Source organism: Pleurodeles waltl, chromosome 7 (assembly GCF_031143425.1).
Source record: "Pleurodeles waltl isolate 20211129_DDA chromosome 7, aPleWal1.hap1.20221129, whole genome shotgun sequence".
Classification (NCBI taxonomy): Eukaryota; Metazoa; Chordata; class Amphibia; order Caudata; family Salamandridae; genus Pleurodeles; species Pleurodeles waltl.
Window position 1 is genome coordinate 12,371,205 of NC_090446.1, and position 67,984 is coordinate 12,439,188.

Here is a 67,984-nt window from a genome sequence, read left to right on the forward strand (position 1 = left end):
CCGCGGCTTCATCATTAACTAAAAGATCTCCGGCAAAGAGCCCCCCTTCGGGGGGTGCCCGTCAGGCATTGCAGTGCCGGCCTGACGAGGAGCTGTCCTATGATGAAGCATGACACCAAATGTGGTGTGTGAGGACTTGTGCTCCTGATTATCAGGACTTCTCCCCTTTCCCGTTCACCGGTTTTGGAACAGTGTATTATATTATATTATCAGTTTGACTGGAGGGTGTACACTGGACCACATAATCCTCCGATCCCTTCTCTTTATTTGAACTATTTAGAACAGCAGGCCTGCTGTGGGATTACTGATTAGATAATTTCTCTGAGATCCTCGATATGGATAATTTCCAAGGTCTCAGCTTCGACGATGATATTGTGTCTGCTATTTTGCAGACCCCCTCCATTCTTACCAGCGATGGTGCAGGACCATCTGGTCCCACCAAGGAAGAATGGGACAAACTGTCCTCACTTAAACGTGACTTAATAAAAACAGTTCTACATGGGACCATTATGACCGAATACCTCAGAGCCAATATAGCTCCCAATGGACTACTTGTGTCCAACATGCCCAGGATCTTCCTACAGGACCTTGTCTTTAGGAAGGACTGGGCCCAGATTGCATGGAAGTGCACTCGGGACTGGCTAGTCCTGATCATTAATACATCTAGACGACTAGCAGAGTCCATGGCTATACAGATCACTTTTATGGAGAATACACTTAAAACTACAATCTCTATAGCAGCATTTAAGAGCCGATTAGCAGAAATCAATACTGATTTAAATGAAACAAAAGAGTTTCTAACACAACAGAAGATTACTAAGTTACAGAAAGATATCAACAAGTTCAATAGAGAGAAGGTCTACCCTTATATCAAGGAAGACTACACGACAGACACGCCTTCCGTCTCATCAGATGAATCTTCATCTGGTAGAAGACCTCGCAAATTCAGTCAGAGCTCATCCTCTGATGGATGGAGCACTGAAGACGAGAGACCACAACCTTATTACAACTTCCCACAATACCATCCAGGTCACCCGATGGCTTGGCAACATCCCTTTCCTTTTTATCAACCACGCCCCATGCCACCATATATGCCTTTTTTAGGCCAGGGCAGGGGCAGAGGAAGAGGCAGAAGACGAGGAAGAGGCAGGAGAGTTCATTGGTCACAGGAAGAACCACAGATGGTCACAAGGAGCCAGGGCAAGACCCCCCCAACCAAGATCTAGTGGTGAATTTGTCCTCCAGGCCTCTCTCCCTTTATGAAACAAGGGCACTGAATAAAGGATTGGGGTATGTCCCCACCCCTAAAACCGACATTTTCCGTTTGCAATGTGAACTTTCTCGGTTCTTCAGAAAAATTTGTCTTCAATTCTTTTTCAAAGACAGATCCAGTGATGACTCTCTCCAGGACTCTGGTCTCAGACGACCTTCCAAGTTCATGCCTCCCACTTCCTCTATGCCCTGTGAGGTCCTGGCTTTCGAAAAAGCAGTTACCTCTGACGTTACGAAGATAAGACCAGAGCACAGATTTATCAACATACCTAAAGCTGAGAATGACGCACTCCGAGACCTATCCGCTGATACCAATATCACCATCAAACCAGCGGACAAGGGAGGTGCGATTGTTGTGTTGAACACAGCGGATTACAGACAGGAATGTCTTCGCCTTTTAGGTGATTCCACTTACTACGCGCGGATTGATCAGGATCCTACAGCTAGTTTGCAAATAGAGATCCGTGGTATGATAGAGGAGGCCTATAGTAATACTTGGATATCTCAGAAAGAAGCAGAATTTCTGGACACTGAGGATCCGCGTATTCCATATTTTTATTGTCTCCCGAAAATCCATAAGGGCAGATCTCCCCCCCCTGGACGCCCGATAGTCTCAGGGATCGGTTCCGTCCTTGAACCACTATCCATATTTTGTGACCACTTTTTACGACCTCTTGTACAACAATCTACTACTTATCTTAGAGACACCAAAGATGTCCTTAATCTTATTGAGTCCATCAACTCAACAGTCCACGTTAATGCCCTCATTACCCTTGACGTTGAGGCTTTATACACTAATATCCCGCAGGCAGCTACACTGAAGGTAGTTGAGACATCCCTTTTGACTGCTAGTCTAAATTCTATGACTCCAGTTCACTTCATCATGCATTGTGCTAGCCTAGCCATGACTAAGAATTTTTTCCAGTTTGAGGACAAACTCTTCCACCAGATTCGCGGTACTTCTATGGGAAGTACTTTTGCCCCGAGCCTGGCCTGCATGTATATGTATGATTTTGAGAAACGTTTCATCCTGCCTGAGTCCAACCCCTTTTTTGACAACATTAAACTATGGCGTCGATACATAGACGACATTCTTGTCATATGGCACGGCCCCACATCCGAAGTAGACTCATTCACCACATGGATAAATGGTCTGGACCCCTTTCTGAACTTTACATCTTCCATCTCCACTACAGAGATCTCGTTCTTAGACCTACTGATTAGCATTGAGGAAGGCCAACTGAGAACTCGAACCTTCCATAAAGTGACGGATCGGAACAGCTTGTTATTATATGACAGCCACCATCCAAAGGCGTTAAGGGACAATTTACCGTATGGGCAGTTTTTACGCCTTCGACGGAACTGTAGTAACCTGCAACAATTTACTATTCAAGCAACTGATTTACAGACCAGACTACATGACCGTAATTACCCGATGAGGGTCATTAACACAGCCTACAAGCGAGCCAAATACAGTGACAGAGAATCCCTACTACAGTTGACTCCTAAATCCACGGAAACCAAACTTACCTGTGTATCTACATTTACACCACTCTCCAATGCAGTCAAAAAAATAATTAACAAAAGATGGTCGGTCCTCTGCAGTGGAGGCGAGAACATCCCCAAGCCTGTTTTTGCTTTTAAACGAACTTCCAATATTAAAGATATGCTGGTACATACTCGACCAAGACCCACCATAACTCCGACCAGTCAAAGGTCACTTTGGGACCTCCCTCCAGTTAAGGGTCATTTCCCCTGTGGAAATTGCAATGTTTGTTCTCTAACCAAACGGGTAGATACCCTTGAACTAGAACCCTCACTAACATGGCGATTGATGAAACATACCAATTGCAATACTCGCAACTGTATCTACCTGATCACGTGTCCATGTAATCTGCGATACGTAGGGATGACCACACGATCTGTGAAAGTAAGGATAAACGAACACCGCAGCAACATTCGCTGTGGACGCGCCACGACGAAACTAAGCATCCACTTTATTGAATCTAATCATACACCAGATGACATGTGGTGGGTAGTACTACAGACCTGTGCCCTGACAGGTACTCGCCCTCTCTTTGAGCTTGAACAACGTTGGGTATACAGACTTAATACCCACCGTCGAGGATTGAATGATGACATACCTTGGTTCAATCTCTCTATGTAGTTGGTTGTTGACAAATCCAGGCTGAACCCCTCCCTGGTCTTGACTGATGCATTATGACTATTGACAGAGTCCCTGATCACAACACACAGTTGTGATTTTTATTTTATTTTTCCACGCTTTCTGAAAGAAGCCTTCTTGTAGTTATACAAGAAGTTGATGACCGTTGTCCTCATGAGTCACGTGGGTGGCGAGTCACCAATTTATTCTCAGAATTTGTGACTGGTATATTTATCTGCTTTTCTGGTGATTATTCACCAGTCTAAGATGGCCGCCGCAGTGGTTAAGACTACAGCGACCTCATAGGTGAAGTCCTTTCTCCCTTTTGAGATCTCTCTTACCAAGCTTGACATGGTTGCTTGGTAACAAATTGATTTATTGCTCAACGCGCGCTCCGCGCGCGGGTTATTTATACTTCGAGTTCTTAGGCTCGTCTCATATTCGGGAACGCAGCCGCGGGGGTAGGTGTCTCATCGCACGCCGGTAACCTCACAAGTAAGTGCTCCAGGTCCGTTTAGAGCGCTATGGACGCGATACTTAGGGATATTGTTCCCGTTCATGTCCCTTAGCAGCCTGGCTGGGGAGTGTTGTTTGTCTAGCTACTCGGAATAGTAATCGGCTTGTTATCCATTATGTAACATTTATCCCCCTACCACCTGGGCTTTGTGTTATTTACATTTTAAGGTGATTGTGCATATAATAGGAAGGTAGCCAGTACAGATAGTATATCCTGGCCCCCCTATCACTGCCATTCACACTTATTACTGAGTGTCCTTCACACACTTGCTCTCCGACCTTTAGTAATTCTAGGACTTGTTTCTCGTGTTGTAGTTCTTTCCCTGAAGGTTGTCTATTTACAGACCTCTTAGACATATACCCAATACTAGGGTTATTATCACTATCATCTTGTAACTAATGATGAGATATTTGTAGTTATACTGCTATATTTCGGCTTTATTATATGCGTATGGATGTATGCTACACTTTATCTGTACCCAGTGTTGCACCACTTACTATATAATGAATTTCTGCTTACTTCCAGTGACCATGTTATAGATCTTATTGATGATTTAGTAACGGAGACATTTTGTCCTTTTGTCATTGCTTATGCTTATCTTGCAATTAGATTCATTGTGAACCGGGCAACAGGCCTGCGTGATCCCATGAAACACTTCCTCTAAATAGAGATGGTAAGCCCTCCTATATATCACGAGCATGGGTTGCTACCATCCACTTTATCACTATGAGTTGCACAGTTTGTCACTATTTTTCACTTTGCATTTATATGTACTACTCCCTGAGCGTAGATGAAGTAGTTATGCAATTTATTAATCTCATTTTTCTCCCTGTATCTAGGGTGACTAATAGGAAAGGGAAGCCAGTCCGGTTTACCTCTAGTAAGTGACCAATGACGTCTTGACTGTGAGCGTTAGGTTGCAGGAGCTGATGAATTTTCCTTTGTTTTCAATTGGAGAAGTCCAATGAATAAATAGGTCCTGAAGAAGCGTCAAGGGATCCTGTTGGACCATGAGAGACGCGAAACATGTCGACCGTATATTGACCTTATACTGAGGGACTTCGGATAATTACCGTCTTCCTTTGTTTTGATTTTTGTACGAGTGTCTGAGCATTACCTCTTGTTTCACTCCCTTGCTACTTTTTTAATCTTGACCAATTCCCAACAGCGAACAATAAATTATTTAGTGAGGGTTTTGAGCCAATTTTATCCTCTTCTTGTCTTTTCTCTTTCCTCTTTTTCGGACCCACATGTGGTTCCGCGGCTTCATCATTAACTAAAAGATCTCCGGCAAAGAGCCCCCCTTCGGGGGGTGCCCGTCAGGCATTGCAGTGCCGGCCTGACGAGGAGCTGTCCTATGATGAAGCATGACACCAAATGTGGTGTGTGAGGACTTGTGCTCCTGATTATCAGGACTTCTCCCCTTTCCCGTTCACCGGTTTTGGAACAGTGTATTATATTATATTATCAGTTTGACTGGAGGGTGTACACTGGACCACATAATCCTCCGATCCCTTCTCTTTATTTGAACTATTTTGAAGATCACCGGGGTCGTTTTCACAAATAGGGGACTCTGTGCCAGTTTGCCCCACAAAACACCTTTAGCCCAGATCAGGTCACTGCACCCATCATAATGAACGTGGGACCATATTTATGACAAAGTGGTGCAGTGCGGCGAGTCACCTGCTGCGTTGCATTGCGTCACTGGGAGAGAGCAGGACTGCACCTTTTTTACACATCAGGTGCATTCCTGTCCTTTCCCTCTACGGTGGTGCAAAAAGGGCTGTCTAGTGCCAACGCAGGCACCTCTGCGCCAAACAAAATGGCACAAGAAAATCTCTTAGATTTTATTGCGGGATTTTTTCAGCCTCCCTAAATGGGTATCACCCTCTAGCATACATTATGGCTGGTGCAGACATTATGTAGTGCAAACGGTTACAAAGTTGCGCAATGCATGCTTTGTGTCAATTTCTAATTTGGCGCAGCGATTTTGGCCTCGTTGGGCCACATTAGCATTCAAATAATGCTGCTAATGTGACGCAAGGAGGTGCTATGCGCTCTTAAATCTGCCCCAAAGTGTTTGATTCTTGAAAGAGAAGGTCCCACACATGGCAGCATCCTTCTGACACACCTTTGCATACCGGGTCTAATCACAGGGCGGGTAGAGGGGCTCCAGACTGTGGAAGGAGCGTGATGAATCTTCTGTCAGGCAGGGAACAGTGGCTGGGTGCAGCTGGTGCAGTGGCACCGGGGCGCAGGGTCCAAGTTAATTAAAGTCCACTCAGCCACCCCAGAATTATTTAATCAGGTGTCTGCCCGGGTGCGGCCTCTCTTTCCTCTTCCATGAGAAGGTGGGGGTTGGGTTAATATCACTGCGAGGGAATCAGGCTCCAGGTAGGTACTGGCCCCCCCAAATGTAAATGGGTGAAGTGCGGGTAGCTTGAGTCTAGAGGATGTAAGCATGGGGTTCCAAAATAGATCTGCAGCCATGCAGGGGGTGCCGCAGGTTCAGTTTGTGCCAGAGCCTTGTACCCGTGTCCGACCCGGAGGGAGGACAGGCAGCAGCCGCAGGGGTATTGCTTTCAATTGTGCAACCAGTGCAGTGGCACCAGGGCCCGTGGCTGTGAGAGACCCACTTCACCTTATTAGTGACTTTTTTTTACAACCACAGCTGGGGGTTGGACCCAATGTATCTGGTGCCCTTGCTGCCCCAGTGATTGCATGAGAAGGGCCGGGAGCACTGCAGACGTGGATCTTGTGCGGTGATACAGATCTGACTGATGGGCGATGAGGGGAGAGGATTTCAAGGGAAAGAGTCTGGAAGTTCCAGGAGCATCTGGATGCAGAAAGAAAGGGGAAGGTGTGTTTGTTCTCCTGGAAATGAGAAAACTAAACCTTCTGAGGGAGGGGCTGAGGTGTAATACCAGACACCTCTCTGAAAGACGCAAGCTGTAATATTATCATTACAGCAGCAGACAATGCTCTGTAATCTTTCCCCTGATTAACCACTTTAAGGATCACTTCAGACTTCAGTATTCAGAGGAATACCTGGATCCGGGGGGTGTCCCTGCTCTCAGGCCTCCAAGAAATCTGTCAGTCCAGGACATTGTGTCTGTCAGGCCAAGTCCTGCAGCTACCGCTGATCTGTGCAGGTTCACTGCTGGGTGATGTCTACCTCCAGAGAACAATGGAGCAAAGCTGTAAACACCTTCTGTGGTGGACACCTGACCCAGGTCTCATTTCCAGCCACCGCCCACGCCAGAGAGACAATTGCTGATTCTGGAACCACAATAACTTATTAAAACTGTTTAGTCAGCTGGGCATGTCAGGGGTGTGATTGATTCAGCCCTTCATCCATCAGAGGCTGATATACAGCGATTTAGGTGGAAATGGGAAAACATCCAGTTTTTGGAGGGGACATCTTCCTGCACATAAGCAATCATTCATGGCCTTTCGCCCTTTCCATGTGTGCTGCATTTTGCAGCACACATGGAAAAAGCGAGAAGAAATAAAAGTGTTTTTCCTCGTTGCACCATGCTAACGTGATCCCTGGGGTGGCATTAGTTTTTGTCGCAACCACAGATTTACACCTTCTGTAAATCTGTGTCAGCGTCAAAAGCAATCGGCTCTGCAGTGGAACGCCCACAGCAACACCCATCGCACAACCCTCTGATGCAGAAAACTGCGTCAGAGGGGCCCATTCTTGCAAGGTGGCGCTAAGCTACAAAAAGTGGTTTAGTGCCGCCTTGTTAATGTGGCGCACGGCACAGCGCACTGGAGTGTCACAAAAAGGATGCTCTGGTGGCCCTAGGGCCTTGTAAATCTTACCTCTAGGCTCATGACACTACATCTCCCCCTTGTTCAGGAAAAACTAAAAACAAATGATACCAGATCTCTTCGATGAGTCATCGAGGCGCCCACACTAGTTGACTGGATCGAGTGGTCTGAGGAGATTGAACTATACACTGATCGCACCGATGGTGCAGAGTCTGAAGCTTAATCCAGACTGTTAGTCTCAGTTGCCTCATTGAAAATTACAGGAGCTGACAAATGTCGAGGTAAGTGTCTGAAAGATGCAGAGTACCGTGTGATGGTTTTCTGGGATGCTGGCCATCACCATGTGTCCATTGCAACACACCACCTTCAGAGGTTCAGCATCAAACTGCGTGTCCATTTTCCACTTTTGTTTTTTTTAACTAGAACCAATCTTCTTTGTTGAAAACTGTTTCCTGAGCTTAGTGACACCAATCAGCGTACATCTTCATCTTGCATTTACAAGAAGTGTCCAGGGTCTGAATCTTATTGGCATCCAAAGATCGATCTACTGTCCAGTGTGGCAGCTCGGTTAGATTAGCTCTCCCAAAGAGTAACGTTGCAGGACTCTCACCCGTTGTGGAGTGAGGAGTTGAGTGATAAGCACAGAGAGATTGGCATAAGGCTTGTCTCAGTTCAATGCCCTCCATTGCCACTCACTGAATTATTTACTTGAGAGTGCCCATGAATCATTCAATAATGCCATTGGCTTGAGGCCACAGAGGTCTGCTCTTCTGATGCTTGACATTCAGCTTGACAAGAAACTCTTTGAACTCTCGACTGTTGAACGGTCAGCATTGTGTGATTTGAGAATGTCGGATGTACCCCAGCTGCAAAGATGTTGTCCAGTCACTCGATAACCTTGTCATGAGTGGTCAATGACATTTCCTCCACTAGTGGAAACCATGGATACCCATCAATGTCTATCATGAGATAATGTACATTCCTCAAGGGCCCAAAGAAATCAGCAGCAACTCTTTCCCAAGCCTGGGTAGGAAGATCAGACACGGTCAATGGGTGTTTGGTGACTTTTGGGGAAAGGTAGTTGCAAAGGGGGCACTCTTTCAGTTCCCTCTCCAATTATTCATCTGGGTGCTGGAGCCACACTCTTAGGGCTCTTCTGGTGGCTACAATGCTGCAATGCCCTTCACAGGCCAATTCAATGACTTGCTGCCAGAGGCTTCAGGTATTACGATTGTGGGGCCTCTCAACATAAAACCTTCCTTGGTTACAGGCCGTTCATCCTACACAGTTTTAAACTTTTGAAATTCAACATCATCCTCCAGAGGTCGAATACTCTTCTTCCATGACTGTTTTGAAATGATGTTTTTAAGAATGGGCATGTCCTTGTCAACATTGGTATCAGCAATGATCTGTTCAATGGAAAAACGCTGCCCGCGTACTGGACCTAACAATGAAATGAATGTACACTTCAGCTGTTTTGAACATTGAGCTGCGTTGGTGTAGAGGTAGTCGTGAAAATAATCAGCAGGGTTCTGATCTTTACCTTACTTGTGCACAATTACATAGTCGTACCCCTGTAATCGCAATCCCCACCTCTCAATGCAAGGGGGCATCTTGGCTTTCGGGTCCCAAAAATAGTGAGCTGAGCTTGGTGGTCTGTGACAATCATGAAACACTTGAATATGTGGCTTTGCATTGCTTCAAAAATCTGACTTAGAGGTTTGCACAATGCATGTACTACGTTTGCCTGGTGCAAGCATGATACAAAGCTCTCATAAATATGCCCCTCGATGTTCCCACTGCAGGCACAATCATATATTAGTGAAAGAAGGCTCTGCATTTCAAAGGGAGGGTGGTCCTGGGGCAGTCTTCATTACCCTCATGTCCCACCCCCTGGGCTGATGAGGGGAGGGCTTACTGACTGTCAGCTGCTGCTTGCCATTATAGATGACAGATGATGGGCTGAATCAGTCAAGCCCCTGTCATTACCTTGCAATTTGTCATTGTTAAGCAACCCTCAAACTCCAACCCCAAACTTCCTATTTCCCATCACCCAGAATTTGAGTCTCTCCCAATTTAGTAATAATTGTCTTCGCAGAATCGGGCTGTTTGCAACAAGAAAAAAACATTTCCCTATGTACAAACCCAATGTTTGATTTGGTAAGCTACTTAATTGCGGGTCACAGGGGGGTGTACAATTGTTTTGGAACCGTGAATGCGGTCACAAAACAATTGCAGTTAACACCAATTTTATATTGGTGTTAACCCATTCGCAAACGAGAAGGGGTCCCCAGAGACACCTTCCCCTTTGTGAATGGAAGCAAAAATATTTTTTCAGGTAGTGGTTCCAAGTCCACTGCCTACTCTGAAAAAATGAAGAAAAAACTTTTCATTTTTTTGTTTGAAATGCATCCTATTTTCCTTTCACTAAAAACGGGCTGATTTAAAAAAATTCTATATTTAACAAGCTATCACGGGCATGGTGGTCTGCTTTCCCCAGCAGGCCACCATACCTGTGAGTGCAGCCATTCCCAATGGAGTCACAAATTGCAACCTACCTCATGAATATTGATGAGGTAGGTTATTTCCGAACCCATTGGGAATCTCAAACAGTGTACTTTTTGCAGGAAAGTACCCTCTTTTTGGCACTGTGACACCCACTTTTTGCCTGCTATCAGTATGCTTAGACTGTTTTCACTGGGATCCTGCCAGCCAGTACCCCAGTGATTGTGCTCTCTCCCTCTAAATTTGGTTGCCTAGGACTTGTACACTCCACAATTGGTATACTGGGGTCCCCTTACACGTCCCTAGAATATGGTACCTAGGTACCCATGGCGTTGGTGCACCAGGGGTTTGCCATGGGCTGCAGCATGTATTGTGCCACCCATGAGAGCCCATGCAAAATGTGTCTGCAGGCCTGCCATAGCAGTCTGCGTGAAAAGGTGCATTCACCAGGTCACTGTAAGTCACCGCTATGGTAGGCCCTCCCAGCCCAGAGGGCAGGGTGGAGGTACCTGCATGTGAGGGCACCTCGGCATGGGCAGAGGTGCCCCTACAAGCTCCAGCTCCATTACACTGGACTTCATAAGTGCAGGGCAACCATTTTACCTGTTTACTGGACACAGGTCACTCTGACCACTTTCTTAGTATATGAGTTGGCCCTCCCCTAGGGCCCTCTCCATTTTTTACTAAGTATTACCAATGCTTGTTGTTTCTATGCTAATTGCTTATTGCTATTTTTTATATAATTAATGTGTACTTCCCTCCAGTTGGGGGGAACTGTCTATAAGTATTCCAGTGTTGTGTTACTATAATAAAGTACTTTTATTTTTGCACAACAGTGTTTCTTACATGTGTGTGTAAGTGCTGTGTGACTACAGTGGTATTGCATGAGCTTTGCATGTCTCCTAGATAAGCCTTGGCTGCTCATCCACAGCCGCCTCTAGAGAGCCCTGGCTTCTAGGCGCTGCATACACTTCAATGAGAGGGGATACCTGGACCTGGTATACGGTGATAACACCATAGGTGTCCACCACACACCAGGCAAGCTTCCTACACTTAACACTGTTGAACATTTTGTTTTGCGACTCGCAATTTGCTATTCCCAAAGGGATTGCAAATTGCAAGTCACGAAACAAAAGTTTGTACAACTGGCCCTTAGTCCGCTCTGACCCTGCAACACCGTCACTCTGCAATGTTATACTCCACCCTTTAATGAGTATGTGGCTGGAAAAAATGTCGGGAGAACTGCTGGACTTTTAAAACAATATATTGCAGCACACATATCTGCTATTGAAAAAACTGACTTGACCCATAAAGCATTTCATCCTTAATCAGAGAATAATTAAAAAATTGAAGGCTTGAAATTCTATTCCATGTTTTACATAATATTAGATGAGGTCACAGGGAATTAAATTATGAATTAAAGAATATCAGTCAATTTACTGGCTAAGCCTGGGATGGGAAAAATTCTAAATAAAGATTATGGGTTGTCAGCATTTTTCGAAAAATCAGCAAAATTAATAAGTGCCTGATTGTGACAGATATGTCGTCCACCATATTTCGATTCCCATAGGCTATCATGGGATCGTAATATGGAGGACGGGATCTCTGTCACGTTTCTGATGGAGTAACCCGCCCGCCAAACTAAGTCAGGCCCCAAGTCTCTCAAGACAGATTAGGGATCAAATTTAATTTCTTTTAATCAGGAAATTATAGATTTTGGCTTTAAAAAAAATTCTGAAAAGAGAACTGATAATTTTTCTGATCAGTGTGGTATTTTGTGAAAACTAACAGGTTGGTTCTCAAAATACTGAATAGGAGTGAGTTGCAGTTCGCCCTACCCTATGAATATTAATGAGGTAGGTTGCAAACTGCAACCCAGTATGAGTCAGAGCCATCACAGGGGTCAGCAGGCTACAGTGTCTGTGATTCATTTTTCTTTTTTAAAATGTAGCCCGTTTTCCTTAAAGGAATATGGAATGCTTCTAAAAAAATGAAAAGTTTAACGAAGTTGTGTTAATGCTTGGCGGTGGCCAATGGAACCACCACCTACTCTTAAAAAATGTTTTTGTCAACTTTCAGAAAGGAGAGAGGGTGCCTGGGGGCCCCTTTCGCTTTTGCTAATGGTTTATGACTACCTTTGGTCAGTGGTGAAATAGTGATGCTTTACGACCAGATTTCAGTGGCAAAGCATTTATATATCCTATTCATAATTGGTATGCGGAAGGGACGTCTTAAGCATGCTCCCTCCAGATTCCGATTGGATATGTAGTTGCAAACCTAAATTGTGATTCATGAATGTGCTACGTAATTACAAACTGTATTTCCTTTTTCGGCAACAAACAGCCCAAAGTGTCTTCGTGCGTCTGTCCCTTAATTATTCAAAGAAATGAGAAAAAGCTGTTCACTGTACAGAGCAGTGAAGATATTGTTAAACTGTATATATTTTTTAATCACTAGGTGGCGCCATCACTTCATTTTCGTATTTTCTTGTAGTTTTCATTGCTTTTATTAATTGTCTATTAATTGTTTGTCTTAAGTAATAATGAATGGAGGTAGTCCCAGAAGGAATGGCTACTTTTAGGGTCCCAACACACGTGTGAGAGGCCTTACTGGTAGGAGAAATTCTAAGATGAAATTCAATAAAAAAGATCAAGTTTGCATTTTTTGAAAAGGCTCTTCCAGGGCATTCTTCATCTGTCAGTGAGGTATGGAGATTGTAGTCCGAGATATTACTCACCCCCAGTTTTGGATAAATCCCTCTGGACCAGCACCTGAGAGCGTGGGCTCAGTTTAATGCTGTGTGTAGGCCTTCTGGAGACCAGAGTGAGGTGGGGGTGGAGGGGTCGTGTTTGCTGTGCAGACACTCTCAAGCCACGCCTCCTTGGGCACAATTAGACATAGGGCCAGACTGGAAAGCAAGGCCAGCCCTCTTACGGCATGTAGCAAGCGGGCCTGATTGCTGCAAGGGAGGCCTGGGGCTTCTCCCTCCAGCCAAGGGTTTGAAAGAAAGTGCAAATCTGCTGCGTTTCACACCACATTTTCCAATCATTAATGGATGGATGGAGGCAGAGGAATGATAAATGAGGCCTATCTTGTTGAAAGATTGTCACTCTTGGTGGATACCCCAGAGGTCACTGAACCTAGGGAGCACTATGTAAGGTTCATTAGTACTTTCTCAACTGAGAGTAGGAAAGTCACTGAGGCCAATATTTATGGGCTTGTGGCGCAGGGCAGCGCAGGTCACCGTTCCTCACTGTCCTGAGTCACAGGGAAGGAGTAGGAATACGCTGTATTTATCCAACAGGGCACCTTCCCGTCCTATCCCTGAACACTGGTGCCCTTTGGCATGGTGCAAGGGTTCCTGCGTTGCATGCAGGATTGCTTCTGTGCAGGAAGGGGCACTTTCCTGCTCCAAAGCAATGCTGAGAGGATTTTTCCTCTTTCTATGGGTGCTGCAGGTGGTCTTGCATTGCTTCATAAATCTCACTTAAAGTTTGTGCCGCTCTTGCACATATACAAATATGGCCCAAAGTGTGTACAAAAACCGTGGGGAGTACTGGAACTGGGCATGGAACTAATTCAAGTTCTCCTGGTGAGACCTTAAATTACATTTAGAACACTCAAATATTGATTTATCATCTCTAATTATTTTAAGCCTCCGTGACACCATCGAACATAAAGATCCCTCTAAATAATGTTCGGTAACAACATTTCGGTTCCATTCATTGTGAATCTTGTGTCCGCTGTAAACATGTACCGGACAAATGTACAGATTTTTTTGTTCCTAACAAGAGATACTGTATTGCAGCATTCAGGAACTGTTATTCAACCTTTTGCGTGTGCGTGGTGTTCTGTTCCTTTGGTAACATGTATGTGGGTGTCACTGAAAGATCACTTAAAGCTCAGCGGAAGGAACGTATTGTAGAATCTGAATTAAAGAAACACAGACACATGTCAAGTTTAATAGGCAGCTTTATACACAAATCACAGGGGCTTGCGTCTCACCACTACTTGTCCAACCAGAGGAACATTCATCAGCTCTGTTATACATGAAAACCACAAAGGCCTGGAAACACATTCTACAGAAAAAGGTGCTTTCTTCATTACTATGAACAAGTAACTTGCGTGATATTGATCAGAAGATGAGAAGGTTACACAAGCATTACGTTTCTAGCCAATCATAGTCACATAACAGTTCATGTTACAAGCGTGTTAGCAGCGTGATGCCAGATGTCGTTGAGTGTGATGTCCAAAGGCTGGGACTTTCCAATGTATCAACAAAAGGATTTCCTCACAATGCCTGCCCAATCACAATCCAGGCCTTTGGTCTAAGCTGTATATGGTCATTTGATATATCTAGCTGTTGCTGGGTGAGTGAAGCAACGCATGTTGTGTGCGATGGCTCTTTCGAGCATCCCTTGCGTCACAAGCTATGCATCTGGGTGCATTAGTTCATCTAAGGTCATCCTACTTCTGCACATATTTTTGTGGCCTTGTGATCACTGAATATTGCAAACGTGAACAAGACAAGATGAATTCCACATAAAATAAAACACGCTTCCACAATATGAGAGCATTGCACAATGAGGATGTGTCACACCGATCATTTATAGTCTGAACATGGAACTAGTGGTTTTGGGAATATCAAACTTCTAGGGATCCAAGACATTGAAGTAGATCGATGGGGAGGTGCTAGAATTCTCCCTCTAATAGGATGTGAAACCAGATTAATACATTAAAGTGTGTGAGGTGGGACTTAATACTGACAGGGAGTTGCATACATTTTTGTCTGACTAGTTCTGTTTTTCCTGTCAGATGATCCTTTTCCCTGCTGGGTCTTAACCCGAGAATAGCTGGGATAGCAACGGTTACACTGTGTGCGCTGTGGAGGACGGCAATGGGTGTTGAGACGGATATTGGGGTGTTTATTCAATGTGACTTGGAGATGTTTCAAAGGTTTCAAGTGTGTTTACATTGGGCTGATCTTTGTTCTTCTTGATAGACAGTTGTTGAGAAATAATTGCGTGTGTTATAATGGTTATGTACAGCACCGAGTAACTAACCTTTGGTTAATGTATAGGATGTGGTTATGGCTGCGGATTGTGGCCCTCATTATGGCCATATAGTTGGGAGTTATGGCTGTACAGTTGATATTTATGGCTTTGTAGTTGGAATGTATGGCTATGTAGTTGGAGTTTATGACTATGCAGTTGGTATTTATGGCTATGCAGTTGGAATTTATAGCTCTGCAGTTGGTATTTATGGCTATGTAGTTGGAATTTATTGCTATGCAGTTGGAATTTATTGCAATACAGTTGGTATTTATGGCTATGTAGTTGGAATGTATTGCTAGGCAGTTCGAATTTATGGCAATACAGTTGGTATTTATGGCTATGCAGTTGGAATGTATGGCTATGTAGTTGGAATGTATGGCTATACAGTTGGTATTTATGGCTATACAGTTGGTATTTATGGCTATGCAGTTGGTATTTATGGTCTGCAGTTGGTATTTATGGCTTTGTAGTTGGAATGTATGGCTATGTAGTTGGAGTTTATGACTATGCAGTTGGTATTTATGGCGATGCAGTTGGAGTTGATGGCTATACAGTTGGTATTTATGGCTATGCAGTTGGTATTTATGGCTCTGCAGTTGGTATTTATGGCTTTGTAGTTGGAATGCTTAAAAGGGATTATTTATCACATTTTAAACGATTATTTCCTTCCTTGACATAGGCCAACTACCTGGAAAGTTGAAATCCAATTCTCTTCACGTTTCACAAATTTTAGACTATTAAAGTGCTATTAAATTGCAAATATTTCTCAAAATGCTTCAAATATTTATTTGAGGAGAACCCACAAATCCTCTCTAAAATTATGTTTAGATTCTGTTTAGTTTTCTGTAACATTGCTGGCCCAATGCCCTTTAAAATAAACTCTTTGCGATCATTTTCATAAATGCTCGTTGAGGGAGAATGCTTCAACCTCTTATCCATCCCACATGGGTTTAAAAATTATTATTAGCCCTGTGTAAGCTAAAATGTCTAGTTAGTCAGCGATACCACAAGCTATCGCAGACAGACAACCAGTGCTTAATTTGTAAAAGAATAAGGGCCTGATTTAAATCTTGACGGTCTTACCGCTAATTCGCGTCGGCGGCAGACCCGAAAAGAACATCAAGGTGACGGTGTTCCGCCTGTCGTATTAAGTACATTGTGGCTGAGCCGCTGCCCGCCACAACGGAGTGCTCTTCCTGGCCGTCAGGCCAGCGGATTCCTGCCACCCATATTTAGATGTAACAGTCCTGCAGGTGGTGTACTGGCGACGGTTTGCTAATGTAGGGAGGACATTGCAGGACCTAATGGACATCAGATAATGGCAGTGGCCGTGGATTAGAGTTAAGTCTCACACAAACACACAGACACACACACAATGTACCATTTCCTTATGTGTCCCCCTGCACCACACATGACACAACATACACACAAGTAGCCATTGCCATCACATCATAAGACAACATGTAAATGCCACAAACACACATTGATGTACATCCATGACACAACATACACACTATTGATTCTGCACCCTCACACGAAACAACCACAACAATAAACACAATTACACACACATCTACACAAACACACTCACACATTATATCTCAACAATAACCGTCACACAACAACACTCACCTGACTGTTGCATGCAGCAACACAACACAACATACACAACAAGATTAATGCAATATGCATGTGGCACACATACTGACACAACCACATCGCCCATTCCAGCTCCCTGCACGTCACCTGGCCAACTGCATTGGACAGACACATACACAAACTGAGTCACACACACAACTCAAAGCTCAACATGACAGGTAGAGGTCCCTTTATAATGTGCACACATAGACAAAGTTGACAAGTATGGTTGAACCGTCATTGTGGTGCCAAAATTCGATTTACAATAAATACTGACACCACAATGACAGTTGTGTATGTGTGCGATGTGTGTTGTGTACCAATGTGTATCCCCATCTGTGTCTGATCCACTTGTGTCCCCGAGATATGCATGTCACAATAATTGTCAGAAATTACTGTGACATGTATATGTCTACAGTGGTCCCAAGTTCATGTACAGTGACTCCCCCACGTACACAGCCAATGCGGATTCCTACGTTCATGTCCAGCGACAGGGAGGTTGTATTTTCTCCATGATCCAGTGGCAGCAGCGACGGAGGGTGTTGTCCAGTCGTGTCCAGCCAGAAACAGAAATGGAATCTGGAAAAAAGGTGACTTTTCACCCCTCTTCCCCCCTGCACCCCTCAATCTGCCAGCTCAGAAGTGGAGGTCAGACCATCACATTTTGCTTGGCGGTAAGGCATATCCAAATCGACTTGGTGGTAGGTGTGGCTATGGTCCTGCTGCCAACCACTTTTTCCTTTGGCGCTGTTGCAGCCAATGGGAATTCTTGGCGGAGTCGTGGGGACTCGGGCAGGTTAAAATCTGCGGGACCGCAAACATCTAAATCGTGCGGGTGGACCTCCAAGCTGGCGGATGGGGTTTCCATTGAAAAAGTGGTGGCGGACCCATTACACCAACATCTAAATCAGGCCCTAAGTTCTGGGCCTAAAGTTTTGTTCAGAAACCTGTGACTGGCACGACTGAAGGTTGGGGTGCTGAATACCACAGCTGTGTGGTCTTGATTCCACCTCATGCCTCTTTACCACTCCACCTTAAAAATGTCCTAGTTTTTGCCTCTCTCTACTAGGTTCGTTTTCATCCCAGCTTTCTTCATTTATCACTGTGTCTTCCCTTCCTTCTTCATCGTTCTCCTTCTTCTTATCCCCTTTTGTGTTTTGTCTCTGTTGAGGGAAAATAAATGCCGGTCCCCAAGCATGAGTGCCAATGGGCCCCACTTGCAACCACCGACTCAGATTAAGCACTGCGATTAAGCACTGCAGAGGACCCCTCATCCTTGCAAAAATCTGTTGTAGGCAAGTTGTCAAACTTCAACATTACATTTCTTTGGATACAGCTATGACGTGTCTTCCCACAAGGATTATCTTCGAGTTCTACTCTCTTTAACTTGTGCCTGCCACCTCCAGGAAAAATCAATTCAATCCTTTGTCTTTCCTTCAAATGTTACACACATGAAACCCAAGGAGTAGGACAATTCCACGGGAACCAGGAAGTTCTAAAGGCTAATAGTGGAAGCTTCATGCTCACTGTCACCAGTTGAATGGGCAGTAACAATGGTGAAATCTAATCTGATAAGGAAGGGCCTAACACGCGGACCCAATTCTCTCTGAAAGGACAGGTAGCCAAGCGATCTGGACAAGTGGCCTCTCCATGTCCGATCTGCTTTTAGTCTTGGGATTATTTTTGATGATCCACCCTCCTCTGCAAATCAAGGGCCATATCTACCAGAACGTTGTGTAGCGGTCTCGATGCTCCATTTTTCTTGCACCACCCCTGTCCCTCCTGACGACACCATGGGCGAGCCGTATTTACAATACGGCTCACCATGGCGCTCGTTTCCACAAGAGCGTCATAATTTATGATGCTTTTGTGGCGCTTTGCTGGATTAAATTATGGTGACAGAGCAGCACAGCACTTAAGCACCTGCCCCGAGCAGGCGTTAACAATGAAAGAAAAAATATTGCAGTGAAATCTTATAGATTTCACTGCGCCATTTTTTGCAGCCTTCCCTGCGTGGGTACACCCCCCTTGCATACATTATACCTGGCGCAGGTAAATTGTGGCGCAAGGGGTTACAAAGTGGCGCAATGCTAGCAGTGCGCCACTTTGTAAACTTTGTGCTGGGAAATGGCCTCCTTAACGCCACATTAGCTTAAAAAAAAGGAGGCATAAGGGCCTTGTAAATCTGGCCCAAATTTCAAAAAAATTAATTACACACTGTTTTCTATTTCTAAAAATTTTCTGGAAGGTTTTGATTTTTCTACCTAAGAAGAGTCATTTTTCTGTCTTACGAGTGACTGTAAATTCCAAACTCGATCACTGCAACTGTTTATATATTGGGCAACCGGAGTTCCCTACACCGTCTTCCGCTAGGTCAAAACTCTGCTGCAAGACTTTTCTAAACTTGCCCCTTCAAAGCTCATCATTCTTATCTTGAAAAACGGATCTGTTGGGTTGTTGGTAAAAGCATCATTTAAATCCCTTTCTATATGTCACAAAACACCAAGAGGCATATTTATAAGCTCCATGTGCCACCAGAACCTCACTTTTTTGGACGCTCCGGGGGTTCCGAGTTCAGACCCATATCTATGAGGCCTGCAAAGTCACTGTGTGCAGCTTTTCATGGCCTTGTAGATATAGGGTAAAGCAAGGCAGGGCAAGTCGCTGTGTTGCCTTACTGTTCGTCGGGGTGTTCCGTGGACGTTCCGGTAGGTTTTCCCACAGAACACTGATGGGTTTTGACGCATTCCCAGATTTACACGGCTATGTAAACCTGGGAATGGACCCACTGTACTCTCCAGGGGAGGCGTAACAAGGAGAAATATCTTTATTTCTCCTTGTTTTTTCTCTGTCCATGTGTGCTGTTTTCTGCAGCACACGTAGAAAGAGGAAAACACCTCCATGGATTGTTTTTGTGCAGGAAGGTGGGCCTGCATGCAATTCAGGAACCCTTGCACCAAGGTGCAAGGGGGCTTGTGTTTGCGCTAGGCAGCCAAAAGGGCGCCAGCACAGGGGAGCGTATTTCGTAAATACGGTGCATTCCTTCTCTTTCACAATGGCGTAGAGCAGCGCAGGAAGGTGGCCTGCGGAGTTGCGTGCGCCACTAGTCTTGTAAATGTGCCCCCATGTGCTTGGTGTTCCAGACCATTAGCTGACGTTTTTAAGTTCTCTGGACTATCACATGTGCTTGGACCAGCTGCTTCATGTACTGGACGTTTCTTCACCCAAAACGTGTTATGCTTGGATTTCCCGTTCAGTTTACGTCCCCAGTTCATTCTGGAAAGCCCTTAAGACCTGGACCTTCTCTCTGTAATCACCGCTCCAGCTGCCTGTCTCCCCTTAGTGCCAAGACGCCTCACTGGGGTTCTTGTGCTTTATAAACTGAATAAATACATTGACAAACCCCTCAAAAAATGAATCAAAGTATCTGCTCACTGTGCTTTGAAAGGCCCCACCTGGTACTAATTTCCACATTTCCCATGGAGTTCGTAATATCAGTAATTAAAAATTCAACAAATCCATGGCATGTTTTAAAGCCCCAGCACTCTGCAGAGTTTTTCAAAGCTCTAAGTTTGGAAGTGCCCCGTCCTCGTGCTCTCACCCTAAGTCCCAGGTCTATGTTTAAGTTCCTGTGAACTGATTCACTGAAGGTATATTCAAGTCCACTGAGCTGAAGGCACGTCACATCCTGTCTGTAGGATCCTACGTCCCACCCATTCCATTACTTCATCTTTCACATCCCCTCAGGCCTGCTGAGTCTGTTCTAAATTTAGCATCAGTGATGGTCTGCGTACACCTTCAACAAAAGAAGCACAGCCCCAAAGATGCCTTTTATACATTCAATGTCCTGTTGTTCTGAGGCTGAAAAGAAAATCCCCACAATGAGGCAGGAAGCTTTTGTGTCCCTAGTGGCTTCGAGTTTCTGGGCTGAGGCCGCTCATAGTGTCATGAGACGTAAAGTTTCCATCAGCACCTGATGGCATTGTCTTGACGCGCTTCTTTGGGTCTGTTACACGCTGTTGAGCGGACCAGTGATACGCGCCATGGGTGTCACATTCATCTCCCAGGGGTGAGTCCTGCAGTTTCACTCCCAGGCAGGGCTTTGTTACTGTGGGACCCTGATCTCAAAGGCAAGACAACAATGGCCAGGAGACCGGGGTCCCTTGAGACGGAGACGCCGCCCGCTGACGATCCTAGGAGGAGGGGACGGGCTTTGTAACCTGACCATCCCTTTCATAGACGTTCAACGTTTAATGAACCTGTCAGGTGTTGGGGGGGTGACAAGGTGGGGGCTTTTTTAGGGATGTGGGATAAAGGAGGGGTATAAAAGGAGGTAAGCTTCTTCTCTTGGGCAAGAAGGGAATCTTTCTCTACCCTCCTGTCCTGCCTTGGATCTGAAGACCTAGACACCGCCACCATGCTGAAGGCTCTGGTGTTCTCACTGGTGGTCGGCTTGGCTCTCGGTGGCCCAGGGAAGGGTCAGAATCATGAGTCTAATGAAGGTGAGCCAATGAGTGAGTGAGTGAGTGAGTGAGAGAAATCAGGTGTCTACACATGCCACCAGTGAGCCCGTGCGATGTTAGAGGCCCGCAAAGGGTTCCTGGCAGTACTTGGTTTGAGGGACACAGTGGTGACCATGCAGTAGAACATGCCACTAGACACGATGAAGGGCGTGGCTGCTGAGTGTTTCTGCCAGGTCATGGCATTGCATGCCTCATCTCCACCAGTGCCAGGTTGGCATCAACTCATAAAGTCCATGGATTTTATCAGGAACAAGGCACATGTGCTGATGGTCCTCTCTGGCATGAGGTGGAGGTGTCTAGCCATTTGCTAGACGGTCCCTCACCCGGCACCAAGATCAAACAGCACTAGCTTACAGTGTTGAAAGAGGGCCGTGCCACTGGCAGTCGCAAATCTCAAAGTGTGTTTTGGGTTTCAGCTAATAACTATTTCAAAATTCAGGTGACAATAAGGGCCATAATTATTTAGGTGCCCTCGTACCATGTTTTGCACCAGTTCAATGGAGAATGCATCAAACCATACCAGCCTGAAGGCCAAAGCTGTGCTCAGGAAGAGGGGAACAAGCACCATGTCCCTCCTTTCTCAGTTTTTCAGTGTTTACACTGTCATCGTGGGCTGTGAATAGCAGCATTGAAAGAGCCAGTGGCTAAGAGGCAACAATTGGTCGTAGGCCTCACATGTCAAAAGCAGCTATTTGTCAGCTGTGTTCTAAAATTTTGAAAAGACATCTAGTCCATTCCAAAAACTGCTTATGTAAATCCAAAAGTACACCCTACTCAAATATTTTCTGAGGGTTCACTCTTTCATTCATATCTTGCATTACAACAAGCATTGGTAAAGTGAATAATTTTGTCCTTTGTGTAGTAGAATGCTTTACATTGAACTTCAGAACAGTGGTACAACATGGGCAGCAACAATACAACCTTCACACAGGTCACAGAAGCAGGAGGGACGTCACATGGCTTTTCACACATACAGGACAGGTGCAACACAGGTAGCGAACACCCCAAAGAGAGTGAGGAGGTAAAGGGTGGTTCTACACTCTTTGTTAGCAGAAATAAACACACAAGAATGACAAAACTCCTAGAAGAAACATCCAAACATGTAGTGGAATTACTATGTATATTTCTTCTGATGACATAGGAGGGTAAACCCTGGCCTACTTAGCGTGGCATGCTTCATGAGCGGGTCCCACATCTATCCCTCGAAAACATCCTAGAGCCAAGAGTGCTGGGGTAGACACACTCATGAAGAATAGCCGCTGGGGTAGACACACTCATGAAGAATGGCCGCAGGGGTAGACACACTCATGAAGAATGGCCGTTGGGTAAACACACTCATGAAGAATGGCCATTGGGTAGGCACACTGATGAAGAATGGCCGCTGGGGTAGACACACTGATGAAGAATGGCCGTTGGGTAGACACACTCATGAAGAATGGCCGCTGGGGTAGACACACTCATGAAGAATGGCCGTTGGGTAGACACACTCATGAAGAATGGCTGCTGGGGTAGACACACTCATGAAGAATGGCTGCTGGTTTAGACACACTCATGAAGAATGGCAGCTGAGGTAGACACACATGAAGAATGGACGCTGGGGTAGACACACTTGTGAAGAATGGCCCTTGGGGAAGACACACTTCATGAAGAATGTCCCCTGGGGCAGACACACTCATGAAGACTGGCCCCCGGGCAGACATGCTGCATGAAGAATGGCCCCTGGCAAACACACTCTGTGAAGCCTGTCTCCTGGGCAGACACACTTGTGAAGAAAGCCCTAAGCAGGCGCACTCCATGGGAAATGCACCCACACCCTGGGGCACACTTACGCCTTGAGGAAAGGCCCTTGGTGCAGGCACACACCATGAGAAGTGGCCCCCAGGCAGACACACTCCGTAAGGAATGGCACGCAGGGCAGACATACTCCATGAAGAATGGCCCCCGGCGAACACACTCCGTGAGGAATGTCCCCTAGAAAGACACAGTTGTGAAAAATGTCCCCCCAGGTCAGACACACTCATGAAGAATGGCCACTAGGCAGACACAGTGGCTGAGGAAAAGACCTGGGTACACACACACTTTGTGCAGAATGCCGTCTCGTGCCGACACCCTTGGTCAGGAATGCCCCCTGGGCAGACACCCATTCACTAACAACAAAAAAACAAAAAAACTTCTGTGTATGCATTGTGCGACTGTCTCCCTTAAGTTGAGTAAAACACTTTATTAATTGCAGTAAGAGTGTGGGGTCTGTGCAGTTAATTGAACTGATGTATTTTACAGATCAGTTTTACTTCCACTTTGTGGCACCAATGTCGCGCAGCAGGTGGTCCCGCTGACTGCTCTGAGCTTTTCCGTGGGGGGTACCCTTTCTTAACTGTTCCGTGATTCAACGACTTGAGCGCCCTAACTTAATTCTACTTTCCACTCAGAGGCCAGTGTCTACACTACAGTGCTTAATTTGTGCTTGTTGTTTCCGGTGCTGAGCAATGGCACTTATTTTTGAGGGCCGAGGCCTTATTCTTCTGCCGCAAGCATTTGCTACGAGCAAAAGACACATATGGGAAAGACAAATGAAGGAAAAAACAAAAAAGCGTCACAAAGGGAGAAAGTAGAAAGCTGCAAGAGTGAGCTGAAGGGGCAGGGAGTAGCTTTACATGGATTGAAGAGGCCCGAAATGGTTTCAGGATTACGCCTCCTCAGTATTCCATGTTCACACATTTAATTGCAACAGCCGCATGTTTAAGAGGAGGGCTTTGGGAACAGCACCTTTTTATTTACAAATTAAGCACTGCTACACTACAATCAATCAATCACAATATTTATAGAGCGCACTACGTACCCGTTAGGGTTTCAAGGCGCTGAGGGGGGGGGGGTGGGGGGGCTGGCTGCTGCTACTGGTCGAAGAGCCAGGTCTTGAGGAGTCTCCTGAAGGTGAGAAGGTCCTGGGTCTGTCGCAGGGGGGTTGGGAGGGTGTTCCAGGTCTTGGCGGCGAGGTAGGAGAAGGATCTGCCGCCGGAGGTCTTGCGTTGGAAGCGGGGAACGATGGCGAGGGCGAGGTTGGCGGAGCGAGTTGGCGGGAGGGGGCGTAGAAGTTGAGTCTGTTATTCAGGTAGGCTGGTCCGGCGTTGTAGAGTGCCTTGTGAGCTTGGGTGAGGAGCTTGAAGGTGATCCTCTTGTCCACGGGGAGCCAGTGGAGGTCTTTCAGGTGGTGGGAGATGTGGCATCGGCGGGGTACGTTGAGGACCAGTCGGGCGGAGGCGTTTTGGATGCGTTGGAGTCGTCGGATGTCTTTTGCTGGGATGCCTGTGTATAGAGCGTTACCGTAGTCTAGTCTACTGCTGACGAGGGCCTGGGTCACAGTTTTTCTGGTTTCCGTCGGGATCCATTTGTAGATTCTACGGAGCATGTGGAGGGTGTTGTAGCAGGAGGAGGAAACTGCGTCGACCTGTATGGACATGGTGAGGACGGAGTCGAGGACGAAACCCAGGTTGCGTGCGTGGTTGGCTGTCGTTGGAGGGGGTCCCAGCGCGGTGGGCCACCAGGAGTCGTCCCAGGCCGAGGGGGTGCGTCCAAGGATGAGGACCTCTGTCTTGTCGGAGTTCAACTTAAGGCGGCTATTTCTCATCCATTCGGCGATGGACTTTAATCCCTCGTGGAGGTTGGCTTTGGCGGTGTGTGGGTCTTTGGTGAGGGAGAGGATGAGCTGGGTGTCGTCGGCGTAGGAGAGAATGCTGAGGTTGTGCTGACGGGCCAGTTGTGCAAGGGGGGCCATGTAGACGTTGAACAGCGTCGGGCTTAGAGAGGAGCCTTGGGGTACGCCGCAGATGATGTTGGCGGCATTGGAGCAGAAGGGTGGGAGTCGGACTCTCTGGGTTCTGCCGGAGAGAAAGGAGGAGATCCAGAGAAGGGCTTTTTCTTGTATTCCGGCTTCGTGGAGGCTTGTTAGTAGGGTGCGGTGGCAAACCATGTCGAAGGCTGCGGAGAGGTCCAGGAGGATGAGGGCTGATATTGCTGTTTTTATTGCTATGGTGTGAACATCCAATTTCTGCTTCAATTACATTTGAGTAAATTAAGGAAAAGGGGACTCATGCAATTGGGCAAAACATTTCTTTAGATATGTCAATACATGACATATGAAATCTTGCAGGGTGGGGGCTGTGAGCCTTGTCTTCCTGTGAATCTGCCTGCGCGCTTCCAGCGTCACTGTGCGCTGCAGAGCACAGCCAATCACGGAGCAGCCAGGGAAGCGTGCTCAGGGCGCATGCGTGCAGAGGCGCAGTGACACCCGTCACAACGCATGCGCATGCGTACTTGCGGCACGTGCCTGCCAGGGCATCTTAGCGCCCATCTAAGATTGATTGCTTTTTATGGGAAGCCCATTCCAGCAATCCTGGACATGTATTCACATGTCATGATACATGCTTTCACATGCCTGTGCAACAAGCATTGGTTAAGACAGTAGCTCGGTCGTTTAAATCTCAGATCTCGTGGCTCCTCCAATGATTGTTCAATGTAAATACCAAGAACTATATTTCTGTTGACAAAACTTTGAGTAAGATGACTTGTGCTTTTATATCTGGGAAGTATTTACAAAAAGTGAAGATGTAATCTAAAATGTTCTTGCATTGCTATATGTGATTACAAGACTCCAAACGCAAAGCACCATATTGTTTTTTAATGTATTATTAATAGCTGCATTTGCCCTCACCTCACCCCTCGTAACGACTTGATGAATTTTTCAGGTTCACCTGCTAACAGAGCGCAACTTCTAAAAGCCTTTTATGCATTTCCATATGTGTTACATTGCACAGCATTGTCTCATTTTTTGTGTTTGTTTCATACTGTAAAGATCAATAAATGTTTTATGAGTGTAGATGTCGAAATGTGAATACACGTAAAGCAAAGTTTGAAGTGTTAATTTCATCTTTTCTGTGCCATCATTTTCTGCAAAGTTGTGCTACTTCAGTCTTTGCCCGTTATGCCACGTAGTGCCCCTAGTTATTCTTTGAAGGCCGTGCCCTGTACTACATGCTGTGTTTATTTTGTGCAGATAACTCATCCGAAGAGAGCCTTGGGTGGTGCCCAGATGTCATTGCTCCTCGTTGTGTGAATGGAACCAATGGAACAGCTGAAAACTGCACTACGCAGGAGACCTTGCCCACCTCTGCCCCGGACTGCACGAACGTCACAGCCAAGAACTGCAGCACTGATGCAGCATGTCCGGCACCTCAGGAGTGCTGCCAGACCAGCTGCGGCAAGCGATGCCTGGACCTCATCCCCTGTGAGTAATGTTCTACCCATCCACGGTCTGTTTTGCTGAACCTCAGGCTTGCAGTATACCAAGGATGTCTAGTCATGATTCTACCTCATGCCTCTTGCTTCCACCACCCTCCTCTTCCTGCCTCTTTATCTCATGAATACTGAGGCTAACTAGTCATGATTCAACCTCACGCCTGTTTCTTCCACCACCCTCCTCTTCCTCCCTCTTTATCTCATGAATACTGAAGCTACCTAGTCATGATTCCACTCAAGCCTCTTTCTTCCACCACCCCCCTCTTCCTGCCTCTTTATCTCATGAATACTGAGGATAACTAGTCATGATTCCACATCATACCTCTTGCTTCCACCACCCCCCTTCCTGACTCTTTAGCTCATGAATACTGAGGCTAACTAGTCATGATTCCACCTCATGCCTCTTTCTTCCATCACCCTCCTCTTACTGCCTCTTTATCTCATGAATACTGAGGCTAACTAGTCATGATTCAACCTCGTGCCTCTTTCTTCCACCCCCCCCCCCTTCCTGCCTCTTTATCCCATGAATACTGAGGCTTACTAGCCATGATTCTGCCTAATGCCTCTTTCTTCAATCCCCCTCCATTTTCTGCCTCTTTATCTCATGAATACTGACCCTACTTAGTCATGATTCAACCTCGTGCCTCTTTCTTCCACCCCCCCTCTTCCTGCCTCTTTATCTCATGAATACTTAGGCTTACTAGTCGTGGTTCAACCTCGTGCCTCTTTCTTCCACCCCCCCTCTTCCTGCCTCTTTATCTCATGAATACTGAGGCTAGCTGGTCATGATTCCACCCCATGCCTCTTTCTTCCATCCACCCTCAATTCCCTCCATCTTTACTTAATGAAGCTTGAGGCTATGTAGCCTTCATTCCACCTCATGCCACTTTCATCAAGTTCCGATTCCTACCTCTTTTTCTCATGAATACTGAAGCTACCTAGCCTTGATTCCGCCTCATGCCTCTTTAATCACCCTTTACTCCCTTTCTCTTTAGCTCATGAATACTGATGCTAGTTAGCCTTGATTCCACCTTTTGTCTCTTTCATCACCCTCCACTTCCTGCTTTTTTATCTCATGACTACTGAGGCTACCTATCCTTGATTCCACTTTAATCCTCTTTCTTCCATCACCCTCCGCTTCCTGCCTCTTTATCTCATGATTACTGAGGCTTCCTAGCCTTGATTCCACCTTATGTCTCTTTCATCACCCTCCACTTCCTGTTTTTTTTATCTCATGAATACTGAGACTACCTAGCCTTGATTCCACTTTAATTCTCTTTCTTTCATCACCCTCCGCTTCCTGCCTTTTTATCTCATGAATACTGAGGCTAATTAGTCTTGATTCCACTTCAGGCCTTTTTCTTTCACCACCCTCTGCTTCCTCCCTCTTTATCTCATGAATACTGAGGCTACCTAGCCATGATTCCACCCCATGCCTCTTTCTTCCATCACCCTTTGATTCGTGCCTCGTTCTCATGAATACTGAGGCTATCTAGTCATAATTCCACCTCATGCCTCTTTCTCCGATCACCTTCCACTTCCTGTCTCGTTTTCTCATTAATACTGAGGCTACCTAGCCTTGATTGTACATCATGCCTCTTTCATCACCCTCCACTTCCTTCATCTTTATCTCATGAATACTGAGGATACCTAGCCGTGATTCCACCATAAGCCTCTTTCTTCCATCACCCTCCGCTTCATGCCTCTTTAACTCCTGAATACTGAGGCTAATTAATCTTGATTCTACTCAGGCCTCTTTCTTTCACCACCCTCCGTTTCCACCCTCTTTATCTCATGAATACTGAGGCTACCTGGTCATGATTCCACCTCTTGCTCTTTCTTCCATCACCCTCTGCTTCCTGTCTCTTTATCTCATGAATACTGAGGCAACCTAGTCTTGAGTCCACCTCATGCCTCTTTCATCACCCTCTGCTTCCTGTCTCTTTATCTCATGAATGCTGAGGCAACTAAGTCTTGAGTCCACCTCATGCCTCTTTCATCTACTTCCACTTCCTGCTGCTTTATCTCGAGAATACTGAAGCTACCTAGTTTGGTTCTACCTCAAGCCTTTTTCTTCCATCACCCTCTGCTTCCTGACTCTTTATCTCATGAATATTGAGACTAACTCGTCTTAACTCCACTTCATGTCTCTTTCTTCCATCACCCTCCACTTCCTGTCTTTTTATCTCATGAATACTGAGGCAACCTAGTCTTGATTCCACCTCATGCCTCTTTCATCACCATCTGCTTCCTGTCTCTTTATCTCATGAATACTAACGTTACCTAGTGTGATTCTCCCTCAAGCCTCTTTATGCCATCACCCTCTGCTTCCTGCCTCTTTATCCCATGAATACTGAGGCTACCCAGCCTTGATTCCACATTGTGCCTCTTTTTTTTTCCATCACCAAATCCTATATCTCACTCTCTCACTTTTTCATCTCTGCTTTCTCCTTGTTCAGTGTTTTTTCTCTTACTTCTTCTTTCTCCTTTTTCTCCCTTTGGGCTCATTTATGTGGCCTTTTATGCTCTGGTGGTGCAGAGTGCTGGCCCATATTTACAAGGCCATGCAAAGCCACCTTGGTTGCTTTTCATGGCCTTGTAAATATGGCCCCCTTTCACACATTACTCTATGTGAAAGTGGCACGCCACGGGTGTTGCTGTGAGTGTTCCCACGCAACACCCATGGGATCTGATGAAATCCGACCAATTCCCAGATTTACCTGGCTGGGAATGCGTCAGACTCCTACGCCACCTCAGGGGTGGCAATATAGTGGCACAATGGGGAGAAATAACGTCATCTCTCCCCGTGTTTTTCTCTTTCGATGTGTGCTGCAGTCTGGATAGAATAGAATACTACATAGAAAGAGATAAAGCCATATCTGATTGTTTATGTGCAGGAAGGTGTGCGTTTGTGCAAATAAACAATCATCCCTGCAATGCAGGCACCCTTGCACCATGGTGCAAGGGTGCCTGCGTTGGCACTAGGCAACCGTTTGTGTGCCAGCTCAGAGGAAAGTACAGGGATGCATCGTATTTCTGTAAATACGTCGCATCCCTGTACTTCTGAAATGACGCAGTGCAGCAAGCTGGCTTGCAGCACCACGCTATGTCATTTCCTAGTAAAAATGACACCCTTCGTCTCTTGTCTGGATCAAGCTTTTTCCAGGTACCCATAAACGAATGTCAGTTTCCTGCATCTGCAGCCACCAGCACAAATTAAGTACTGGCAGCTTCAGAGGAGCAGGGAGTGCTATATTTTGTTGACAGAGCAGTCACCAAAACCTTTGCAAGTACTTTAAGAAATGTGGTGAAAAAATAAAATCTTCATAGTTTGATAGTTGGTCGCTTTATTCGAGACACAACAAAGTTTCAGAAGATAACAGTGGCCACCCTTGGTGCACAGCCGCACAAACTTTCCAGTACACCAGGTAGCAACACCCTAATACATCAATATATGTTTATGTCTTCCTGCACCTCTGACAATTCCTCATCCCTTGAGGAGGCATGGTCTCCCTCCACATCTTCACGGGAACCTCTACGGACTCTCCTCACTCACAGGAAAAATTCAACATTAATCAACAAGCTGCCTCTTTAAACTGACACTTTTTCTTGTTTTGCCACCAGTGGTGCCCACTACCTTTAAACTCTCTCTCTTTTATTAGATTCTTCTCAGTCCCCAAGGAGGACATATCTACTTCTTCAGCTCTGAATACAGGCCGACACGTAAACATGAAGGCATCTTGTTTGCCTCAACCAGTCCTTCCCATTTTGCAGAAATCAGCGATGTAATTCCGGCTTTCTAAGCGACTGCATCTTTTTTCTCCATTTAGACGAATTGGATGGAGTAGCTGTTAGGTCATCATCTTAATCAGCTCCAGTCTTGTCACCTAGATATATCCTTTCCATCCAGATACATCACCTGCAATTCAGGGCTTTTCTCTGTCTGGCCACTTCAATCAATCAATCAGTCAATTGTAGAGCGCAATGTATCACCGTGAGGGTATCCAGCGCTGCATGGTCCAGGGTCTCAGTTGAATTGCCAGGTTTGCAGCAACCTTTGGAGCTCCTGATGAGTGGGGCGGTCCTGAGGTGCAGGGCTGGCTCTGGCTTCTTTGCACTGGCCAGTTGATGCATCATGCCAAAATGAACGTGTGCTGAATGCCTTAGACTACAAACTAGACTCCTTTAAGGGCTTTCTCATGGCCTCTACAATCCATGTATTTCCTAGGTGCCTGCCATGTTCACTTGCATCTTACCTTGTGACCGACTTACCTCCTTTGTGACTTCTCGCTGTGCGATAATCCATTATCGACCTTGCATGCAGCAGCTGCATTTGTATCGATCCTTTTACATGATCCATCTTTCCCTGATGCTGTTGTTTCATCCAAACCCCCCATCTCCAGTTCTGTCTCCAATTCTGTGTTTAAGCCAGGATTCCCCTGTTCTCTATCACTTCTGAGACTCTGAAGGCCTTTAAGAAGTATCTTCCTGTCCACTTCTCTCCACTGGTACCCTGATTAGGGCAGAGCAATGCTGGTCAAATGCCGGTGCACATGGTCACCCAGTGCGTCCCTCTTCTCTCCGCTTGGCCTGTAACTCTGACCTTCTTCCTGCTAAAGAATCTCATAGCCAGATTCTTCTCACTCTCGGTGCCTTCTTTGCCCAGATAATCACATTTCTCCCTCCCTTCTTGCTCTTCACGTTCTGCGTCTGACTTTGTAAAGTTTTCACCTCAAAAACTGATCTTTCTAACTTCTCTTCACTCAACACGTCTTCTTTAACCAACCTCTCGGGCTGCTAATCTTTCCTATTCATAGCTGTCCCATCTTAATGACTCTGAGCTCCACCTTTTCCTTGAGAGCCAGTCTAAAGGTGCTCTCTCTGGTCCTCTGCCTGCATCTCTTCTCCAGGAGCTCTACCTTCAGATTCACTGTTTCTGTTCTCTTAAATCTTTCTCTTGTGTCTGGCTATTGGTTTTCCTCCTTTAAACATGATGTTATTCTGTCACTCCTTTGAAAACTGTCTTGAACATCTGCTCTACACCCCTCAGGGACCACTGTTGGGCACGAGGGGATGGGGGATCTGAGCATGCCTTAGAGATGACATCCAGGGTGTCGTCTGAGGTACCATCTGCGGTTTTGAGGTTCAAGATCATTGGACTGTTGAGATCCAGGTTGTCATCTGAGCTACTGTCTGCTGTGCCGAGGTCCATGATCATCAGGCTGTTGAGATACAGGGTGTGATCTGAGCTACTGTCTGTGGTGCCGTCATCCATGATCATCAGGCGGTTGAGATCTAGGTTGTCATCTGAGTTACCGTCCGCAGTGCCGAGGTCCATGTTCATCAGGCTGTTGAGATCCAGGGTGTGATCTGAGCTACTGTCTGTGGTGCCGTTGTCCATGATCATTGGGCTGTGGTCAAACATACGTATAGAAACATGGATCATGCATGCCCATGAACAAGTTAACTTGCTTATGATTCAGATAAAGAATATTCAAGAACACAGTCAGGTCTGAACCAGCACCCTGGAAGAGGGGCAGAAAAAGCCTCCAAGCTCATTTTTTTATGGCATCTGTACTCTTCCCACATCTTCTGTGTTCATCTGATTCTGTCAACCTCTGGCACACCTGTCATGTCTGAACTCAGGTAGTGGGAAGGGAAGCAAACATCCCACTGTCGATAGCCAGGGACACCCACAGATATGCACACACCGGCAAGTGGCAGAGTGACTTGCTGCTGGCACCTGGTGAGATCTGTAAGTTAAGGGTTTCAGTCTCAACATAACCACACATAATCCCTAAATCCTTTCAAATTAGTACCTGAGTACCATTAAACTGACTGACAGTAGCACATGTTGTTTGTCAGACATTAGAAATGACTTAGCTAGGGTATTACAAACTATGGGCCTGATTTAGAGTGTGGTAGACAGGTTACTCACTCACAAACATGACGGATATCCCATATGCTGTATTACAACTTCCATAGGATATAATAGAATCCTAAGAAACATATAATAGAATTCCTGAACATATATTAGAATTCCCGAAGAAAACCTCGGCCGACCCATCAGAACCAAAAAACTTCCGGCCCATCTCGCTGCTACCCTTCCCGGCCAAAGTACTGGAGAAAGTCATCAACACACAACAAAAAAAATTCATTGAGGTCAACAACTCTCTGGACAGCTCCCAGTCCGTGTTCCGCAACAACCACAGCACGGAGACAGCTCTTCTTGCAGCCACCGATGACATCCGATCACTTATAGACTGCGGGCACACCGCAGCACCCATACTCCTCAACCTCTCAGCGGCCTTCAACACAGTGTTCCACAGCACACTGTGCACCAGACTCCACGACGTAGGAATCCACAGAACAGCCCTGATATGGATCCACTCCTTCCTCTCCGGAAGGACTCAGAGGGTCTCCTCCCTACACATCTAAACCCATAGGAGTCAGCTGCGGAGTTCCCCTAGGATCACTCTCTGAGTCCAACACTTTTCAACATATACATGACCCCACTCGCAGCCATCATCAGAAGCCACGGAATGAACATCGTGTCATACAAAGATGACACACAACTCATCATTTCCCTCACCGAAGACCCAGACACGCCCAAAAGGAATTTCCGCTCAGGAATGGAAGCCATCACCACCTGGATGAGAGAAAGCTGCCTTAAGACAGAGCTCATCATCTTTGGAAACGTCACCTCAGCATGGGATGACTACTGGTGGCCCACATCTATTAGCCCCCCGACTTCACTGACTGAGCACACCTGCAACCTAGGCATCATCCATGACCCGACAGGTAAACTCAGTCACCTCTTCCTGCTGGCACACCCTCTGCCAACTCCGGAAAATTTTCAAATGGATCCCAGCAGACTGCCACAGGACAGTCACCCACGCATTAGTCACAAGCAAGTTTGACTACGGCAACACTCTCCACGCTGGCACCAGGACGAGAAATATCAAAAAGCTGCAACTCATCCAGAACGCCGCCTGCAGACTTGTCCTTAACCTCCCACGCCAAGAACATATCTCCCAGCAATTGAGGACCCTCCACTGGCTCCCGATAGACAAACGAATCACCTTCAGGATACTCACCCACACGTACAAAGCCATACACAACATCAGACCGGCATACCTGAACCACTGCGTCTCCTTCCACACCCCCGCCAGATCCCTCTGCTCTGCTCAACTGGCTCTGGCCACTATCCCTCGCATTCGAAAAACCACTGCCGGAGGACAATCCTTCACCTACATTGTCCCTAGACCTCAGACAAAGGCCATCGCTCACCATCTTCAGGAAGAACCTCAAAACGTGGCTCTTCGGATGAGGGTCCACCCTTCTCCCTCCCATCCCCCACCCCAGCGCTTTGAGACCCTCACAGATGAGTAGCTGCGCTTTACAAAAACTGGTTGAATTATTGATAATACAGCGGATGGAATAACCATCATGTCCGCCACACTCTAAATCAGGCCCTATATTAACAAGCATTGGAAATTAAACAAACGTGCTTTAATTTGCGATTTCATGTGTAAATCAGTAAATGTGTGAATGCTAGAAAGACTCAAAGGATGAATGGATGGATGGATGAGTGAGTGCATGGGTAGATTAACAAATGAGTGATTGGGTGAATGGATGAATACATGGGCCAGATTTACAAGAAACTGGCACAGTACGGTGCTGCGCCAAAATCAGCAGCACGTGCCACTTGAAACGCAGGGCTGTGCAATACATGCAAGAATATGGCGCGTTTCCCCCTGCTCTAGCGCTAAATTATACTGCCTGAGCCAATGCAGCCATCCTTGCACCATAGTGCAAGGGTGTCTACTTTTAAGGGTGTGATTATTTATGTGCAGGAAGGTATCCCTTACAATATCGTGTAAATCTGGGTCAGCATCAGAAGCCGTACGTGCTGCGATGGAACGCTCACTGCAACCCCCACTGCACGCCCCTCTGACGCAGGAAAAGTGACACCCCGGTGGCATTAGGGCCTTGTAAATCTGGCCCTATAAGTGAATGAATACGCAGAGGAGTGAGTGCATAGATGGATGCATAAGTACACAGTTGAATGAGTGAGTGAGTGAGTGCACGAATAGGTAAATGGTTAAGTGCATGTATGAATCAGTGAGTGACTGAGTGAATAAATCGATTAATGGGTTAGTGATTGGGTACATTGATCATTATTTGTGTGAATGAATCCATGGACAAGATGGCCCATGGATTGATGCATATTTGGCAAGGTAAAATCTACTGGTGAGTGAATACAAGAATAAATACCTGAGTAAGTGTATGGATGAATGGGTGAGTGAGTGCATGACTGGATGAATGGGGATTGATTGGGCTTTTGGGTGACTGTATGAGGGAATTAATCCTTGGACAAGTGAGTACATAGATTGAATATGTGATTGCATGGTTAAATGGATGAGTTAGTGCATAAATGAAGGAATGGGTAAATAGGTAAGTGCATGTATGAACATATGAGTGATTGAGTGCATGGATGACTATATGTATGAGTGAATCCATGGGCATGTTAGCACATGATGGATGCATGGGTACACAGTTGAATGGATGGGTGAGTGAATACATAGATGAGTGCTTGAGTGAATGAATGTGTGAGTGTGTGCAGGTATTGATGAATAAGAATGGGGAGTGAATGCATGTATGAATGAATGACTAGGATAAGTGGTTTCATGGATGGGTGAGGCTAGAATGCCATGGTTGTGTAAGGAGGCAGCTCCCTTCTCCATCTGTGGCTACTACCCCTCAGACAATCACTGCATTAAATATTCCTTCACAGTGGCCCATAAGTTGTATAAGTTTTCATTGACCAGGCACACTCTCTCTTATATTCACTCCCTTGTGTATCCAGTGACTCACCCATTCGTCCATCAACCCAGTCATTGATTCATTCATCAATGGGGTCATCTGTGCCACTGCATTCACCCATCCACACAATCATACATACACATAGACTTCCCAATCAATGAAGAGCCACTTTCAGATATGCAAAAATAGACCTACTGGCTTTGTCAATGTTTGTATCCTTTTTATTCAGAGAAACCTTTATAATATTTTGTCTTACAGATATGATTCACATCTCTCGAATAATGTGAAAAGTGTCTATTTGCTGATCGGAAAGTTTCCAGTTTGACTTTATCAAGTCTGTTTGACATGGTGTGCTAGTTTTATTTAACACTCGCTTTTCACTTCGACTCTGTCCACACTTTGGGCCTAATTTAGAGTTTGGCGGACGAGTTACTCCCTCTCAACTGTGATGGGTATCCTGTTGGCTGTATTAAGATTCCCATTGATATAATGGAACCGTAATAATGCAGGCAGGATATTTGTCACCTTTGTGATGGCGAAACCCCCTCCGCCCAACCCTAAATCAGGTCCTTTGTTTTTACTTCCCAGTTTGCACAGGAATGTGGCTAATTTTAGAAACAATAAAAAAAGTTTGTTGTACCTCAGCTTTGTAAAAAATGCCTCGGGCGCTGCAAAACAGCGGACCCAAGGGGGCCCAGAAGAAGGAAGGCCAAGCGGTCAGCGGCCTTAATGTTGCCCTTTTACTATCTGTAGCTTTAGCGGGGCCCAGGGTTGGGGAAGACATCTTTGCTCCAACGGGTCACCGTACCAACCTCACTGTGCATGTCTGTGCTCAGGGGGAGTGGTCCTTCCTGGATCATGCAGAGGACCTGACACCACCTTTGTCTTCCCTTCCCAGACAAAGCCTGCAGTAGCGACGCTGACTGTGCCGGAGAGCCCAAGAAATTCTGCAAGAAGGGGACTTGCAGCTCGGACTGCGGTGAGAAGGGTCGTCCCAGCAAGAAGGTAAGCAGAGGGGAGGCAGGTGTGACTCCCAGAACCAGTGGCGGCTGGCTAATGTTTACGGCGGAGCAGGGGTGGGGGGGACAGAATAATAATAAAAAATAATAAAAAAGGCACTTACCTTCAGGTGTCTTTCTTGCAGCGGCCTCCTGCTCCTGGAAGCTTCAACGCGCAGGGCCAGGAAACACCACTAACCAATCCTGACACTGCTTTCATGCAGGTAACCAGAATGAAAGCAGCGTCAGGATTGGTGGGAGCGGGCTCTCTCAGCTCTCACAAGAGCACTGGAGGCCGGTTTTCTCTAACCTAGCTGCCTTAAGACAGCTGGGTTAGAGATGTTTAAAGTGCGCATGTCAGTCAGGCCATCGCAAGACGGCCAGCCAAAGGGACATGCACACTTTAAACAAATACACAGCTTCCTGCTGCCACTCGGCAGCAATTGCCCCACCACGTCCTGACACTCAGTTCAAGACGAGACGCTGAAAAATAAAATGGTAATAAACAAAGTTTATTACCATTTTATTTTTCCATTTTGGGGGGGGGTCGCCCCGCTCAGAACATAATATTAATAGTATGGTGTTGGACTTGCGGTTCCCTGGGGGCTGTCGGGACTCAGATGCTCCTCCGTCTCGTCCACCTTGTCTTCTGAGGAGGGTAAAAAGCCGCTCCCGAGAGCACGAGGCGAACGGGGAATTGAGAGGGACAAGAGTCAGTGCATTGCACACGCTCCAGGACCCGGTATGGATTCATCTCATGCACTGGAGGCCTGCAAAGAATAACCAAACACATCAACTCTACAGCCTTCTAAACTGAACTACCTCACACTGCCAAAAGTGCTGTGTGTGATACGCCTTTTAGGGTTGGGTAACACAGATACATGTGCTTGTGAATGCAAATGATACTCCTGCAACAATGGATATGAAATGTTAGTCTAAAGTCTAACCCTTCAGCTGTGATGATGTGTGCATGCAGCACCTAACCCATAACTACCTTGAATAATAATAAATGCAGATTAGAATAGGGTTAGAAAACCAAATCAAGCAAATAAATCAGTTATAATATACTGACGTTGTGCTCATAACTAAAGAATTAAAAATAATTAAAAAACGCTTTGGACGTGTCCCGCCGTGTAGTTTTGTACAACAATGGCCAGGCTGCTTTTGTTATCTATCTGTATGAGTTGAGTCAGTGACTAAAAATAAAACAGGGTGCCGTGTTTTGTGGTAAGGAGTGCTTCAAGGCAGAGATAAGTAGTGTCCAGCAGTGTCCCTGGCATGGAGCACTGCAGAGTGTGTTTGGTAGCTTGAAGGTGTCTTTAGTGGGATTTGTCTGAGACTGGATCTGTGTGTTGTGAGGATGTTGTGTGTATGTGTGTGTGGTGTAGGTCTTGGAGTGATTGTGAGGATGAGAAGTGAGGGGCGCTGGGACAGATATATGATTATATCTGACAGAGTAAGGGGGCATATTTATACTTGTTTTGCGCCGGATTTGTTTCAGTTTTTTGATGCAAATTCGGTACAAAACTAACACCATATTTATACTTTTGCGCTAGACCCGTCTAGTGCCAAATTTATGGAATTAAAGCCATTTTTTTGGACGTGGAAACCTACTTTGTGTCAATGAGATGCAAAGTAGGAGTTCACATGCAAAAAATGACTCTATGGCCTTAGCGCCACATTTATCCCCCTGTGCTAAAATCATGCACAGGGGTGAAATAATGGCGCTAAGCTTGCTTTGCATCATTATTTAATGCCTGGGTCAGGGCAGGCGTTAGGGGACCTGTGGCCCTATTTCCATGGTGGAACAACATGGAATAAGCCCACAGGTGCCCTCCCCAGGCCCCAGGGCCACCCCCACCCACACCCACACCAGAGAGACAGTGGAGGATGGGGGACTCCATCCCAGGTAAGTATAGGTAAGTACAGATAAGTATTTTTCTTTCTGTTTTTTAAGTGCCATTGGGGGCCCTGAAATGGGCCCCCTATATGGCACTGGGTTCAATGGCCATATCCAGGGGACCCTGGTCCCCTGTGCTGGCCATAGGGGTGATGGGCATGACTCCTGTCTTTTCTAAGACAGGAGTCATGTGGTATGGATAGTTTTGCGTCAGAAAATGACGCTAGGCTGGTTAGAGTCATTTTTTTTTACTCTAACCTGCCTAACGTCATTTTTTGGAGCAAAACCCCCTTCTTCCATACCGCCAGCCCCACCCGGCTAACATCTTTTTTTTTTTTTTTTACGCTAGCCTACCCTTTGCACCGGCTTGCACCATTCCATAAATATGGTGCCTGGCTCGTGCTCAGAAATGGTGCAAGCCGGTGCAAAACATTTTGGTGCAAAACTGCGTTAGTGCAGTTTTGCACCAAAAAGTATAAATCAGGGCCTAAGTGTTTGCTGTGGCTGCAATGCAGCAGGATGTTGGCCCAAGGCCCTTCTCTGCCCTGTCAGGTCTAAACAGGGCACATCCTGGTCAGTGCCAGCCTGTAATAGGTCTAAACAGGGCACATCCTGGTCTGTGTCAGCCCTTAACAGGTCTAAACAGGGCACATCCTGGTCTGTGCCACCCTGTAACAGGTCTAAACATTGCACATCCTGGTCTGTGCCAGCCTGTAACAGGTCTAAACAGGGCACATCCTGGTCAGTGCCAGCCCTTAACAGGTCTAAACAGGGCACATCCTGGTCAGTGCCAGCCTGTAACAGGTCTAAACAGGGCACATCCTGGTCTGTGCCAGCCCTTAACAGGTCTAAACAGGGCACATCCTGGTCTGTGCCAGCCCTTAACAGGTCTAAACAGGGCACATCCTGGTTTGTGCCAGCCCTTAACAGGTCTAAGCAGGAGATGCCCTTATCTGTGCCCTGAGGTCTTGGCACTCTGAGAAGTTGATGCCAGGAATGCGAGGTGGCTGTTTTAGGTGAGAACCAGTGATATCAACTCCTGTAGAGGTTCATCCTGGGATTGCAGTGATGTCACTTCCTGTAGAGATGAATGGTTTGTGATACAGTATGCGGTATGGAGTGGTGTGTGATCTAGGAGTGGTCTTTGGAATGGATGTTTAGAAGGATACGTGTATAGACTGGTGTCATGTGATGTGGTATAGCTTGGTGTGATACATATAGTATGATATGTTGTGTCCTGTGATGTATGGTTTGTGGTATGGTATATAATACAATATGTGTTACTTCTGTGCTGTGTCTGGGATGCATTGTAGCGGGGAGATCCTGGCCCTGTTTACAGCCACGTAGATAGCAGGGGACCCCAGGAGTGGACGTCTGTGGAGTGGGAAGGAGGGATCTGTGTACACATAGAGATTGTAACTTCCGGTGTGACCATCTGATGTAACCTTGCATCTCTGTTTTCAGTTTGGCCAGAAAAAGGGGGGTCGTCACTAAAACCAGGGGCTACCAGACACCCGGAAGGCAAAGGAAGACCTGATGCGCCATCACCATCGGAAGAAAAAAACATCTGTACAAATCCACATCGTAAACGTTTGAGATTCACATGATATTCAGTCTCCAGTACGCGTTCCGCCCTCAGCCCACCCCCCCCCCCCCGTGCCGTGGGCTGTGTTCAGGGGGCATCAATGGACTAGGCAACACCTGAGCTGGTGCACGCGACACCGGGCCACGGGCCCCTGAGAGGGTGACCCAGACCCCGACCCCGAAAGTCACCCCTAAATGTGAGACGGGAGCTCTGGGCTGAGAACACCCACCTTGAGCCGGACATCCCTGGACTCTGAGGCAAGGACCCGGCAACACTCCAGAAACATCCCTGCCTGATGTGTGTATGAATGAACGAACCGTAGTAGGCGCTGCTGCTAGAAATAAACAATAAATACAGATTTCAACAGTCACACTATAGTGTGCACTTGTGTTCTTTGAATCAGTGTCTTCAACTGGTATTTCTTTTTTTGTGAGTAGTGTTTCTTTACTGAACAGACAGTACATCATGATGCAAATGTATAACGGAAAGACATGGGAGAGAAGGGCATTAACAACCGTGTATGGCACAGGGAGATGCATACAAAGAAGAGGGAGGGGGTGTGCAGGGGAGGGCAGTGGTGGTACCTAGAACTCGGATCCCAAATCTTAGAACCCAGAACTGGGGGCTCGGAAGTCAAGGCCCCTCCTTGGGTACATGTCGGCCCCTTTTGGGATGAGAGCACAACTGAATGTTAGCTCTAGGTGCATGGAGTCCCTCTGCGGTGGGAATGTGGGCTGGGCTCAGGGAGAGCCATCAGGAGGGTAAGTAAGGGGATGACCCAGGGAGGTGGGGGAGGGGTCTCGTGATACAGAGGGCCAGAAGTATCAAGCTCCCGGTTTGCATTTCTTAAATAGTGAATTTAAAAAAATCGCTAAGTAAGAAATGCAAAATGGGATGTATGAAAATTGCACGTTGGTAATAGCGATTCTTAAAAATCCCAATCGTTTTTACCAAATCGCAATTAGATAATGACGCTCCATTCACCCCTACGGGCCTGTAGGCCCACAGGTGCGAATGGTTTTGCATTTCCTAATTTGGGAATTTCAGTTAGGAGTTCGCAAATTAGGTAATGCAAACCCCAGGGTGCTGGGGGCCTAAGGCCCCCTTTAATGCACCCCAAAAATATTTGCAGACGTGTAAAGCGCACACATGCCTTAGGGCATTTATAATGCATTTTTTAAAATTGCACATGCTTACCACCAAACTGGATTTGGTGGTAATTGCATTTCCTAAATGCCCAATTCACATTTAGGAAACGCATGATACATGTGCTTTGTAAATCGCACACAGGTATTCCCTATTTGCGATTTCCTATTTAGAGAATCGCTATTTGCGATTCTGTAAATGGAGTCGCAATTTCAGGGAATCGCTATTTTAGTGATTCCTTGAAATTGCATTGCGAATGCCTTTCATAAATCCTGAAAGGCAATTTTGCATTCGCAAGCGATGGAATTTTGTGATTCGCACCGTTTGCAAATGCAAAATCCTTTGATTCATCTGGCCCTTAGAGAGGAATGAGGGTAAGGTGGAGGGGACGGCCTTTTCTAAGGCGATCCTTGAGATATATGTAAGGGCATCTGGGTAGTCAGGAGGGGTGAGCCCTATAGCAGTCTGCGGGTCTGTAGGAGGGGGCAGGGGGGTGAGACAGGGCTGACAATGGAAGTGGGGAGAACAGCATATCCGCCTCTTTGACCGCCAGATGAGAAGGAACAAGAGGATGACCCTCCCCTCCCCGTGCTGGGGATTATCACTGATGAAAGGTGCCCAGGTCTGTGTAAACAGTCTCACCTGATCCTGCAGCACATGTATGTAAATCTGGTAGTTCTAACAGCCTCCGTCCCTCCTTAGTGCACCCAGGGCTGTACTGGGACAGAATTAAAGAATTCAAGCATTGGCCAAGGCAATAGCTTACGCCTATGCAAGAGTTATTGGCTTTGCCAATGTCTTTTAGTCATGTGTAAAGCAGAGTGCAGTGAAGTAGGGTAGAATTGAGTGGCATGGCGTTGAGTGGAGTGGACTAGCATAGAATGACAGAGCAGAGTGACGTAGAGTGTGGTGGCGTAGATTGGAGTTGAATGGAGTGGGGTAGTCTGGAGTGGCTTGGAGTGAAGTAGAGTGACGTGGAGTGAAAGTGACGTGGAGTGGAATGGCGTAGATTACAGTGGCATAGAGTGAATTGCTATAGAATGGCTTGGAGTGGCTTGGGGTCGAATTTATAGAGTGAAGTGGCATAGAGTAGAATGGCATTAAGTGAACTGGGATAGAGTGGCGTTAAGCGGCAGTGTGTAGAGGAGTGGATAGATTTGGACTAGAGTGGTGTACAGTGGAGTGAAGTAGCATAGAGTGGATTGGCGTAGAGTGGCAGACAGTGTTGTGAAGTGCTGTAGAGAGAACAGTGGACTGGCGTAGGATGCAGTGCCTTAAAGTAAGAGTGCAGTGGCATGGAGTAAATTAGAGTGCAGTGGCATGGAGTGCATGGCGTGGAGTGCTGTGGCATAAAGCAGAGTGGTGCAGAGCACAGAGGTGTAAACTGGAGTTGCGTAGAGTACAGTGGCATAGAGTGGCGTGCTGTAGAGTGAACTGGCGTTGCGTAAAGTAGTGCAGAGTACAGTGGAGGGGCGCAGAGTGCAGTGACCTACAGGAATGCAGTCAAAGGCCTATGCCAGAGCCTCAGTTCAAGTTGTCCTGGGTCATTAATCTCTGAAGAGAAGCCACCGTCATTGGCTTTGCCGATGTTTTACATGTCTTTTGGAGAAAGTAGTGCTTGAACCCCAATAAAAAGCAGCTACAAAAACAGAAGCAGTGGAAGGACCAAGTACTTGGTGTATGCTCCAGGGGAGGGGAAACCAAGAAGAGGATATGACGCAGTCATGCAAGACAAAGGGAACGGAACAAATGAGAGTGCAGTTGAAGTTAAGAAATGGAAAGCTGTGGGTGGGCTGTCATCCCACCGTGTGTAAACAACATGTCTCGCTGAGACAGCGCGTACCGTCTAGGTGAAACCTGAAAAGGGAGTACATGAAACACAACCGCAAACCTTGCCTCATCGCAGAGGCAGAGACCCCTCAACCATCAGGGCCCACTGTGGTGCAATTTCACCTCTTTGAACTACCGGGCCTAACAATTACTGGTGTCATTTCCATGTAGTCAGTGCTGCATATGTTTGCCTGTGTGGTTGCTTATTTCATCACCAACATGTATACTTTATCAAGCCCTTGCAGCAGTAGATTGAAAGTCCATATTTCCACATGCAGAGGCTTTAACTATAAAAATGCACTTATTGTAAAGTCACCTAACAATATTACCACTTTCAAAATGCAGTTAATATTATAGGAAAAAATAAGTGATATGTTCTCCAACTGAAATCTAGTCAGGTGGGGGCATGTGAGCTTCAACGTAATAACAGAGTGATTTAGGTCATTACATTTGCTGTTTGTGCTTGCAATTTATTCAAGATTAACAGACTAAAAAGATGCACACCATTATAATGTACCACACAGATTTTGCAAGGCCAGTTCCCCCGGAGGAAACCTCGGATCTTGGCAGGTCTGTAATCCTGGGGAGTGCGCACGAGAGCCTGAAAGTGACCCAGTTTGAGAAGACCAATCTCGTTCTGTTTACAGATGCAACGCCATTCCAGCCCAGCATCCAAGGAGACCCATCCGTGAACAGGACATTACCTCATTCTCTGTTCTCCCTGACACGGTCCTTACACATGAGATGTTATCGCCAAACTGCAGAACATATTCTTTAGACACCCAAATATTCCCCCTAAGATGGCCACCATTTACCCAGCCATTCTATGAAGGTGAAACAGGCCTAAAAAAATCTACTCGCCCACTCTCTATGACAAGTCATATTTTATCAGGTCGAGCTTTTTACCGGACCTACTCCCCCTTCTGGCGAGTTGTCAAAGAACAGGCCTTGTGTTCAGTCAGGTAGGAAGGAGCAATAGAGAAGCTCTTAAATATTGCTCAAGTCACATTTGCTTTGTGTTCAGAGACAGAGGTCAAAAGTAAATTTGTCTTTTTTCCTTCTGACTGCAGAGTTCCAGGATTTTGTAAGGTGAACTGTCTGACCAGCTGTAAAAAGTGTGAAATGAAAGTCTGTAGTGTCAGGGTTTTCCTAACATACAACATTTAAATAACTAAATCAATTGTACAAAACTTTCAAAATATATCAGTAGTTGTGAAAGCCCATTTTTATATTTATGTGTGATGACAAAATATTTGAATTGGATGAAAACAATTCAGAACACCTTACTTGGTGATGTGCAAATGATATATATTCTGAAACCCAATTTTTACAGATTATTGTTAATATATTATATAGTTTTATCAGTAAAGCTGCAAGTTAGTGGGGAGTCTTTTGGACATTCCTTCGACATTTACTCTCTTTAAATGACAGTGCGCCACCAAATCATGCTTTAGCAATATATTTATTAAAAGTGAGTGTTTAACATAAACTGAGAAACACTCCTGCCCCGAGGCAAAGCTATTAGTAAACGAAGACAACACAAGTCATGGATCATGTGTACCCTGTATGTGGGCTATATTCTTACTATACATGACACAAACGTTTAGGGCCATATTTATACTTTTTGACGCAAAACTGCTCTAACGCAGTTTTGCGTCAAAAAAATTAGCGCCGGCTAATGCCATTCTGAAGCGCCATGCGGGCGCCGTATTTAATCAATGACGTTAGCCGGCGTTAGCCGCCGGCGCTGCCTGGTGTGCGTGGAAAAAAACAACGTACACCAGGCAGCGCCGGCGTAGGGGGATATGGAGCTTGGGCGCCAAAAAATGGGGCAAGTCAGGCTGAGGCAAATTTTTCGCCTCAACCCGATTTGCGCCATTTTTTTCGACTCCCAACCCCCATAGAAATGACTCCTGTCTTAGAAAAGACAGGAGTCATGCCCCCTTGCCCAATGGCCATGCCCAGGGGACTTATGTCCCCTGGGCATGGTCATTGGGCATAGTGGCATGTAGGGGGGCACAAATTAGGCCCCCCATGCCACAAAAAAATAAAATAAAAATACTTACCGGAACTTACCTTAATGTCCCTGGGATGGGTCCCTCCAGCCTTGGGTGTCCTCCTGGGGTGGGCAAGGGTGACAGGAGGTGTCCCTGGGGGCATGGGAGGGCACCTCTGGGCTCCTTCCGAAGCCCACAGGTCCCTTAACGCCTGCCTTGTCCAGGCGCTAAAAAACGGAGCAAAAGCGGCCGTACGTCATTTTTTTTGACCCGCCCACTCCCGGGCGTGAGTTTTGCCCGGGAGTGTAAATACGGCGCACATGCCTCGGAGTCAATTTTTTAGACGGGAACGCCTACCTTGCATATCATTAACGCAAAGTAGGTGTCCACGCTAAAAAATTACGCAAACTCCATGGACTTTGGCGCTAGACGCGTCTAACGCCAAAGTATAAATATGGAGTTAGTTTTGCGTCGGAATTGCGTAAAAAAAAAACGATGCAATTCCGGCGCAAACAGAGTATAAATATGCCCCTAAGTCTATTTAATCCTACAAATGATTTTTTTTGTAAAGCAAAAATGATGAACTCACATATTTGAAGGCGCACTCTGTAAGAATGAAGAAAAAGGTGACTCAGTAAAATACAATATTTGCCTAGGATCACACAATTTGAGACCCGTTTATGGGTCAAGTACATTACAGTTAGGTTGAGTAGATTATTCAAGTTACTCGACCTGCAGGTCTAGTAAAAATGTTATGATTTTTCAAGGCCTGGGAAACTGTAACCTCACTTCCTGTCAAAATGCCAAGCAAAGTAAAAACACAACAGAACGCATAAACATAACACAGCTGATCACAAAATTCCATTTTCATGGAGTATCAGCGGTGGATTCTGGCTGTGTATTTTGGCAGTGCTTTGGAAACATGGAGGAAGCAAGCCTCTCGAGGGCTGTTCCTTCTATGGCGGAGTTTCAGGCCATGATTGATAAAGCAGCGGAGTCTGCTTTACAGAAACTTGAGTGTCCTGTCCTTGTTAAAGTCCCTCGGCTTGTGGATCCTGAGGCGGTGATCCAGATGCAGATGATGCGGAAGAGGGTAGGTTTTCTCCATCGGGAGGTGCTGTCCACCTTGTTGCTCCATCTGAGACAACATTTGGGTCTTCCTGATCCTGCTCCAACCGGAGTTGAGGGGGAAGATGTTTTTTCGTAAAGTACTTACTCCTGAATGGAGGGAGATGGGCAAAAACACTTTTCCTCATTTTCTTTCTAAGAAATACCCTGTGGAGAACTTTGCAGAGGAGTTTCCACCAGTTGTAAAGTTGGACAGCATCAACACTGGGCTTCCGACACAGGGTAATGTTATTTAGGAGCATGCCTTGCCTCCAGATGCAGTGGACCATAAGGTGGAGACTGCTTTAGAAAGCTCTTATAATCTACAAATGTTGGTGTTCAGGTGATTTCTTATGCTAATTATGTGGTGCAATTATTGTTTAAAATTGGGGGCTGAGGATCCTTCTGCCCTACACCGATAACACCCAGCTGATTCTCTCCCTAACCAATAAGCCTACAACTGCAAAAGGAACTTCGACAATGAAATGAAGGCAGTCGCTGCCTGGAAGAAGGACAGCTGCCTAAAACTCAACTTGGACAAAACTGAGATCCTAATCCTGGGTTCCAGTGCCTTCATCTGGGATGACTCCAGGTGGCCCTCAAAGCTCAGAACCCCCCCACTCCCACAGATCACACACGCAACCTCTGCATCATCCTAGACTCCTCTCTCTCAATAAACCAACAAGTCAACACCGTCTCACTCTCATGCTTCCACACACTCTACCTGCTCTGAAAGATCTCCAAATGGATCTTGATCGAGTCCAGGAGAACAGTCACACTATTGCAATGGACTCTATGTCAGCACCACCCTAACACTCCAAAAGAAAATTCAGAGAATCCAGAACACCTCGGCCAGACTCATCCTGAATTTCCCCTGCCACAGCCACATCTCCATTCACCTGAGAGACCTTCACTGGCCCCCAATCCACAAAGGAATCACCTTCAAGCTCCTCATACAGGCCTACAAGGCCCTCCATAACATCGGACCCGCATACCCCAACCACTGCCTGACCTTCCACACGCCCACCAGACACCTCCGATCCTCCCAACTGGCCCTCACCACAACCCCAAGGATACGCAAGAACTCAGCTGGAGGAAGATCCTTCTCTTACCTTGCTGCAAAGACCTGGAACGCTCTTCCGCTACACCTCAGACGATCACCCTTATTACCTCAATTCAAGAAGAACCTCAAGACCTAGCTCTTCGACTGAACTCCCACTACCCCCCCAGCACCTTGAGACCCTGCCGGGTGATTAACTGCGCTTTACAAGAACCCTGATTGATTGATTGATGGAACAAAAAGTTTGATTCTTGTCCCACCTGTTGATTGACAATCATTGTGTCTCTGCAGCTGCATCTGGTGCATCGGTTGCGGCACAGCGTACATTTTGAATGCAGTCTTGGAAGGTTGATGCAGCCCAGAAGTCCACTTTAATGAAGTTGCCCTTTGGTGGTTATAAATTGTCTAGGTAGTAGTAAGGGGACCTGGTCAAAAAGACTGCAGAGAACAAAAGATTGCTGGCTCCTGTTCGGTCTTCTTTCCGGAGTCGGAGTTTGGTTACAAAAAGGCTTTTCCCCCTCCTGTTAAGGGGACATATCTGCCCTTTCAAGTAATGGGTAGTGGTCCTTCCAGACAACTACACTAACAGGGAGCCCTTGATGGCCACCCCTCCTGGTTCTGATGCCACCGGGGGTAAGTTATTCCCCGGGAAGCAGTCTATGGGCATCTGGGGACTAACTATGACCTTCCCCTGGGTCACCTGCCCACCCCATTCCATGGATACCAGGGCCATGGGGCTAAAACAAATCTTGCCCATGATCGGTGCACCTGATCGGTGTACTGCTCTATGGAAACTAGCTTTTCCACTAGCATGGTGTGGCTAGCCCCGGTGTCCCTCTGAGCAGTGACTGGGACCCCCTTCACTTCCACCTGGTGGAAGTGACGACTCCCACCCTCAGGGATCACTAGCTCACCCTCTGAGTCTGTCTCCCAACTAAGGGAGATATGGGCATGTTCTATCTCCTGCCCCTGGGATTACCTCCCCTTGAGGCGACATGAGCCACTCCAGTAGAGTTCCCATGAGTGGATGGTTTCTTGTATCCTAAGTGGGAACAATAAAAGCAGTGGGGTTAGAAATGGGGCGCCTTGGGCCACCACCTACCAGAACATCCATCCTTCTTCTCAGAAGGGACATGGGGGCCCTTTCCTTCTCTTAGACTTGTCTGGGTCTCCCTTGACCTCCCCTTATTCTGCTGAGAGGAACTCTTCTTGGGGGTCACCCTCAGGTATTTTTCTGGATACTCTGGTACTGACCCAGATACCCCATTCCTCAGCAAGCTTCCTGGGAAAAGATCAAGCAGGTGCTCCTTCAAAATCAAGTTGTACAGCCCAGAAAAATCACCAACCTTGCTGCCCCTCACCCAGCCCTTCAGTGCCTTTCTGGCATAATCTAAGAAATCCACCCCTGTCCGTGATGAGATCTTGTGGCTGGCCCTAAACCATTGCTTAAACTTTACAGGGGTCAGTCCTAACGTACTCACTAAGATGGCCTTCATTACAGTGTAGCATGTCTGGTCCCACCACCTCTAGCGTAAGGAATGTGTCCCTCCCACTGTGGTCATGTACCTTCATAGACTACCACCCCAGGACTCCCTTGGTTTCTTGTGCACTCTTAGAGCCACTTCATAGGCTGCAAACCACTTATCTATATCATTGCACATAGCTGGGTGCCAAGTCTTTGGGTATGTGGATCCTTGTCTCACTAGTGACCCCTGCATGTACACTGCCACGGTTACAGCTGGACTCCACCTGAAGTGCTCTGATTTCCAGCGACCTGAGGCTCAGCTCATGGGACATTTCCATTTTCTCAAGAACCAACCCCCTTTCCTCTAGGGCTGCTCCTGCTCCACCTTGGAAAACTCTAGCCTTAGTTTTCTCTCCTCCCTCCTGTCTGTTAGCTCCCAGGACACAGGTTCCTTGATGAGATCCTGCTCCCTGCTCTAGGATCCACCCCTGCTTCCAGCATGTTGTTGGCCCCCTCCAAACGGAGTCCCAGATTCGCATCAGTCTCTAGGATCAGCTCCTCATCCTCCTCCACATTATCCTGCTCCTCCTCTGGGGTCTCAGCCCTATGCATGACTAACCTCTGCCCAGGTTCTCAAAGCCTTCTGCAGTTCCACCTTCCGAGTGAAGTCTTTAGTGGATACTTGAAACCCCTTGAAAAAAATCCTTAAGCTGGACCACAGTATAGGACTCCAACTTGGCCAGCCCCAAATTAACTGGTGCAGGTGCTGCTTCTCCAGATAGAGACACGGTTTCAGCAAAAAAACAAAAAGCCAATTTAGGGAGAATTGAAACGGGCTCAAATTGGTCTTTAGTATAGAGTAGTAGTGAACACAGAGTTACTAAATGTATTGCACAAAGACAAGTCATATCTCACCACTGATCACCAGTGTTAAAAATTGGGGTTTCTGGTAGTCAGAGTATATAACTTGTATAAGCAGGAACCACCACGTCTAGTAAGGGTAAGTCAGATACACACCAAAGATTACCTGTGCTCACCCTCTGGTAGCTTGCCACTGAGCAGTCAGGCTTATCTAAAGAGGCAAGTAAAATATTTGTGCAACACATACACACACAGTCACGCACAGAGAAACATAATGAAAACACCACAAAAAGACTCCACACAGGTTTAGAACAATAGATTATTATATTCTGAACACAACAAGACCAAAAGAACAAAAATCCAATAAGTACAAATCAAGATATGAATTTTAGAAGAATAAGTGTAAAAATAGGGCACAGAAGCAAATAGTTCTTTATCCGTTACTTGAGATCACCCTGCACAGAGGCAAAGTTAACAGTTCAGGCCACACACGATGGAAGGCAGGCCGGTGACACAAGCCACTCAGGCCCAGTGAACAGAGCACCTTGATCCTGGTCGCAAACATGAGATGGGGGTAGATGCGTCAATGTCACTCCCGCTGTCAGGGGATGCGTTGATTTTTCACATGTGTTTATGGCAATAAAAGCATCAAAGCTGTGATGCGTTGATTCTGAAGTCAATGCACCAGTTGCTGCTTTCAGCACAGGGCATGCATTGGTCGATGACACAGTTCCGGAGATGATGCTCTGCCCTCAAGTGTGATGTGCTGGTTTTACTCCTGCAAGAGGGTTGATGCATCGGTTGCCACTTCTGGCAGGCAGGAAATGTGTCAGTTTCACTGGTACAAGTATCTGGATTCACTTCCAGTGAACTAGGCACAGGAGCAAGGGTAGAGACATTGATATCCATGGGTCTCGAGCAAGAGGAGGTAAGCTAACAAGCCCTTTGAGATCATTTGGGTTGCAAGGCAGAGTCCAGCTCTTCCTCAGCAGGATCAGAGAGCAGCAGGCAGCAGGACAGCACAGCAGAAAATCAGTCCTTCCAGGTCAGCAGTGCAGCTGAGTAACAGTCCATGATGCAGCACAGCAGTTCTTCTGACAGAGTCCAGTTGTAGGCCCAGACGTGTCTGATTTGGTGGGGTCAGAGTCCCAGGGCTTAAACTCAGTTTTGCCTTTAAAGTAGGGGTGAAGCCCTTTTTTCTCAACCCTTGCTCCCGACTATCAGTAGGGAGTAATCAGCCCTTTGTGTGGATACAGGGCATTACCTATTCAGGTGTAAGTGTCAGCCCTTCCCTCTTTTCCTGCTCAGGAAGAGCAATCAGAATGCAGACGAGGGCTCAGACACACCTAACCTTCCTGTGTTTCTGGCTGTCTAGAGGGAATGCACATGGTGTAGCTGTCACCCACCCAGATATGTATTGAAGACAGGGTGCAGGCACAGAGAGCTCTAGGAGCAGTCAAATGTCCACTTTAAACGTGGCATTTCTAAAATAGTAATGTTAAATCCAACTTTATGAGTAAAGACGATTAATCATTACCATCCCAATGATGTGAAACATGATATACCTACTTCTTCTCAATCAGGAGTTACAGCTTTAAAGTTTAATAAGGGATTCCCAATGTTAACCTAAGAGAAGATTAGGCTTCACAGTAACAAAAAACAAATGTAGGTGTTTTCACTAGTAGGACATGCAAAACTTACAAGTACATGCTCTACCTTTTACTTACACAGCACCCTGGCCTATGGGCTACCCAGGGCCAGGAAACGTCCTTTATGCCAAATTTTTTATAACGAAGTCCTGGTTAACGAAAGTGGAACAACGCTTTTTATAATCACGACTTCGTTATTTTGTGTCTTACCTACGCATGTCCTGAACAACGAACATGCGTGGTTAAGGTACAAACAAGGGAGTCGGCTGAGGAGGACGACGCAGATGACGAGGCGACGACTCAGGTAAGTGGGGGGTTTTAGGTTTTGGGGTGGGGGGTGTTTTTGGTTTTGAGGTGGGGGTGGGGGGTCAGGGGGTTTTAGGTTTTGGGGCGGGGTTGGGGGGTGGGCGTTTTTGGTTTTGGGGAGGGGGTGGGGGGTCAGGGGGTTTTAGGTTTTGGGGTGGGGTTGGGGGGGTGGGGCATTTTTGGTTTTGGGGAGGGGGTGGGGGGCCAGGGGGTTTTAGGTTTTGGGGCGGGGTTGGGGGTGGGGCGTTTTTGGTTTTGGGGAGGGGGTGGGGGGTTTTAGGTTTTGGGGCGGGGTTGGGGGGGTGGGGCGTTTTTGGTTTTGGGGAGGGCATTGGGGGTTGGGGGGTTTTAGGTTTTGGGGTGGGGTTGAGGTGGTGGGGCGTTTTTGGTTTTGGGGAGGGGTGGGGGGTCAGGGGGTTTTAGGTTTTGTGGCGGGGTTGGGGGGGTGGGGCGTTTTTGGTTTTGGGGAGGGGGTGGGGGGTCAGGGGGTTTAAGGGTTCGGGGTGGGGTTGGGGGTGGGGCGTTTTTGGTTTTGGGGAGGGGGTGGGGGGTCAGGGGATTTTAGGTTTGGGGCGGGATTGGGGGGGTGGGGCGTTTTTGGTTTTGTGGAGGGGGTGGGGGTCAGGGGTTTTAGGTTTTGGGGTGGGGTTGGGGGGTGGGGCGTTTTTGGTTTTGGGGAGGGGGTGGGAGGTCAGGGGGTTTTTGGTTTGGGGCGGGGTTGGGGGGGTGGGGAGTTTTTGCTTTTGGGGAGGGGGTGGGGGTCAGGGGTTTTTAGGTTTTTGGGTGGGGTTGGGGGGGTGGGGCTTTTTTGGTTTTGGGGAGGGGGTGTCGGGGTTTTAGGTTTGGGGCGGGGATGGGGGTGGTGGGGCGTTTTTGGTTTTGGGGAGGGGGTGGGCGTCAGGGGGTTTTAGGTTTTGGGTTGGGGGGTGGGGCGTTTTTGGTTTTGGTGAGGGGGTGGGGGACAGGGGGTTTTAGGTTTTGGGGCGGGGTTGGGGGGTGGGGCATTTTTGGTTTTGGGGAGGGGGTGGGGGTTCAGGGGGTTTTAGGTTTTGGGGCGGGGTTGGGGGGGTGGGGCGTTTTTGGTTAGGGGAGGGGGTGGGGGTCAGGGGGTTTTAGGTTTTGGGGCGGGGTTGGGGGGGTGGGGCGTTTTTGGTTTTGGGGAGAGGGTGGGGGGTCAGGGGGTTTTAGGTTTTTGGGTGGGGTTGGGGGGTGGGGCGTTTTTGGTTTTGGGGAGGGGGTGGGGGTCAGGGGGTTTTAGGTTTGGGGTGGGGTTGGGGGGGTGGGGCGTTTTTGGTTTTGAGGGGGGTGGGGGTCAGGGGGTTTTAGGTTTTGGGGTGGGGTTGGGGGGGTGGGGCCTTTTTGGTTTTGGGGAGGGGGTGGGGGGTCAGGGGGTTTTAGGTTTGGGGCGTGGTTGGGGGGGTGGGGCGTTTTTGGTTTTGGGGAGGGGTGGGAGGTCAGGGGGTTTTAGGTTTTGGGGCGGGGTTGGGAGGGTGGGGCGTTTTTGGTTTTGGGGAGGGGGTGGGGGTCAGGGGGTTTTAGGTTTTGGGGTGGGGTTGGGGGGGTGGGGTGTTTTTGGTTTTGGGGAGGGGGTGGGTGGTCAGGGGGTTTTAGGTATTGGGCTGGAGTTAGGGGGTTGGGGTGAGGCATGCAGGATCAATGGTGCCTATTACTAATGCTTTTATCAGGAATGTCTTTACAACGAAATATCGTTGTTAAGGCATTCGTGGTAAAGGCATTAGTAGTAACAACGAGGTTGGTGCTCCGACCTCGTTGTTAAGGCACTCTTTGTTTTGGAAGTCGGTGTTCCGTCGTACAACCCCCAGGGCCTATCGTAGGGGTGATGTGTTATAAACAGGGAGTTTAAGGCTTGGCAAATGATTTTAAATACCAAGTCGAAGTGGCAGTAAAACTGCACATACTGCCTCTGTAGTGGCAGGCCTGAGACATGTTTAAAGGGCTACTTGTGTGGGTGGCACAAGCAGTGCTTCAGGCCCACCGTTACCATTTAATTTCCACGGTCTGGGCACAGATAGTGCACTACACAAGGGACTTACAGGTAGATTAAATATGCCAATTGTGTATGAGGCAATGTTACCATGTTTAGAGGCGAGAGCACATCCACCTTAGCACTGGTTAGCAGTGGTTAAGTGCTCAGAGTCCTAAAGCCAACAAAAAGAAGGTCAGAAAGGAAGGCAAAACGTTTGGGGGTGACACTTCAGAATGGGCCATTTCCCAACACTGGCTGTCTGTCCACAGTGAACAACGATAAAGTGCTCCATGTCATGTCTCATTTTAATCTGTGGAGCAATAGAACAGCATTCATGTCACAGCTTAGTTGTGGGTTTCTGGAGATAACACACCTTAGCTACTTGAAGTGATATTTCGCCCAGTGTAACCCCAGGATACACAGTGTCTTGTAACGTGAATCAAGACATATGTTGACTCTCCCATGTCACTCGGGGAGCATAAACATCTCGAAACCCCTTCAGGAGTTGAATTATTCTAAGTACCGTGCAACCTGGTGTCTGGCCATAGCGTAGCAAGTCTTTTCCATAGAGGCTTAGAGGGATAATCTATCTTGATACCCATTGTCCCACTAAAGTCTCACACCCGTGCATCCACCCAATCCACTCCCCCCAGCTGACCCACCAGGAAAAGCAGCTGTGGGGATGGTGAACACCCTTGGCTAGTACCCCAGGAGGAAGTACTGAGGACCCTAACATATTTAGTAAAGGGTGGGCCAAAGACAATATTCTTTAGGTCTTGGAAGAGGAAGGACCAGTGCACCATGTCTAAGGCCTTCTACTAGGTGCAGTGCAGGTGTATTCTGGAGTTAATTGATGTTTCCTGGTGTCGCATGTAGACATCTGAGGCAGTGCACATTCCCCTTCCATGTTGGTCCATATGGACCAGTGTAGGAATTACCTTCAGTAATTGTTTAGCTAAACGTTCTGCTAAGATTTTGATCTCCCATTTTATAAAGGTATAGGTTGTTATAGCAAACAGTCAGTCAGGATTTCTCGGGTTTCAGTGTCACTGAGACTGTGGCACTTGGAAGACCCCCCCAAAGTCCTCTTTAAATGTTGTTAGGAGGTGAGGGAGCCCCATTCGACCTGAGGATCTCCAAGGGGATCCCATTGGGTTGGGGAGTTTTACACACCAGCATCCCACTAATGGCTTCCTGAATCTACTCAAGAATATCGCAAGATCTAACGTGAATCAGTTCTTTTTTTGGAAGTACTGACAGGCAAGACTTATTAAAGGGTTTTCAATCTCTATTTCTGGAGGGACCTTTATAACTGTTCATAGTAAGAGGCAAATGCTTCTGCAATTCCTAAGGAGGCAGTAATTAATTCTTTCTCTGTGTCTTAAATGCGCAGGAACACTCTCACTTCCAGCACTTGTAGGAAACTGGGTTACTGGTTGAGGGGGTGAAACCCTACGCAAGCAGCAACCACATTACTTGTCAGAGTGCAACACAAGCAAATCCCAAATTAACCTGTGCTTAACCCTCTGGCGGCTTGGCATAAAAGCAGCCAGACTAAACCTAGAAGCAAGGTGTAAAGTATTTATGCAGCATTCAAACAGTTATAAAGGGAAAACACAAGTGAGTCGCACAATTGGTGCTGCGGGCTAACTTACAGGCCTCGGTACATCAAGTGCACTTTACTAGGGACTTATAGGTAAATTAAATGTGCCAATTGGGTGTGAGCCAATTTCATCATGTTTAAAGAAGAGAGCACATACACGTTAGCATTTGTTAGCAGTGGTAAAGTTCATAGAGTCCTAAATGCCAACAAAAATGGGTCCAGAAAACAGGAGGGTGAAGGCAAAAAGTTTGGGGATGAGCCTGCAGAGATAGCCAAGTACACCATGTAACATTACAAATTAGTGCAAAAATGTTCTGCGCGAGTACATCTTTTTGTGACCAGAGTAGAACCTTGGTTTGTGAACAGTGAGTTCAATATTAAATCTGGGCATCTGTCAGAGGCACTGATGACAAGTATAGATGCCATTTATCACACAGATCAATAACGATACCACAGGGTACGTTATTTATTGGGTGCAATGCATAGCACCCTTTAAGAGTTTGTGGGGAATAGCTTGTGGATTTTGGTGTTTAACATACCAAAATCCGGACGATATGGTAAATACTGTATGCTTTACCCCTGATAAATTGTAGCAGGCTTGACCTGCCGAAAGTTAAGGGAGGCTGAGTTATTTAACACATCCAATAATTATTGGATGTGATAAATAATACCAAACTCATAATTCCGACCTGTGCGTACACAGAGGTTTACGCACACTTTGGAAAACACCGACCAACCCTGTGATTAGGCAGAGACGTTTACTAACGTTCTCTGTATGAGGACAAGCAGCAGCATGCACGTAAACACGCTCGTGAGCCCTGCTGTCACCAGGCAAGCACCAGGATGCACTAGTCTAGTGCTGCTGAGGAAGATGAGGTAACCATGCTTGTGAGCCCTGCTGTCACCAGGCAAGCACCAGGATGCACTAGTCTAGTGCTGCTGAAGAAGATGAGGTAAACACGCTCGTGAGCCCTGCTATCACCAGGCAAGCACCAGGATGCACTAGTCTAGTGCTGCTGAGGAAGATGAGGTAAACACGCTCGTGAGCCCTGCTTTCTCCAGGCGAGCACCAGGATGCACTAGTCCAGTGCTGCTGAGGAAGATGAGTTAAACATGCTTGTGAGTCCAACTGTCACCAGGCAAGCACTAGGATGCACTAGTCCAGTGCTGCTGAGGAAGATGAGGTAACCATGGTTGTGAGCCCTGCTGTCACCAGGCAAGCACCAGGATGCACTAGTCTAGTGCTGCTGAAGAAGATGAGGTAAACACGCTCGTGAGCCCTGCTATCACCAGGCAAGCACCAGGATGCACTAGTCTAGTGCTGCTGAGGAAGATGAGGTAAACACGCTTGTGAGCCCTGCTTTCTCCAGGCGAGCACCAGGATGCACTAGTCTAGTGCTGCTGAGGAAGATGAGGTAACCACGCTCGTGAGCCCTGCGGTCACCAGGCGAACACCAGTATGCACTAGTCTAGTGCTCCTGAGAAAGATGAGGTAACCACGATCGTGAGCCCTGCGGTCACCAGGCGAACACCAGTATGCACTAGTCTAGTGCTGCTAACGAAGATGAGGTAAACACGCTCCTAAGACCTGCTGTCACCAGGTGAGCACTAGGATGCACTAGTCCAGTGCTGCTGAGGAAGATGAGGTAACCACACTCGTGAGCCCTGCGGTCACCAGGCGAACACCAGTATGCACTAGTCTAGTGCTGCTAACGAAGATGAGGTAAACACGCTCCTAAGACCTGCTGTCACCAGGTGAGCACTAGGATGCACAAGTCTAGTGCTGCTGAGGAAGATGAGGTAAACACGCTCGTGAGCCCTGCTGTCACCAGGCGAGCACCAGGATGCACTAGTCCAGTGCTGCTGAGGAAGATGAGTTAAACATGCTTGTGAGCCCTGCTGTCACCAGGCAAGCACCAGGATGCACTAGTCTAGTGCTGCTGAGGAAGATGAGGTAACCATGCTTGTGAGCCCTGCTGTCACCAGGCAAGCACCAGGATGCACTAGTCTAGTGCTGCTGAAGAAGATGAGGTAAACATGCTCGTGAGCCCTGCTATCACCAGGCAAGCACCAGGATGCACTAGTCTAGTGCTGCTGAGGAAGATGAGGTAAACACGCTCGTGAGCCCTGCTTTCTCCAGGCGAGCACCAGGATGCACTAGTCTAGTGCTGCTGAGGAAGATGAGGTAACCACGCTCGTGAGCCCTGCGGTCACCAGGCGAACACCAGTATGCACTAGTCTAGTGCTCCTGAGAAAGATGAGGTAACCACGCTCGTGAGCCCTGCGGTCACCAGGCGAACACCAGTATGCACTAGTCTAGTGCTGCTAATGAAGATGAGGTAAACACGCTCCTAAGACCTGCTGTCACCAGGTGAGCACTAGGATGCACTAGTCCAGTGCTGCTGAGGAAGATGAGGTAACCACACTCGTGAGCCCTGCGGTCACCAGGCGAACACCAGTATGCACTAGTCTAGTGCTGCTAACGAAGATGAGGTAAACACGCTCCTAAGACCTGCTGTCACCAGGTGAGCACTAGGATGCACAAGTCTAGTGCTGCTGAGGAAGATGAGGTAAACACGCTCGTGAGCCCTGCTGTCCCCAGGCGAGCACCAGGATGCACTAGTCCAGTGCTGCTGAGGAAGATGAGTTAAACATGCTTGTGAGCCCTGCTGTCACCAGGCAAGCACCAGGATGCACTAGTCCAGTGCTGCTGAGGAAGATGAGGTAACCATGCTTGTGAGCCCTGCTGTTACTAGGCAAGCACCAGGATGCACTAGTATAGTGATGCTGAGGAAGATGAGGTAAACACGCTCCTGGGACCTGCTGTCACCAGGTGAGCACCAGGCCTCCTGAGACTTGCTGTCACCAGGTGAGCACCAGGATGCACTAGTCCAGTGGTGCTGAGGAAGATGAGGTAACCACGCTTGTGAGCCTTGCTGTTACCAGGCGAGCACCAGGATACACTAGTCCAGTGCTGCTGAGGAAGATGAAGTTAACATGCTCCTGAGCACTGCTGTCACCAGACGAGCCCCAGCATGTGCTACTCAAGTGCTGCTGAGGAAGATGAGGTTTATACACTCCTGAGCCCTGCTGTCACTAGACAACGCCCCAGCATGCACTAGTATAGTGCTGCTGAGGAAGATGAGGTAAACATGCTTGTGAGCCCTGCTGTCACCAGACGAGCACCAGCATGAACTACACTAGTGCTGCTGCGGAAGACGACGCAAACACTCCTCTGAGCCCTGCTGTCACCAGACGAGCACCAGCAGGCACTACTGAAGTGCTGCTGAGGAAGATGAAGTAAACATGCTCCTGAGCCCTGCTGTCACCAGACGAGCACCAGCATGTGCTACTCGAGTACTGCTGAGGAAGATGAAGTTAACACACTCCTGAGCCCTGTTCCCACCAGACAATGCCCCAGCATGCACTAGTAAAGTGCTGCTGAGGAAGATGAGGTAAATACGCTTGTGAGCCCTGCTGTCACCAGACGAGCACCAGCATGCACTAGAATAGTGCTGCTGAGGAAGATGAGGTAAACACGCTCCTGAGCCCTGCTGTCACCAGACGAGCACCAGCATGCACTAGTATAGTGATGCTGAGGAAGATGAAGTAAACACGCTCCTGAGCCCTGCTGTCACCAGACGAGCACCAGCATGCACTAGTATAGTGATGCTGAGGAAGATGAAGTAAACACGCTCCTGAGCCCTGCTGTCACCAGACGAGCACCAGCATGCACTAGTAAAGTGCTGCTGAGGAAGATGAGGTAAATACGCTCGTGAGCCCTGCTGTCACCAACGAGCACCAGCATGCACTAGAATAGTGCTACTGAGGAAGATGAGGTAAACACGCTCCTGAGCCCTGCTGTCACCAGTGAGCACCTGCATACCCCACTTTACTGCTGCTGTGGAAGACAAATTAAATACACTACTGTGCACTGTTCTCACCAGATAAACTCCGCCATGCACTCCTCTAGCGCTGCTGAGGAAAATGAGGTAAACATGCTCCTGAGCCCTGCTGTCACCAGACAAACTCCAGCATCTGCTAGTGTAGTGCTACTGATGAAGATGAGGTAAACACGCTCCTGAGCCCTGCTGTCATGAAATGAGCACTAGCATGCACTACTCCAGTGCTGCTGAGGAGGATGAAGTAAACACACTCCTGATCCCTACTGTCACCAGACACTGCCCTAGCATGTACTAGTATAGTACCACTGAGGAAGATGAAGTAAAAATGCTCCTGAGCCCTGCTGTCACCAGACGAGCACCAGCATGCACTACTCTAGTGCTGCTGAGAAAGATGAAGTAAATGCACTCCTGAGACCTGCTGTCACCAGACGAGCACCAGCATGCACTACTCTAGTGCTGCTGAGGAAGACAAAGTAAGCACACTTCTGAGCCCTGCGTGTCACCGCCGGGCTGGCTGCCATGCTGCCTGGGTCAGTCTGGGCACCAGGTTGTCCCTGGCCATCTGGTCGCCGGGTGGGTCTAGGCCATCTGGTCGGCAAGTCATCCCGGGCCATCTGGTCGCAGGGCTGGCTGACCAGGTGGATCACCGACTGGGTGACCAGATGGCCGGCAGGCTGGGCTGGCAGGCTAACTCCGACTTTTGTCTCCTACCGGGTTTCTGTAACGGGCATCCCGGCAGGCCAGTGTGGAGAGGGTGTGGGGCAGTCTGGGCTTAAGCCTCCTGTTCTGCCTGTTCCCGTGATCCAGGAAGGTGGAAGGCACCCGCCTAAAGGCAGCACACCGAGCCCACTGTATGGTGACGGCAGTCACTACCCAGAGCAGGGTGGCTGCAGACTGGAGAGTACTCTTGTGCTCCACCACCAAGTTCAGGCCTAGGGTAGTGACCAGCCCTGCATGAAGGCCTAGCTCCCCTCCTACCTTCCCACTGGGGGTCGAGCTGGAAGAGGAGCCCGGGAGAGCTTCTAGAAGCCCTCAGCAGGGTCCAGGCTGGACTTTAGTCAATCGTAGCACAGTTGGGCCTATTTGGTGACTTTAGGCTGCTTGGCTGGAAACACCAGGCCAAGCCAAATCCCGTCCCTGGTCAGGGCTTCCAAGCCTCAGAGCGCCCAGGATGGGGCTCTACAGGGACATGGACCCAGCAGACCTGGGTGTGCACGCCCACTGAGCCAGTCAGACCGGGTCTGCAAGCCACCCACTGGGTCCCAGGCTCCCTCCCTTGGGTCTCCATGTTGCAAAGCGTCCAGGATGGCAGGCGTCCCTGGCTGGGTCAGGAAACTATGACTGGGCCTGGCTGGGTGGGAAGGCTATGACTGGGCACCAAGTGAGCTCTCCGGCTGGCCGTGGGTGAAAGTCCCCCCTCTAGTCTGCCAACACCCACCCTCCCCAACTCTCACCCACCCCATCACCTTAATCCACAAATATAAATCAACCATTTACAAGTGCTTCTAGGTAAGTAAACCTTGTGGGATCTACACAAAACACACCACATATTATTCCCTTAGCGACCATTTTCCCAAATGATGTGACGGCAAGGTGTTCACTATGTAGAGAGTATGCATGGACTGTAAAAAGCAAAGATAAACACCAAAACATTATTGCACACGCACCCACTAGTCCATCTCAGGCATACTGTTTGGATTTGGAATGAGGGTAGGTAAATGGTTCATAAAAAATAACTTTATTCATCAATGCCTTTACAAAATAAAATCCGTAAACGGCATTGATAATTCAACGATTTACAAGTGCTTCTAGGTAAGTAAACTTTGTGGGAGCCACACAAAACACAACACATTTTATTCCCTGCTCTGATGACGCTGTCACGCGGTGTGCGTGCTGATGTCATCAGATTGCCATGGGGGCAGTGGGGTTTTGGGGGTAGCAGTGGAAGGTAGTCTGTTGTCATCCCTGTTGGGGGCCTATGGGTGGGTGGCCGACGGGGGGAGCACCAGCACTTCCCCTGTGGGTCTGTCCCAGGACGCAATGGTTACACCCTTAGCACAGCAACGCTGCAGCCGAGGACATAACCATTATGCCCTGGGCACAGAAGGGGTTAAGGTAAACCTTTTGCCCAGGCTATATTGAAAGACATTATCCTACAATTATGGCAGCACACACTAGGGAATTCTTTCAGTGAAATGGCCAAAGGAGAAAGTGCACATTGAAGGGAAAAAAAATATCTTATTTGAGTATCTCTTCAAACTTTCCTGAAGGTGAAGCTGTTAGTTTAATTATATCAACACAGCAGAGAAACCAGCAGCACATTGTTAAGAGACAGACAGTTGTGGAATTTTCCACAACCTAACTACATATGTAGATTAATATTAGCTGTTTTGCGTTTGAAATCACATATATGTATTGACATAAAGTCACTACTATCAAAACAAAATTATTATGATGTGTTTTAATGTGATTTTCTGGCTTAGAATCGCCAGACCTCAGAAGGTCCTCAAGTCTTCATGCTCTTTGTGTGTTTATATTTCTTGCCTGACACCACAAGCAGCAAGATGTGAACTGTTTATTTTGTATGAAAAGTTCCTCGTGAATAACTCGCTGGAGGAAGCCATTTTCTACTTCCCAAGGCTCTTCCTACTAACACAATGTTTTACATTCATTCACAATTGTTTTCTGCTGTTTATCTGACTAGTTTATTCTGACACCCCAGATGACATTTGGTCAGAAGGAGCAAATCAATATTCATGGAGTGGGTTAATGCTAAGTTGATAGGGTCATATGAAGTATTCAAAATATGAAAAAATATTTATAGTAATGCTCACACCATGAGACATTGTATTTTCCTGAAAATGTCTATATAAAGCGTTGAATTTGGGGGCTTAAACCCTTGAATTTGGGGGTGAGGCAGATCTTTTTGTCCTATACTAGGAATCTTGTGTGATTTTCTATTGATTTTCTTCACAATTGAAACCAAGTGCCCGATTACTATGGTAGGGTGTGGCCTGTTTTGCAGCTGGGATGACTGAGTAAATTACTTTCTTGCACTGATGGTGGTGCCACCTGCAAAATTTAGAAATATCCACTATCTGAGCAGACATTTCTAGGATTGTCAGAAACCGCTGTCACTGTGGTTCCTACCAATACTTTGTAAGTTGACCGACTGCTTAGTTGCATCAACTTGACAAAGCAGTGCAGCAAACTTACAATTTCTTTTATTTTCAAAAAGAAAATCCCACAGAGAGTGAGTTTCCTCCCATGGTGAGGTGGCATTGATGACTTTTCCTAGCAGTGACAGTATTGAAAATTTGCTCCATGCCAACCCATCTAAATTAGGTGAGCGGCGAACAGTCAAACCTCCTCTGGCCCTTACTCAGTCAGGCCACTGGAGGGATCTGACCACGGTGGAGAAGGCGTAGGCTCTACCGTCGTCAAACCTATGATCCGCCTGAATCAACATCAGGTGGGAGGCCCATAGTGTTGGTATTAAGGGAACGCAATCACCACTGCGACAGAGCTCCCTCTCCGCCAGCGTTTAAATTGTACCCTTTTACTATTTTCCTGATTTTGCTTATTATTGCATTATTTATATTAATGAGAGACTTTATTGGCAGATGTTTCCTCTGTATTTTAATTAGTTGCATCTGCATTATTCCCTAATTTCTGTATTGTACTTCAAATTGTAATGAACATTTATGGTTTTACTAAATTTCTGACCTCTGTCTCCCTTTTGAGTGAGTCCTTTCTTATTGACTGTATTTTGAAATGCTGTTTTGAATCTTGTCTTTAGAGACACTTTACCTCATAGAACTTGAGGTTAACACTGTCACCCACCCAGCAATTTAGGCACACAACTGTTAGGAGGATGATCTAAGTAACAGTACACAGAATATTTAAAACATGTAAAGGCTGCTTCTACAGAATGCCTAAATTGAAGCCTCATCCAAGATAGCTCTACCATAGTTCACTGTGAAAAAAGACTCATCCATAAATAGTTCTAAGAAACAAACTTAGGCACCCATTAGATAACCTGCAAGCCTCTGTAAATGAATTAACATGATCCTTCCACAGTTAGGGAGGGTTTTGAATGGTTTTGTCCTCGTGAAGATAACCATTCCACATCACAATCACGGATAAGCAGTCAGATCTTCAAGTAAACATTGAAGACAGACTGTCATAAAGGTAAGTCTTACCACATTTGTGTTTCGGGCTGCAGCACCTGTTCTCCGGAGGGCTGCGAGAAGGTAAGCCTGACCGTGCGCATTGGTGGGGCGGAGCACTAACGCCCCATTACACAAGCCACCACTGACTATGACTCCTCCTCCCCTGAAATATACACATTCCCCCAATAGTTGTGGGACTGGACTTAGGATAGTAAACTTCCCTCAAATGTACACACAGTTTCTCCAATATTGCAGATACAGCATACAGAACAGTAATTCTTACCACCCCACCCCGCAAACATATGCACTTTACACAATATTTGTAGGACAAGAATTAGAAAAGTAAATCTGACCCCCCTCCAAGTATGTACACTTCCGCTGTGTAAATGGGACATGATTAACTGTGGTAAGTGTCTTTTTCCCAGTGTTTCTGGGACTGGAGTTACAACAGTAAATCTGACACCCTCCTCTACCCCAAAATATACGACTTTCCCCCCAGTGTTTTTTGTCTTTCTGGCATCTATTATCCACACATACAATTATTCGTTTTTTTGCGTTTAGAATAGTAATAAATACATTTTAGTTTTTTAATTCAATTTCATGTAGTTTTTTATGTTGTCAATGTTTAAGTAATTTAATAAATAATAATAAAGTAAATATGTTTTTAAATGTCAAATGCCTCTTTTGTATTTGTTAATTAATATATTATATTTTGTAATCAATATTTTAGTAGCAGATATTTTAGATATATTCACTATTTTGACCTTGATATTTGTATAGGTAGATATCATTACAGTCAATATTTAGGACCACAACCAGCTCAAACGCCTACTCTTCCCTCAGGAATGCGTAGATTTGTATTTCACACTCCATCACTGCTGCGCTGTGGATATGTGTGTGATTTTCACTCCTAGTGACGTGAATATGTGAGCCTCACTCCCCTGCCCTCAGGAATGCGAATATTTGTATTTCACTCCCCCATCACCGCTGTGGATATGTGTGTCATTTTCCCTCCTAGTGCCTTGATGAATATCTGAGCCTCTCTCCCCTGCCCTCAGGAATGCGTAGATTTGTATTTCACACCTCCATCACTGACGTCGGTGTGGGTATGTGTGTGATTTTCACTCCTAGTGACGTGATCAATGAGTGATCGTCCCTCCCCTGCCTCTGCTGTGAAGTTTTCCTTCTGAAAGTGCCACCCGGTTTCCCTTCCCTCGTCTCCATGGATGTGTATATCAATTTACAACCCACGCCCTTGTTCTGCTATCCGTATAAATATGTATGTCCATTTTTACTCCCTCATTTTTCCTTCCCCTATGAATATGTAAATCTGTTTTACTCTCCTCTTGCCCCATCTCACAGCTGAAGCTAGCCCCCCATTAATGTGTATATCTGTTTTACTACCCGCTTCCTCCTACAAGTGCCCCCTATGAATGTGTATATCTCTTTTTTACTCCCCGCTCCCTCCATAGCTACCCCATGAATGTGTATATCTGTTCTACTCCCTGCTTCCCCCACAGCTGCCCCCTATGAATGTGTGTCTGTTCTACTCCCCACTCCCCCTCATAGCTGCCCCCATGAATGTGTATATCTGTTGTACTCCCTGCTCTCCTCATAGCAGCCCCCTATGAATGTGTATATCTGTTTGTCCCCGTTCCCTCCCCAGCTGCCCCTATGAATGTGTATATGTGTTTTACTCCCTGCTTCCTACACAGCTGATCCCTATGAATGTGGATTTCTGTTTTACTACCCGCTTCCTCCCACAGCTTCCTGCTTTGAATGTGTATATCTGTTTTACTCCCCACTCCCCCCACAGCTGATCCCTATGAATGTGTATATCTGTTTTACTCCCTCCCCAGCTGATCCCTATGAATGTGTACATCTGTTTTACTCCCCACTTCCCCCTCTGCCCCTGTGAATGTGTATATTTGTTTTACTTCCCGCTTCCCCCCTCTGACCCCTGTGACTGTGTATATCTGTGTTACTCCCTGCTCCCTCCCCAGCTGCCCTTATGAATGTGTATATCTGTTTTACTCCCCGCTCCCCCCACAGCTGCCCGCTATGAATGTGTATATCTGTTTTACTACCTGCTCCCTCCACAGCTGATCCCTATGAATGTGGATATCTGTTTTACTCCCTGCTCCCTCCCCAGCTGATCCCTCTGAATGTGTATGTGTTTTACTCCCCACATTCTCCCACAGCTGCCCCCATGAATGTGTATGTGTTTTACTCCCCACTCCCCCCACAGCTGCCCCCATGAATGTGTATATCTGTTGTACTCCCTGCTCTCCTCACAGCAGCCCCCTATGAACGTGTATATCTGATTTACTCCACGCCTCCCCTCACGGCTGCCTCCATGAATGTGTACTGTCTGTTTTACTCCCCACTTCATCCCACAGCAGCACCTATGAATGTGTATATCTGTTTTACTCCCTGCTTCCCCCCGCTGCTCCCGTGAATGTGTATATCAGTTTTACTCCCCGCTCCCTCCCCAGCTGATCCCTATGAAGGTGTATATCTATTTTACTCCCATCTCACTCCCTAGCTGATCCCTATGAAGGTGTATATTTCTTTTACTCCACGCTCCACCTCATAGCTGCCCCTATGAATGTGTATATCTGTTTTACTCCACGCTCCACCTCATAGCTGCCCCTATGAATGTGTATATCTGTTTTACTCCCTGCTCCCTCCCCAGCTGATCCTTATGGATGTGTATATCTGTTTTACTCCCCGCTCCCTCCCCAGCTGCCCCTATGAATGCGTATATCTGTGTTACTCCCCATCCCCCCCACAGCAGCCCCTATGGGTGTGTTCATCTATTTTACTCCCTCCCACAGCTGCCGCTATGAATGTGTCCATCCGATGTTCACTCCATCGGTTTTGGTGCCCTTGGAAGCGTGTACATGTGACCTTCACCCCCTGCCTCTCCTGTGAGGTGACCCCCTTGAAGTGGGTATATCTGATTTACTCCCTGCTTCCACCGCGAGGTGCTCCCTAGGAATGACTACACCTTTATCATTCATTTACCCATCCCAAGTGCTGCTGACCTTGGGACCGGCTGCTGCCGTCTCCAGCTGCCCTGCCCGGGGCACCTCAGAGAGGGTCTAACTATGGGGGTACCCACGACTGCAGCTTCTTGTGCGGTTTGTACCCTCAGGATTGTGAAAGCCTCTGTCACTGCTCACCCTCCCTCTGTGTAAACATGTGCGCCCCATCACGTATGTGCCATGTATCATGAAATGTGTCCATGTGCCTAACCCACGTCAAACAGCAATTTTGAGTCTTGCTAGTGGCAACTTTAGCTGTAATACATTTATTCAGCGAAAGGAGGCCATAGGTCTGCCCCCCTCAGCCTTTGGCTGCTGTAAGTGTCACTCATCCCAGGATCCGCCCACATTCGTCAGTCATTGGTTGATTGTAACTGTCATTCTTTTATTTTTCAGCTGTGGCATCCCTCATAAAGCGCGGTTCTCCAGGAGGTGCCACACCAGCGCTGCCACAGGGGTAACAGGACCTTCCCCTTTCTCCCTGACCGACCTGTTCAACCTACCAGTTGCCATGGCCTTGACACATGTGCAGCATGTTGTTTGAACATGGGCATTGATGCATGTCTTAGACCTGCCATCCCCCCAAATACATGAATTTTCACAAATGTTTATTGTTTTGGAGTTACATTAGCAAATATTATCCGCACATAAAAGTATGCTTTTATGTTTTAAAATTGTAATTAATAAATGTTATTTTTTATTAATTCAATGTTATGTTGCTTTATGTATTACTTTAGCAATCTGTATTTTTTAAAGAAATATGAAGTTATTCACGTTTAATTGATTATTATTTAAATATATGCAGTAATTGCATGGAAATATATGTGTTTATTTTTTATTTACTAATATTTCTAAAGTAAATATGATTTTAAATTACAGGTGGCTTTTTGCTTTTGTTTACAAAAGTTCTTTTAATGAACATTTCTCTTTTATTTAATAATTACACTTCTTTATTAGTGGTAGTATATTTTAAATATATATATGTTGAATAATGTTACAGTGATATTGAATACTGTATTTTTAAATAGATACTTCTGAAATGGCATGATCTAATATATGACATTTTGCAGTTAGTATTTTGGTAGCAGATATTTTAGATTCAATACTTTGGTCATTTACTTTTTATTTATAGGCATTCAATATTGTGGTCACATATATTTGGCATTGATTTCTGTGCCCTGCCAGCTCCACACCTTCCCGTTCTTCTATCTTCCCTTCTAGGTCCCTCCTCCTGCCCCATGCGCTCTTTGTCAATCCGCCTCCTTATCCTAAATGTTCGCGCCCCCTAAAATCCATCCATCTGTTCATTATGGTTTCACCCTCCCTACCTGCCCCATACCAGTACGCCTGGCCGGCTCCCCCTTGCCCCATCACAGTGCCCCCGCTCTTGTCCCTCTTGGAGCTTATACCTCCTCCTGCTACCACTCAGGGTGTCCTTAACAACCTTACTTCTTATCAACCCCTCCCCTCTGCAGTAGGTAGTGGGCAAAGGCCACTGTTGCTGCCCCGATGCAGGATATGAAGGGGGCAGGGTAAGGAGGGAGGCGTGACTCCAATCTTAAGTCACATCATCCAGTGTTCAGCAGCCATATTGAAAGAGTTTGGGCATCTGATACCTAGCATGATAGCAAGAGAGAAATGTCAGAAATTTAAGGCGTGGTTTAGAGTTTGGCCAATAGTTACTCACTCAGATTAGGATATAATGCACTTGTAATCAGGCGGACGGGATGGCCGATCCGTTTGTGATGCAGTACCCATCCCTCAAACGCTACTCCTCCCTAGCTCAGGTTGGAAAGAG

The 67,984-nt window shown here is 46.9% G+C and overlaps 1 protein-coding gene across 1 annotated transcript; it reads left to right on the top strand.

Moving 5' to 3' along the window:
- The first annotated feature begins 21,271 nt into the window (after positions 1-21,271).
- Positions 21,272-40,421, top strand: LOC138247118 (antileukoproteinase-like). The gene is made up of 4 exons (XM_069201861.1): positions 21,272-21,429; positions 26,501-26,731; positions 36,467-36,573; positions 39,931-40,421. The coding sequence occupies exons 1-4, from the start codon at positions 21,345-21,347 to the stop codon at positions 39,958-39,960; spliced, it is 453 nt and encodes a 150-aa protein (XP_069057962.1). The 5' UTR covers positions 21,272-21,344; the 3' UTR covers positions 39,961-40,421.
- Positions 40,422-67,984: the final 27,563 nt, after the last annotated feature.

What these genes read in the sequence shown, in the direction of transcription:
- LOC138247118 (XM_069201861.1), top strand. Translation starts at nt 21,345, where the DNA reads ATGCTGAAGGCTCTGGTGTTCTCACTGGTGGTCGGCTTGGCTCTCGGT. An exon ending in GAATCATGAGTCTAATGAAG is followed by an intron (nt 21,430 to 26,500) that starts GTGAGCCAATGA and finishes TATTTTGTGCAG; the next exon opens with ATAACTCATCCGAAGAGAGC. An exon ending in ATGCCTGGACCTCATCCCCT is followed by an intron (nt 26,732 to 36,466) that starts GTGAGTAATGTT and finishes TTCCCTTCCCAG; the next exon opens with ACAAAGCCTGCAGTAGCGAC.